The sequence below is a fragment of the Anomaloglossus baeobatrachus genome, chromosome 2, assembly GCF_048569485.1.
Source record: "Anomaloglossus baeobatrachus isolate aAnoBae1 chromosome 2, aAnoBae1.hap1, whole genome shotgun sequence".
Taxonomy (NCBI): Eukaryota; Metazoa; Chordata; class Amphibia; order Anura; family Aromobatidae; genus Anomaloglossus; species Anomaloglossus baeobatrachus.
In genome coordinates, this window is record NC_134354.1 from 343,013,627 (window position 1) to 343,083,838 (window position 70,212).

Sequence of the window (70,212 nt, forward strand, 5' to 3'; positions counted from 1 at the left end):
ACCCAGGAGGTGGATCCACTGGGCCGAACTCCTAGATGGTAGTAAAGAGTCCGGTGGCTGGAACACTATAAACAGCAGAACAGTCCGTGCACACGAGTATAGCGGAGAAGTCCCTGGGACCACGGAGTCACGGGTGGTAGTCCGGGTGACGCAGCTCAGGTTCGGAAGCCGAGATGATGACTCCTAGCTTAGGAAACACGAAGATCAGGCCCCGCCCCCTTGGACAATAACCCCCTTTATACCCTGTACCTGTTTAGCCTCATTTCCTGTTAATGGACGCTGGCCCTTTAAGAAAGGGTCAGTGACCGCGCGCGCGCCCTAATGCGCATGCGCGCCGCCCGGGTGCCAGAAGCCAGGGAAGGAAGCTGAGAGGAGGACGCAGGGGAGCCGGCCAGAGCCTGGGAAGCCGTCGGGCGCCGGGATCGGGGACCAGGGGGCCTGGGAAGGACGGGCACCGGAGGCTGGAGAGCGGGGAGCGTGGCAGGTGAGCCGGGGAGCGGGGGTGAGGACCCGGGGAGCGGAACCGAGGACCCGGGAAGGGGAGCCGAGGACCCGGGGAGCGTGACAATATCTTTGCACTAGTGGGACTATACAGAAGTCCAATAGCCACGTTTAGGATGCCACTAGGTTCACTCAGTGTTTGCTAGTATAATGGCTTAGTAACAATGAGTTTGAGTGTGCAATGCAGGCAGAGGTGCTGCAAATATCTGTGCACTACTGGGACTATACAGAAGTCCAACAGCCACTTATATGATGCCACTAAGTTCACTCAGTGTTTGCTAGTATAATGGCTTAGTAACAATTACTTTGAGTGTGCAATGCAGGCAGACGTGCTGCAAATATCTTTGCACTAGTGGGACAATACAGAAGTCTAATAGCCACGTTTAGGATGCCACTAGGTTCACTAAGTGTTTGTTAGTATAATGGCTTAGTAACAATGAGTTTGAGTGTGCAATGCAGGCAGACGTGCTGCAAATATCTTTGCACTAGTGGGACTATACAGAAGTCCAATAGCCACGTTTAGGATGCCACTAGGTTCACTCAGTGTTTGCTAGTATAATGGCTTAGTAACAATGAATTTGAGTGTGCAATGCAGGCAGACGTGCTGCAAATATCTGTGCACTAGTGGGACTATACAGAAGTCCAACAGCCACTTATATGATGCCACTAAGTTCACTCAGTGTTTGCTAGTATAATGGCTTAGTAACAATTACTTTGAGTGTGCAATGCAGGCAGACGTGCTGCAAATATCTTTGCACTAGTGGGACAATACAGAAGTCTAATAGCCACGTTTAGGATGCCACTAGGTTCACTAAGTGTTTGTTAGTATAATGGCTTAGTAACAATGAGTTTGAGTGTGCAATGCAGGCAGACGTGCTGCAAATATCTTTGCACTAGTGGGACTATACAGAAGTCCAATAGCCACGTTTAGGATGCCACTAGGTTCACTCAGTGTTTGCTAGTATAATGGCTTAGTAACAATGAATTTGAGTGTGCAATGCAGGCAGACGTGCTGCAAATATCTGTGCACTAGTGGGACTATACAGAAGTCCAATAGTCAACTTTAGGATGCCACTAATTTCACTCAGTGTTTGCTAGTATAATGGCTTAGTAACAATGAGTTTGAGTGTGCAATGCAGGCAGCAGTGCTGCAAATATCTTTGCACTAGTGGGACTATACAGAAGTCCAATAGCCACGTTTAGGATGCCACTAGGTTCACTCAGTGTTTGCTAGTATAATGGCTTAATAACAATGAGTTTGAGTGTGCAATGCAGGCAGACGTGCTGCAAATATCTTTGCACTAGTGGGACTATACAGAAGTCCAATAGCCACGTTTAGGATGCCACTAGGTTCACTCAGTGTTTGCTAGTATAATGGCTTAGTAACAATGAGTTTGAGTGTGAAATGCAGGCAGAGGTGCTGCAAATATCTGTGCACTACTGGGACTATACAGAAGTCCAATAGCCACGTTTAGGATGCCACTAAGTTCACTCAGTGTTTGCTAGTATAATAGCTTAGTAACAATGAGTTTGAGTGTGCAATGCAGGCAGACGTGCTGCAAATATCTTTGCACTAGTGGGACTATACAGAAGTCCAATAGCCACGTTTAGGATGCCACTAGGTTCACTCAGTGTTTGCTAGTATAATGGCTTAGTAACAATGAGTTTGAGTGTGCAATGCAGGCAGAGGTGCTGAAAATATCTGTGCACTACTGGGACTATACAGAAGTCCAATAGCCACGTTTAGGATGCCACTAGGTTCACTCAGTGTTTGCTAGTATAATGGCTTAGTAACAATGAGTTTGAGTGTGCAATGCAGGCAGAGGTGCTGCAAATGTCTGTGCACTAGTGGGACTATACAGAAGTCCAATAGCCACGTTTAGGATGCCACTAAGTTCACTCAGTGTTTGCTAGTATAATGGCTTAGTAACAATGAGTTGGAGTGTGCAAAGGGCAGGAGGGTACAGTGGCAGGGTTGTGGGTCTCTGGGTAGAGGAAAGAAAGCCTGCCTTTCTATCCCTCCTAATGGAGAAATGCAGCGAGGAAATCCCTGGCCTTAGCTATATAGATGCTGTCATCTTGTGTAGCTGTTAAACTCTGTTTTCAGGACCTGTCACCTATGGCTCTGACCCTGCCGGTATGAGCCCTTAAAAGGACTGATAGAAAGTGCTATCCCTATGCTGTCCAGCGCTGTGTATGGAGCGTAAACAGCTGTATCGGTGATAGGAGCTGCGCCAGTGATGTCTGACACCAAGGACGCAGAAGGCAGATAATAGCATGCTGGAGGAAAATGTCCGTTTTTATAATGCAGGGACATGTGACATGGACATCCTATCACACATGCCGTTGCTTCTCTGGCTAAAAGTCCACTTAGCTGTGTGTGTCTGGGATTGGCTGACATGCTGGCCCTCCCCACTACACGCGCGCGCTTAGGGAAGGAAGACAAGGAAAAAAAAAAAATGGCGATCGCCATTATCCATACAGCAGTGATCTGAACGCGCTGTTCCCGCACACTATACACTGAAATGTCATAATAGTGTGAGTCACAGAGTGACTTACACTATTACAGCGGAAAGCCAGCTAGGAATTAGCTGTATTTTTTGCTGCTAGAACCGTTCTCTAATGTATCTAGAACTATCAAGCTTTTACCAAAAAGCTCGAGTTCTAGATCGATCTAGAAAAGCCCCCAAAATCACTCGAGCTGCGAACTGGAGAACCATGAACCACGAACCACGAACCGCGCTCAACTCTAGTCAAAACTCGTCTCTAGTTTTTATTACTGTGCAGGATTTCACAGGTTTTCTAGTGTGGTTGTCATCAAGTCTGCTTCACATGCAGTAAGTTCTGGGTTCAATTCCCAATGAAACCAACCTGTTTTCGGTGTTGAAGTAATTTCCTATCAACCTGTAAGAAATGAAATTCTTGGTTTTGTTGCCAAATGACAATACATTTTGGCTTCCATCACAAAGAGAACTACGAATTTGGGTTTCTTTTTTATTGACCTTTTTAGCAGAAAACATAATCTCATATTATAAAAATCCTGTTTGTTTCAAAATATATAGTTCCCATAAATACAAAAGCAAACGACTAAACTGTGTAGAAAAAAGTAAGACATTCAATGTAAACTTGAATTTAAGCAATACCCCTTTGTAGGAATAAAACTGGTAAAATATGTAATAAAAATTGTAAATGTTTCATTAATAAAAATACTTTCATTCAGCAATAAAAAGGCACCGTCAGTCACAATTCTGCTCTGCTTGCCAATACACAATAACTCTTCATCAGGTTTCATAGTGTAGAGGTCATCACGTCTGCTGTCTTGGCTTTGTTGTCGAATAACAGGATGTTTTGGCTTCCATCACCAACAGAACTTTGAATTTTTTTTTTTTCCCCTGGCGGTCAAAATAGTCTCCAATTTCCATTGCTTTGCAGGATTTCACAGGTTTAACAGTATAGTGGTCATCACGTCTGCTTAACATGCAGAAGGTCTTGGGTTCAATCCCCAGTGAAACCAATCTGTTCTTGGTGTTGAAATAATACCCTATGCAACTACAATATATGAAGTTCTTGGCATTGTTGCCGAATGACGGCTTCCATCACTAATAGTACTACGAATTATTTTTTTTTTCCCCTGGTGGTCAAAACTCGTCTCTAATAGCTATTAATTTGCAGGATTTCACAGGTTTCAAAGTGTAGTAGTCATCACGTCTGCTTAACACTGGTTCAATCCCCAGTAAAAGCAATCTGTTCTTGGTGTTGAAATAATACCCTATCAAACTACAATATATGAAGTTCTTGGCTTTGTTGTCGAATGATGGTATGCTTTGGCTTCCATCACCAACAGAACTAAGAATTTTTTTTTTTTCCCCTGGAGGTCAAAACTCATCTCTAATTGCCATTACTTTGCAGGAATCACAGGTTTTAAAGTGTGGTGGTCATCAAGTCTGCTTTATATGCAGAACGTTCTGGCTTCAATACCCAGTGAAACCAATCTGTTTTCGGTGTTGAAGTAATTTCCTATCAACCTGTAAAGTATGAAATTCTTGGTTTCGTTGCCAAATGACAATACATTTTGGCTTCTATCACAAGGAGAACTACGATTTTGGGTTTCTTTTTTATTGAACATTTTAGCAGAAAACATAATCCCATATTATAACAATCCTGTTTGTTTCAAAATTTATTGTTCCCATAAATACAAAAGCAAACGATTAAACTGTGTAGAAAAAAGTAACACATTCAATGTAAACTTCAATTTAAGCAATATCCCTTTGTAGGAATAAAACTGGTAAAATATGTAATAAAAATTGTAAATGTTTCATTACCAAAAACACTTTTCTTCAGCAATAAAAAGGCCCCGTCAGTTACAATTCTCCTCTGCTTGCCAATACACAGTAACTTTCCAGAAGATTTCATAGTGTAGTAGTCATCACGTCTGCTTCACACTGGGTCAATCCCCAGTAAAAGCAATCTGTTCTTGGTGTTGAAATAATAACCTATCAAACTACAATATATGAAGATTTTGGCTTTGTTGCCGAATAATAGGATGTTTTGGCTTCCATCACCAACAGAACTAATAATTTTTTTCCCCTGGCGGTCAAAACTCGTTTTCAATTGCCATTGCTTTGCAGGATTTCACAGGTTTCATAGTGTAGTGGTCATCACGTCTGCTTCACACGCAGAAGGTCCTGGGTTCAATCCCCAGTGAAACCAATCTGTTTTCGCTGTTGAAGTAATTTGCTATCAACCTGTAATATATAAAATTCTTGGTTTCGTTGCCAAATGACAATACATTTTGGCTTCCATCACAAAGAGAACTACTATTTTGGGTTTCTTTTTTATTGTCCATTTTAGCAGAAAACATAATCCCATATTATAAAAATCCTGTTTGTTTAAAAATATATAGTTCCCATAAATACAAAAGCAAACGACTAAACTGTGTAGAAAAAAGTAACACATTCAATGTAAACTTCAATTTAAGCAATATCCCTTTGTAGGAATAAAACTGGTAAAATATGTAATAAAAATTGTAAATGTTTCATTACCAAAAATACTTTCCGTCAGCAATAAAAAGGCCCTGTCAGTCACAATTCTGCTCTGCTAGCCAATACACAGTAACTTTTCATCAGGTTTCATAGTGTAGTGGTCATCACGTCTGCTTAACACGCAGAAGGTCCTGGGTTCAATCCCCAGTGAAACGAATCTGTTCTTGGTGTTGAAATAATACCCTATCCAACTACAATATATGAAGTTCTTGGCATTGTTGTCGAATAACAGGATGTTTTGGCTTCCATCACCATCAGAACTTTGAATTTTTTTTTTTTTTCCCTGGCGGTCAAAATCGTCTCCAATTGCCATTGCTTTGCAGGATTTCACAGGTTTCATAGTGTAGTGGTCATCACGTCTGCTTAACACGCAGAAGGTCCTGGGTTCAATCCCCAGTGAAACCAATCTGTTCTTGGCGTTGAAATAATACCCTATGCAACTACAATATATGAAGTTCTTGGCATTGTTGCCGAGTGACGGGATGTTCTGGCTTCCATCAACAATAGAACTACGAATTAGTTTTTTTTTTCCTGGTGGTCAAAACTCGTCTCTAATTGCCATTACTTTGCAGGATTTCACAGGTTTCAAAGTGTAGTGGTCATCACGTCTGCTTAACACGCAGAAGGTCCTGGGTTCAATCCCCAGTGAAACCAGTCTCTTCTTGGTGTTAAAATAATACCCTATCCAACAGCAATACATGAAGTTCTTTGCTTTGTTGCCGAATGACGGGATGTTTTAGCTTCCATAACCAACAGAACTACGAATTTTTTTTTTTTCCTGGCAGTCAAATTTCGTCTCTAATTGCCATTACTTTGCAGGAATCACAGGTTTTAAAGTGTGGTGGTCATCAAGTCTGCTTCATATGCAGAACGTTCTGGGTTCAATACCCAGTGAAACCAATCTGTTTTCGGTGTTGAAGTAATTTCCTATCAACCTGTAAAGTATGAAATTCTTGGTTTTGTTGCCAAATGACAATACATTTTGGCTTCTATCACAAGGAGAACTACGATTTTGGGTTTCTTTTTTATTGAACATTTTAGCAGAAAACATAATCCCATATTATAACAATCCTGTTTGTTTCAAAATTTATAGTTCCCATAAATACAAAAGCAAACGATTAAACTGTGTAGAAAAAAGTAACACATTCAATGTAAACTTCAATTTAAGCAATATCCCTTTGTAGGAATAAAACTGGTAAAATATGTAATAAAAATTGTAAATGTTTCATTACCAAAAACACTTTTCTTCAGCAATAAAAAGGCCCCATCAGTTACAATTCTGCTCTGCTTGCCAATACACAGTAACTTTCCAGAAGGTTTCATAGTGTAGTAGTCATCACGTCTGCTTCAATCCCCAGTAAAAGCAATCTGTTCTTGGTGTTGAAATAATACCCTATCAAACTACAATATATGAAGTTCTTGGCTTTGTTGCCGAATGATGGGATGTTTTGGCTTCCATCACCAACAGAACTAATAATTTTTTTTCCCCTGGCTTTCAAAACTCGTTTTCAATTGCCATTGCTTTGCAGGATTTCACAGGTTTCATAGTGTAGTGGTCATCACGTCTGCTTCACACGCAGAAGGTCCTGGGTTCAATCCCCAGTGAAACCAATCTGTTTTCGCTGTTGAAGTAATTTGCTATCAACAGGATTTCACAGGTTTTATAGTGTAGTGGTCATCACGTCTGCTTAACACGCAGAAGGTCCTGGGTTTAATCCCCAGTAAAAACCAGTCTGTTCTTGGTGTTTAAATAATACCCTATCCAACTGCAATACATGAAGTTCTTGGCTTTGTTGCCGAATGACGGGATGTTTTAGCTTCCATAACCAACAGAACTACGAATTTTTTTTTTTCCTGGCAGTCAAATTTTGTCTCTAATTGCCATTACTTTGCAGGAATCACCGGTTTTAAAGTGTGGTGGTCATCAAGTTTGCTTCATATGCAGAACGTTCTGGGTTCAATTCCCAGTGAAACCAATCTGTTTTCGGTGTTATAGTAATTTCCTATTAACCTGTAAAGTATGAAATTCTTGGTTTCGTTGCCAAATGACAATACATTTTGGCTTCTATCACAAGGAGAACTACGATTTTGGGTTTCTTTTTTATTGAACATTTTAGCAGAAAACATAATCCCATATTATAACAATCCTGTTTGTTTCAAAATTTATAGTTCCCATAAATACAAAAGCAAACGATTAAACTGTGTAGAAAAAAGTAACACATTCAATGTAAACTTCAATTTAAGCAATATCCCTTTGTAGGAATAAAACTGGTAAAATATGTAATAAAAATTGTAAATGTTTCATTACCAAAAACACTTTTCTTCAGCAATAAAAAGGCCCCATCAGTTACAATTCTGCTCTGCTTGCCAATACACAGTAACTTTCCAGAAGGTTTCATAGTGTAGTAGTCATCACGTCTGCTTAACACTGGTTCAATCCCCAGTAAAAGCAATCTGTTCTTGGTGTTGAAATAATACCCTATCAAACTACAATATATGAAGTTCTTGGCTTTGTTGCCGAATGATGGGATGTTTTGGCTTCCATCACCAACAGAACTAATAATTTTTTTCCCCTGGCGGTCAAAACTCGTTTTCAATTGCCATTGCTTTGCAGGATTTCACAGGTTTCATAGTGTAGTGGTCATCACGTCTGCTTCACACGCAAAAGGTCCTGGCTTCAATTACCAGTGAAACCAATCTGTTTTCGCTGTTGAAGTAATATGCTATCAACCAGTAATATATAAAATTCTTGGTTTTGTTGCCAAATGACAATACATTTTGGCTTCCATCACAAAGAGAACTACTATTTGGGTTTCTTTTTTATTGTCCATTTTAGCAGAAAACATAATCCCATATTATAACAATCCTGTTTGTTTCAAAATTTATAGTTCCCATAAATACAAAAGCAAACGATTAAACTGTGTAGAAAAAAGTAACACATTCAATGTAATCTTTAATTTAAGCAATATCCCTTTGTAGGAATAAAACTGGTAAAATATGTAATAAAAATTGTAAATGTTTCATTACCAAAAACACTTTTCTTCAGCAATAAAAAGGCCCCATCAGTTACAATTCTGCTCTGCTTGCCAATACACAGTAACTTTCCAGAAGGTTTCATAGTGTAGTAGTCATCACGTCTGCTTCAATCCCCAGTAAAAGCAATCTGTTCTTGGTGTTGAAATAATACCCTATCAAACTACAATATATGAAGTTCTTGGCTTTGTTGCCGAATGATGGGATGTTTTGGCTTCCATCACCAACAGAACTAATAATTTTTTTCCCCTGGCTGTCAAAACTCGTTTTCAATTGCCATTGCTTTGCAGTATTTCACAGGTTTCATAGTGTAGTGGTCATCACGTCTGCTTCACACGCAGAAGGTCCTGGGTTCAATCCCCAGTGAAACCAATCTGTTTTCGCTGTTGAAGTAATTTGCTATCAACAGGATTTCACAGGTTTTATAGTGTAGTGGTCATCACGTCTGCTTAACACGCAGAAGGTCCTGGGTTTAATCCCCAGTAAACACCAGTCTGTTCTTGGTGTTTAAATAATACCCTATCCAACTGCAATACATGAAGTTCTTGGCTTTGTTGCCGAATGACGGGATGTTTTAGCTTCAATAACCAACAGAACTACGAATTTTTTTTTTTCCTGGCAGTCAAATTTCGTCTCTAATTGCCATTACTTTACAGGAATCACCGATTTTAAAGTGTGGTGGTCATCAAGTTTGCTTCATATGCAGAACGTTCTGGGTTCAATACCCAGTGAAACCAATCTGTTTTCGGTGTTATAGTAATTTCCTATTAACCTGTAAAGTATGAAATTCTTGGTTTCGTTGCCAAATGACAATACATTTTGGCTTCTATCACAAGGAGAACTACGATTTTGGGTTTCTTTTTTATTGAACATTTTAGCAGAAAACATAATCCCATATTATAACAATCCTGTTTGTTTCAAAATTTATAGTTCCCATAAATACAAAAGCAAACGATTAAACTGTGTAGAAAAAAGTAACACATTCAATGTAAACTTCAATTTAAGCAATATCCCTTTGTAGGAATAAAACTGGTAAAATATGTAATAAAAATTGTAAATGTTTCATTACCAAAAACACTTTTCTTCAGCAATAAAAAGGCCCCATCAGTTACAATTCTGCTCTGCTTGCCAATACACAGTAACTTTCCAGAAGGTTTCATAGTGTAGTAGTCATCACGCCTGCTTAACACTGGTTCAATCCCCAATAAAAGCAATCTGTTCTTGGTGTTGAAATAATACCCTATCAAACTACAATATATGAAGTTCTTGGCTTTGTTGCCCAATGATGGGATGTTTTGGCTTCCATCACCAACAGAACTAATAATTTTTTTCCCCTGGCGGTAAAAACTCGTTTTCAATTGCCATTGCTTTGCAGGATTTCACAGGTTTCATAGTGTAGTGGTCATCATGTCTGCTTCACACGCAAAAGGTCCTGGGTTCAATTACCAGTGAAACCAATCTGTTTTCGCTGTTGAAGTAATATGCTATCAACCTGTAATACATAAAATTCTTGGTTTTGTTGCCAAATGACAATACATTTTGGCTTCCATCACAAAGAGAACTACTATTTGGGTTTCTTTTTTATTGTCCATTTTAGCAGAAAACATAATCCCATATTATAAAAATCCTGTTTGTTTAAAAATATATAGTTCCCATAAATACAAAAGCAAACGACTAAACTGTGTAGAAAAAAGTAACACATTCAATGTAAACTTCAATTTAAGCAATATCCCTTTGTAGGAATAAAACTGGTAAAATATGTAATAAAAATTGTAAATGTTTCATTACCAAAAATACTTTCCTTCAGCAATAAAAAGGCCCCGTCAGTCACAATTCTGCTCTGCTAGCCAATACACAGTAACTTTTCATCAGGTTTCATAGTGTAGTGGTCATCACGTCTGCTTAACACGCAGAAGGTCCTGAGTTCAATCCCCAGTGAAACCAATCTCTTCTTGGTTTTTAAATAATACCCTATCCAACTACAATATATGAATTTCTTGACTTTGTTGCCGATCAACAGGATGTTTTGTCTTCCATCACCAACAGAACTTTGAATTTTTTTTTTTCCTGGCAGTCAAAACTCGTCTCTAATTGCCATTACTTTGCAGGATTTCACAGGTTTTAAAGTGTGGTGGTCATCAAGTCTGCTTCATATGCTGAACGTTCTGGATTCAATACCCAGTTAATCCAATCTGTTTTCGGTGTTGAAGTAATTTCCTATCAACCTATAAAATATGAAATTCTTGGTTTCGTTGCCAAATGACAATACATTTTGGCTTCTATCACAAGAAGAACTACGATTTTGGGTTTCTTTTTTATTGAACATTTTAGCAGAAAACATAATCCCATATTATAAAAAAACCTGTTTGTTTTAAAATATATGGTTCCCATAAATACAAAAGCAAACGACTAAACTATGTAGAAAAAAGTAACACATTCAATGTAAACTTCAATTTAAGCAATATCCCTTTGTAAGAATAAAACTCGTAAAATATGTAATAAAAATTGGAAATGTTTCATTACCAAAAATACTTTCCTTCAGCAATAAAAAGGCCCTGTCAGTCACAATTCTGCTCTGCTAGCCAACACACAGTAACTTTTCATCAGGATTCATAGTGTAGTGGTCATCATGTCTGCTTAACATGTAGGAGGTCCTTGGTTTAATCCCCAGTAAAACCATTCTGTTCTTGGTGTTGAAATAATACCCTATCCAACTGCAATACATGAAGTTCTTAGCTTTGTTGCCGAATGACGGGATGTTTTAGCTTCCATAACCAACAGAACTACAAATTTTTTTTTTTCCTGGCAGTCAGATTTCGTCTCTAATTGCCATTACTTTGCAGGAATCACAGGTTTTAAAGTGTGGTGGTCATCAAGTCTGCTTCATATGCAGAACGTTCTGGGTTCAATACCCAGTGAAACCAATCTGTTTTCGGTGTTGAAGTAATTTCCTATCAACCTGTAAAGTATGAAATTCTTGGTTTCGTTGCCAAATGACAATACATTTTGGCTCCTATCACAAGGAGAACTACGATTTTGGGTTTCTTTTTTATTGAACATTTTAGCAGAAAACTTAATCCCATATTATAAAAATCCTGTTTGTTTCAAAATTTATAGTTCCCATAAATACAAAAGCAAACGATTAAACTGTGTAGAAAAAAGTAACACATTCAATGTAAACTTGAATTTAAGCAATATCCCTTTGTAGGAATAAAACTGGTAAAATATGTAATAAAAATTGTAAATGTTTCATTACCAAAAACACTTTTCTTCAGCAATAAAAAGGCCCCATCAGTTACAAGTCTGCTCTGCTTGCCAATACACAGTAACTTTCCAGAAGGTTTCATAGTGTAGTAGTCATCACATCTGCTTAACACTGGTTCAATCCCCAGTAAAAGCAATCTGTTCTTGGTGTTGAAATAATACCCTATCAAACTACAATATATGAGGTTCTTGGCTTTGTTGCCGAATGATGGGATGTTTTGGCTTCCATCACCAACAGAACTAATAATTTTTTTCCCCTGGCGGTCAAAACTCGTTTTCAATTGCCATTGCTTTGCAGGATTTCACAGGTTTCATAGTGTAGTGGTCATCACGTCTGCTTCACACGCAGAAGGTCTTGGGTTCAATCCCCAGTGAAACCAATCCGTTTTCGCTGTTGAAGTAATTTGCTATCAACAGGATTTCACAGGTTTCATAGTGTAGTGGTCATCACGTCTGCTTAACACGCAGAAGGTCCTGGGTTTAATCCCCAGTAAAACCAGTCTGTTCTTGGTGTTGAAATAATACCCTATCCAACTGCAATACATGAAGTTCTTGGCTTTGTTGCCGAATGACGGGATGTTTTAGCTTCCATAACCAACAGAACTACGAATTTTTTTTTTTCCTGGCAGTCAAATTTCGTCTCTAATTGCCATTACTTTGCAGGAATCACAGGTTTTAAAGTGTGGTGGTCATCAAGTCTGCTTCATATGCAGAACGTTCTGGGTTCAATACCCAGTGAAACCAATCTGTTTTCGGTGTTGAAGTAATTTCCTATCAACCTGTAAAGTATGAAATTCTTGGTTTCGTTGCCAAATGACAATACATTTTGGCTTCTATCACAAGGAGAACTACGATTTTGGGTTTCTTTTTTATTGAACATTTTAGCAGAAAACATAATCCCATATTATAACAATCCTGTTTGTTTCAAAATTTATAGTTCCCATAAATACAAAAGCAAACGATTAAACTGTGTAGAAAAAAGTAACACATTTAATGTAATCTTCAATTTAAGCAATATCCCTTTGTAGGAATAAAACTGGTAAAATATGTAATAAAAATTGTAAATGTTTCATTACCAAAAACACTTTTCTTCAGCAATAAAAAGGCCCCATCAGTTACAATTCTGCTCTGCTTGCCAATACACAGTAACTTTCCAGAAGGTTTCATAGTGTAGTAGTCATCACGTCTGCTTAACACTGGTTCAATCCCCAGTTAAAGCAATCTGTTCTTGGTGTTGAAATAATACCCTATCAAACTACAATATATGAAGTTCTTGGCTTTGTTGCCGAATGATGGGATGTTTTGGCTTCCATCACCAACAGAACTAATAATTTTTTTCCCCTGGCTGTCAAAACTCGTTTTCAATTGCCATTGCTTTGCAGGATTTCACAGGTTTCATAGTGTAGTGGTCATCACGTCTGCTTCACACGCAGAAGGTCCTGGGTTCAATCTTTTTTATTGAACATTTTAGCAGAAAACATAATCCCATATTATAACAATCCTGTTTGTTTCAAAATTTATAGTTCCCATAAATACAAAAGCAAACGATTAAACTGTGTAGAAAAAAGTAACCCATTCAATGTAATCTTCAATTTAAGCAATATCCCTTTGTAGGAATAAAACTGGTAAAATATGTAATAAAAATTGTAAATGTTTCATTACCAAAAACACTTTTCTTCAGCAATAAAAAGGCCCCATCAGTTACAAGTCTGCTCTGCTTGCCAATACACAGTAACTTTCCAGAAGGTTTCATAGTGTAGTAGTCATCACATCTGCTTAACACTGGTTCAATCCCCAGTAAAAGCAATCTGTTCTTGGTGTTGAAATAATACCCTATCAAACTACAATATATGAGGTTCTTGGCTTTGTTGCCGAATGATGGGATGTTTTGGCTTCCATCACCAACAGAACTAATAATTTTTTTCCCCTGGCGGTCAAAACTCGTTTTCAATTGCCATTGCTTTGCAGGATTTCACAGGTTTCATAGTGTAGTGGTCATCACGTCTGCTTCACACGCAGAAGGTCTTGGGTTCAATCCCCAGTGAAACCAATCCGTTTTCGCTGTTGAAGTAATTTGCTATCAACAGGATTTCACAGGTTTCATAGTGTAGTGGTCATCACGTCTGCTTAACACGCAGAAGGTCCTGGGTTTAATCCCCAGTAAAACCAGTCTGTTCTTGGTGTTGAAATAATACCCTATCCAACTGCAATACATGAAGTTCTTGGCTTTGTTGCCGAATGACGGGATGTTTTAGCTTCCATAACCAACAGAACTACGAATTTTTTTTTTTCCTGGCAGTCAAATTTCGTCTCTAATTGCCATTACTTTGCAGGAATCACAGGTTTTAAAGTGTGGTGGTCATCAAGTCTGCTTCATATGCAGAACGTTCTGGGTTCAATACCCAGTGAAACCAATCTGTTTTCGGTGTTGAAGTAATTTCCTATCAACCTGTAAAGTATGAAATTCTTGGTTTCGTTGCCAAATGACAATACATTTTGGCTTCTATCACAAGGAGAACTACGATTTTGGGTTTCTTTTTTATTGAACATTTTAGCAGAAAACATAATCCCATATTATAACAATCCTGTTTGTTTCAAAATTTATAGTTCCCATAAATACAAAAGCAAACGATTAAACTGTGTAGAAAAAAGTAACACATTTAATGTAATCTTCAATTTAAGCAATATCCCTTTGTAGGAATAAAACTGGTAAAATATGTAATAAAAATTGTAAATGTTTCATTACCAAAAACACTTTTCTTCAGCAATAAAAAGGCCCCATCAGTTACAATTCTGCTCTGCTTGCCAATACACAGTAACTTTCCAGAAGGTTTCATAGTGTAGTAGTCATCACGTCTGCTTAACACTGGTTCAATCCCCAGTTAAAGCAATCTGTTCTTGGTGTTGAAATAATACCCTATCAAACTACAATATATGAAGTTCTTGGCTTTGTTGCCGAATGATGGGATGTTTTGGCTTCCATCACCAACAGAACTAATAATTTTTTTCCCCTGGCTGTCAAAACTCGTTTTCAATTGCCATTGCTTTGCAGGGTTTCACAGGTTTCATAGTGTAGTGGTCATCACGTCTGCTTCACACGCAGAAGGTCCTGGGTTCAATCTTTTTTATTGAACATTTTAGCAGAAAACATAATCCCATATTATAACAATCCTGTTTGTTTCAAAATTTATAGTTCCCATAAATACAAAAGCAAACGATTAAACTGTGTAGAAAAAAGTAACCCATTCAATGTAATCTTCAATTTAAGCAATATCCCTTTGTAGGAATAAAACTGGTAAAATATGTAATAAAAATTGTAAATGTTTCATTACCAAAAACACTTTTCTTCAGCAATAAAAAGGCCCCGTCAGTTACAATTCTGCTCTGCTTGCCAATACATAGTAACTTTCCAGAAGGTTTCATAGTGTAGTAGTCATCACGTCTGCTTAACACTGGTTCAATCCCCTGTAAAAGCAATCTGTTCTCGGTGTTGAAATAATACCCTATCAAACTACAATATATGAAGTTCTTGGCTTTGTTGCCGAATGATGGGATGTTTTGGCTTCCATCACCAACAGAACTAATAATTTTTTTCCCCTGGCGGTCAAAACTCGTTTTCAATTGCCATTGCTTTGCAGGATTTCACAGGTTTCATAGTGTAGTGGTCATCACGTCTGCTTCACACGCAGAAGGTCCTGGGTTCAATCCCCAGTGAAACCAATCCGTTTTCGCTGTTGAAGTAATTTGCTATCAACAGGATTTCACAGGTTTCATAGTGTAGTGGTCATCACGGCTGCTTAACACGCAGAAGGTCCTGGGTTTAATCCCCAGTAAAACCAGTCTGTTCTTGGTGTTGAAATAATACCCTATCCAACTGCAATATATGAAGTTCTTGGCTTTGTTGCAGAATGATGGGATGTTTTGGCTTCCATCACCAACAGAACTAAGAATTTTTTTTTTTTTCCCTGGCGGTCAAAACTCGTCTCCAATTGCCATTGCTTTGCAGGATTTCACAGGTTTCATAGTGTAGTGATCATCACGTCTGCTTAACACGCAGAAGGTCCTGGGTTCTATCCCCAGTGAAACCAGTCTCTTCTTGGTGTTGAAATTATACCCTATCCAACTGCAATACATGAAGTTCTTGGCTTTGTTGCAGAATGATGGGATGTTTTGGCTTCCATCACCAACAGAACTAAGAATTTTTTTCCCCTGGCTGTCAAAACTCGTTTTCAATTGCCATTGCTTTGCAGGATTTCACAGGTTTCATAGTGTAGTGGTCATCACGTCTGCTTCACATGCAGAAGGTCCTGGGTTCAATCTTTTTTATTGAACATTTTAGCAGAAAACATAATCCCATATTATAACAATCCTGTTTGTTTCAAAATTTATAGTTCCCATAAATACAAAAGCAAACAATTAAACTGTGTAGAAAAAAGTAACACATTCAATGTAATCTTCAATTTAAGCAATATCCCTTTGTAGGAATAAAACTGGTAAAATATGTAATAAAAATTGTAAATGTTTCATTACCAAAAACACTTTTCTTCAGCAATAAAAAGGCCCCGTCAGTTACAATTCTGCTCTGCTTGCCAATACATAGTAACTTTCCAGAAGGTTTCATAGTGTAGTAGTCATCACGTCTGCTTAACACTGGTTCAATCCCAAGTAAAAGCAATCTGTTCTCGGTGTTGAAATAATACCCTATCAAACTACAATATATGAAGTTCTTGGCTTTGTTGCCGAATGATGGGATGTTTTGGCTTCCATCACCAACAGAACTAATAATTTTTTTCCCCTGGCGGTCAAAACTCGTTTTCAATTGCCATTGCTTTGCAGGATTTCACAGGTTTCATAGTGTAGTGGTCATCACGTCTGCTTCACACACAGAAGGTCCTGGGTTCAATCGCCAGTGAAACCACTCTGTTTTCGCTGTTGAAGTAATTTGCTATCAACAGGATTTCACAGGTTTTATAGTGTAGTGGTCATCACGTCTGCTTAACACGCAGAAGGTCCTGGGTTTAATCCCCAGTAAAAACCAGTCTGTTCTTGGTGTTGAAATAATACCCTATCCAACTGCAATACATGAAGTTCTTGGCTTTGTTGCCAAATGACGGGATGTTTTAGCTTCCATAACCAACAGAACTACGAATTTTTGTTTTTTCCTGGCAGTCAAATTTCGTATCTAATTGCCATTACTTTGCAGGAATCACCGGTTTTAAAGTGTGGTGGTCATCAAGTTTGCTTCATATGCAGAACGTTCTGGGTTCAATACCCAGTTATACCAATCTGTTTTCGGTGTTATAGTAATTTCCTATTAACCTGTAAAGTATGAAATTCTTGGTTTCGTTGCCAAATGACAATACATTTTGGCTTCTATCACAAGGAGAACTACGATTTTGGGTTTCTTTTTTATTGAACATTTTAGCAGAAAACATAATCCCATATTATAACAATCCTGTTTGTTTCAAAATTTATAGTTCCCATAAATACAAAAGCAAACGATTAAACTGTGTAGAAAAAAGTAACACATTCAATGTAAACTTCAATTTAAGCAATATCCCTTTGTAGGAATAAAACTGGTAAAATATGTAATAAAAATTGTAAATGTTTCATTACCAAAAACACTTTTCTTCAGCAATAAAAAGGCCCCATCAGTTACAATTCTGCTCTGCTTGCCAATACACAGTAACTTTCCAGAAGGTTTCATAGTGTAGTAGTCATCACGTCTGCTTAACACTGGTTCAATCCCCAGTAAAAGCAATCTGTTCTTGGTGTTGGAATAATACCCTATCAAACTACAATATATGAAGTTCTTGGCTTTGTTGCCGAATGATGGGATGTTTTGGCTTCCATCACCAACAGAACTAATAATTTTTTTCCCCTGGCGGTCAAAACTCGTTTTCAATTGCCATTGCTTTGCAGGATTTCACAGGTTTCATAGTGTAGTGGTCATCACGTCTGCTTCACACGCAGAAGGTTCTGGGTTCAATCCCCAGTGAAACCAATCCGTTTTCACTGTTGAAGTAATTTGCTATCAACAGGATTTCACAGGTTTCATAGTGTAGTGGTCATCACATCTGCTTAACACGCAGAAGGTCCTGGGTTTAATCCCCAGTAAAACCAGTCTGTTCTTGGTGTTAAAATAATACCCTATCCAACTGCAATACATGAAGTTCTTGCCTTTGTTGCCGAATGACGGGATGTTTTAGCTTCCATAACCAACAGAACTACGAATTTTTTTTTTTTTCCTGGCAGTCAAATTTCGTCTCTAATTGCCATTACTTTGCAGGAATCACAGGTTTTAAAGTGTGGTGGTCATCAAGTCTGCTTCATATGCAGAACGTTCTGGGTTCAATACCCAGTGAAACCAATCTGTTTTCGGTGTTGAAGTAATTTCCTATCAACCTGTAAAGTATGAAATTCTTGGTTTCGTTGCCAAATGACAATACATTTTGGCTTCTATCACAAGGAGAACTACGATTCTGGGTTTCTTTTTTATTGAACATTTTAGCAGAAAACATAATCCCATATTATAACAATCCTGTTTGTTTCAAAATATATAGTTCCCATAAATACAAAAGCAAACGATTAAACTGTGTAGAAAAAAGTAACACATTCATTGTAATCTTCAATTTAAGCAATATCCCTTTGTAGGAATAAAACTGGTAAAATATGTAATAAAAATTGTAAATGTTTCATTACCAAAAACACTTTTCTTCAGCAATAAAAAGGCCTCGTCAGTTACAATTCTGCTCTGCTTGCCAATACATAGTAACTTTCCAGAAGGTTTCGTAGTGTAGTAGTCAGTCATCACGTCTGCTTAACACTGGTTCAATCCCCAGTAAAAGCAATCTGTTCTCAGTGTTGAAATAATACCCTATCAAACTACAATATATGAAGTTCTTGGCTTTGTTGCTGAATGATGGGATGTTTTGGCTTCCATCACCAACAGAACTAATAATTTTTTTCCCCTGGCGGTCAAAACTCGTTTTCAATTGCCATTGCTTTGCAGGATTTCACAGGATTCATAGTGTAGTGGTCATCACGTCTGCTTCACACGCAGAAGGTCCTGGGTTCAATCTTTTTTATTGAACATTTTAGCAGAAAACATAATCCCATATTATAACAATCCTGTTTGTTTCAAAATTTATAGTTCCCATAAATACAAAAGCAAACGATTAAACTGTGTAGAAAAAAGTAACACATTCAATGTAATCTTCAATTTAAGCAATATCCCTTTGTAGGAATAAAACTGGTAAAATATGTAATAAAAATTGTAAATGTTTCATTACCAAAAACACTTTTCTTCAGCAATAAAAAGGCCCCGTCAGTTACAATTCTGCTCTGCTTGCCAATACATAGTAACTTTCCAGAAGGTTTCATAGTGTAGTAGTCATCACGTCTGCTTAACACTGGTTCAATCCCAAGTAAAAGAAATCTGTTCTCGGTGTTGAAATAATACCCTATCAAACTACAATATATGAAGTTCTTGGCTTTGTTGCCGAATGATGGGATGTTTTGGCTTCCATCACCAACAGAACTAATAATTTTTTTCCCCTGGCGGTCAAAACTCGTTTTCAATTGCCATTGCTTTGCAGGATTTCACAGGTTTCATAGTGTAGTGGTCATCACGTCTGCTTCACACGCAGAAGGTCCTGGGTTCAATCCCCAGTGAAACCAATCCGTTTTCGCTGTTGAAGTAATTTGCTATCAACAGGATTTCACAGGTTTCATAGTGTAGTGGTCATCACGTCTGCTTAACACGCAGAAGGTCCTGGGTTCAATCCCCAGTGAAACCAGTCTCTTCTTGGTGTTGAAATTATACCCTATCCAACTGCAATACATGAAGTTCTTGGCTTTGTTGCCGAATGACGGGATGTTTTAGCTTCCATAACCAACAGAACTACGAATTTTTTTTTTTCCTGGCAGTCAAATTTCGTCTCTAATTGCCATTACTTTGCAGGAATCACAGGTTTTAAAGTGTGGTGGTCATCAAGTCTGCTTCAAATGCAGAACGTTCTGGGTTCAATACCCAGTGAAACCAATCTGTTTTCGGTGTTGAAGTAATTTCCTATCAACCTGTAAAGTATGAAATTCTTGGTTTCGTTGCCAAATGACAATACATTTTGGCTTCTATCACAAGGAGAACTACGATTTTGCGTTTCTTTTTTATTGAACATTTTAGCAGAAAAGATAATCCCATATTATAACAATCCTGTTTGTTTCAAAATTTATAGTTCCCATAAATACAAAAGCAAACGATTAAACTGTGTAGAAAAAAGTAACACATTCAATGTAAACTTCAATTTAAGCAATATCCCTTTGTAGGAATAAAACTGGTAAAATATGTAATAAAAATTGTAAATGTTTCATTACCAAAAACACTTTTCTTCAGCAATAAAAAGGCCCCGTCAGTTACAATTCTGCTCTGCTTGCCAATACATAGTAACTTTCCAGAAGGTTTCATAGTGTAGTAGTCATCACGTCTGCTTAACACTGGTTCAATCCCCTGTAAAAGCAATCTGTTCTCGGTGTTGAAATAATACCCTATCAAACTACAATATATGAAGTTCTTGGCTTTGTTGCCGAATGATGGGATGTGTTGGCTTCCATCACCAACAGAACTAATAATTTTTTTGCCCTGGCGGTCAAAACTCGTTTTCAATTGCCATTGCTTTGCAGGATTTCACAGGTTTCATAGTGTAGTGGTCATCACGTCTGCTTCACACGCAGAAGGTCCTGGGTTCAATCCCCAGTGAAACCAATCCGTTTTCGCTGTTGAAGTAATTTGCTATCAACAGGATTACACAGGTTTCATAGTGTAGTGGTCATCACGTCTGCTTAACTCGCAGAAGGTCCTGGGTTTAATCCCCAGTAAAACCAGTCTGTTCTTAGTGTTGAAATAATACCCTATCCAACTGCAATATATGAAGTTCTTGGCTTTGTTGCAGAATGATGGGATGTTTTGGCTTCCATCACCAACAGAACTAAGAATTTTTTTTTTTTCCCTGGCGGTCAAAACTCGTCTCCAATTGCCATTGCTTTGCAGGATTTCACAGGTTTCATAGTGTAGTGGTCATCACGTCTGCTTAACACGCAGAAGGTCCTGGGTTCAATCCCCAGTGAAACCAGTCTCTTCTTGGTGTTGAAATTATACCCTATCCAACTGCAATACATGAAGTTCTTGGCTTTGTTGCCGAATGACGGGATGTTTTAGCTTCCATAACCAACAGAACTACGAATTTTTTTTTTTCCTGGCAGTCAAATTTCGTCTCTAATTGCCAATACTTTGCAGGAATCACAGGTTTTAAAGTGTGGTGGTCATCAAGTCTGCTTCATATGCAGAACGTTCTGGGTTCAATACCCAGTGAAACCAATCTGTTTTCGGTGTTGAAGTAATTTCCTATCAACCTGTAAAGTATGAAATTCTTGGTTTCGTTGCCAAATGACAATACATTTTGGCTTCTATCACAAGGAGAACTACGATTTTGCGTTTCTTTTTTATTGAACATTTTAGCAGAAAACATAATCCCATATTATAACAATCCTGTTTGTTTCAAAATTTATAGTTCCCATAAATACAAAAGCAAACGATTAAACTGTGTAGAAAAAAGTAACACATTCAATGTAAACTTCAATTTAAGCAATATCCCTTTGTAGGAATAAAACTGGTAAAATATGTAATAAAAATTGTAAATGTTTCATTACCAAAAACACTTTTCTTCAGCAATAAAAAGGCCCCATCAGTTACAATTCTGCTCTGCTTGCCAATACACAGTAACTTTCCAGAAGGTTTCATAGTGTAGTAGTCATCACATCTGCTTAACACTGGTTCAATCCCCAGTAAAAGCAATCTGTTCTTGGTGTTGAAATAATACCCTATCAAACTACAATATATGAAGTTCTTGGCTTTGTTGCCGAATGATGGGATGTTTTGGCTTCCATCACCAACAGAACTAATAATTTTTTTCCCCTGGCAGTCAAAACTCGTTTTCAATTGCCATTGCTTTGCAGGATTTCACAGGTTTCATAGTGTAGTGGTCATCACGTCTGCTTCACACGCAGAAGGTCCTGGGTTCAATCCCCAGTGAAACCAATCTGTTTTCGCTGTTGAAGTAATTTGCTATCAACAGGATTTCACAGGTTTCATAGTGTAGTGGTCATCACGTCTGCTTAACACGCAGAAGGTCCTGGGTTTAATCCCCAGTCAAACCAGTCTGTTCTTGGTGTTGAAATAATACCCTATCCAACTGCAATACATGAAGTTCTTGACTTTGTTGCCGAATGACGGGATGTTTTAGCTTCCATAACCAACAGAACTACGAATTTTTTTTTTTTCCTGGCAGTCAAATTTCGTCTCTAATTGCCATTACTTTGCAGGAATCACAGGTTTTAAAGTGTGGTGGTCATCAAGTCTGCTTCATATGCAGAACGTTCTGGGTTCAATACCCAGTGAAACCAATCTGTTTTCGGTGTTGAAGTAATTTCCTATCATCCTGTAAAGTATAAAATTCTTGGTTTCGTTGCCAAATGACAATACATTTTGGCTTCTATCACAAGGAGAACTACGATTTTGGGTTTCTTTTTTATTGAACATTTTAGCAGAAAACATAATCCCATATTATAACAATCCTGTTTGTTTCAAAATTTATAGTTCCCATAAATACAAAAGCAAACGATTAAACTGTGTAGAAAAAAGTAACACATTCAATGTAATCTTCAATTTAAGCAATATCCCTTTGTAGGAATAAAACTGGTAAAATATGTAATAAAAATTGTAAATGTTTCATTACCAAAAACACTTTTCTTCAGCAATAAAAAGGCCCCGTCAGTTACAATTCTGCTCTGCTTGCCAATACATAGTAACTTTCCAGAAGGTTTCATAGTGTAGTAGTCATCACGTCTGCTTAACACTGGTTCAATCCCAAGTAAAAGCAATCTGTTCTCGGTGTTGAAATAATACCCTATCAAACTACAATATATGAAGTTCTTGGCTTTGTTGCCGAATGATGGGATGTTTTGGCTTCCATCACCAACAGAACTAATAATTTTTTTCCCCTGGCGGTCAAAACTCGTTTTCAATTGCCATTGCTTTGCAGGATTTCACAGGTTTCATAGTGTAGTGGTCATCACGTCTGCTTCACACGCAGAAGGTCCTGGGTTCAATCGCCAGTGAAACCACTCTGTTTTCGCTGTTGAAGTAATTTGCTATCAACAGGATTTCACAGGTTTTATAGTGTAGTGGTCGTCACGTCTGCTTAACACGCAGAAGGTCCTGAGTTTAATCCCCAGTAAAAACCAGTCTGTTCTTGGTGTTGAAATAATACCCTATCCAACTGCAATACATGAAGTTCTTGGCTTTGTTGCCAAATGACGGGATGTTTTAGCTTCCATAACCAACAGAACTACGAATTTTTGTTTTTTCCTGGCAGTCAAATTTCGTATCTAATTGCCATTACTTTGCAGGAATCACCGGTTTTAAAGTGTGGTGGTCATCAAGTTTGCTTCATATGCAGAACGTTCTGGGTTCAATACCCAGTGAAACCAATCTGTTTTCGGTGTTATAGTAATTTCCTATTAACCTGTAAAGTATGAAATTCTTGGTTTCGTTGCCAAATGACAATACATTTTGGCTTCTATCACAAGGAGAACTACGATTTTGGGTTTCTTTTTTATTGAACATTTTAGCAGAAAACATAATCCCATATTATAACAATCCTGTTTGTTTCAAAATTTATAGTTCCCATAAATACAAAAGCAAACGATTAAACTGTGTAGAAAAAAGTAACACATTCAATGTAAACTTCAATTTAAGCAATATCCCTTTGTAGGAATAAAACTGGTAAAATATGTAATAAAAATTGTAAATGTTTCATTACCAAAAACACTTTTCTTCAGCAATAAAAAGGCCCCATCAGTTACAATTCTGCTCTGCTTGCCAATACACAGTAACTTTCCAGAAGGTTTCATAGTGTAGTAGTCATCACGTCTGCTTAACACTGGTTCAATCCCCAGTAAAAGCAATCTGTTCTTGGTGTTGGAATAATACCCTATCAAACTACAATATATGAAGTTCTTGGCTTTGTTGCCGAATGATGGGATGTTTTGGCTTCCATCACCAACAGAACTAATAATTTTTTTCCCCTGGCGGTCAAAACTCGTTTTCAATTGCCATTGCTTTGCAGGATTTCACAGGTTTCATAGTGTAGTGGTCATCACGTCTGCTTCACACGCAGAAGGTCCTGGGTTCAATCCCCAGTGAAACCAATCCGTTTTCACTGTTGAAGTAATTTGCTATCAACAGGATTTCACAGGTTTCATAGTGTAGTGGTCATCACGTCTGCTTAATACGCAGAAGGTCCTGGGTTTAATCCCCAGTAAAACCAGTCTGTTCTTGGTGTTAAAATAATACCCTATCCAACTGCAATACATGAAGTTCTTGGCTTTGTTGCCGAATGACGGGATGTTTTAGCTTCCATAACCAACAGAACTACGAATTTTGTTTTTTTTTCCTGGCAGTCAAATTTCGTCTCTAATTGCCATTACTTTGCAGGATTTCACAGGTTTCATAGTGTAGTGGTCATCACGTCTGCTTAACACGCAGAAGGTCCTGGGTTCAATCCCCAGTGAAACCAGTCTCTTCTTGGTGTTGAAATTATACCCTATCCAACTGCAATACATGAAGTTCTTGGCTTTGTTGCCGAATGACGGGATGTTTTAGCTTCCATAACCAACAGAACTACGAATTTTTTTTTTTCCTGGCAGTCAAATTTCGTCTCTAATTGCCAATACTTTGCAGGAATCACAGGTTTTAAAGTGTGGTGGTCATCAAGTCTGCTTCATATGCAGAACGTTCTGGGTTCAATACCCAGTGAAACCAATCTGTTTTCGGTGTTGAAGTAATTTCCTATCAACCTGTAAAGTATGAAATTCTTGGTTTCGTTGCCAAATTTTGGCTTCTATCACAAGGAGAACTACGATTTTGCGTTTCTTTTTTATTGAACATTTTAGCAGAAAACATAATCCCATATTATAACAATCCTGTTTGTTTCAAAATTTATAGTTCCCATAAATACAAAAGCAAACGATTAAACTGTGTAGAAAAAAGTAACACATTCAATGTAAACTTCAATTTAAGCAATATCCCTTTGTAGGAATAAAACTGGTAAAATATGTAATAAAAATTGTAAATGTTTCATTACCAAAAACACTTTTCTTCAGCAATAAAAAGGCCCCATCAGTTACAATTCTGCTCTGCTTGCCAATACACAGTAACTTTCCAGAAGGTTTCATAGTGTAGTAGTCATCACATCTGCTTAACACTGGTTCAATCCCCAGTAAAAGCAATCTGTTCTTGGTGTTGAAATAATACCCTATCAAACTACAATATATGAAGTTCTTGGCTTTGTTGCCGAATGATGGGATGTTTTGGCTTCCATCACCAACAGAACTAATAAGTTTTTCCCCTGGCAGTCAAAACTCGTTTTCAATTGCCATTGCTTTCCAGGATTTCACAGGTTTCATAGTGTAGTGGTCATCACGTCTGCTTCACACGCAGAAGGTCCTGGGTTCAATTCCTAGTGAAACCAATCCGTTTTCGCTGTTAAAGTAATTTGCTATCAACAGGATTTCACAGGTTTCATAGTGTAGTGGTCATCACGTCTGCTTAACACGCAGAAGGTCCTGGGTTTAAACCCCAGTCAAACCAGTCTGTTCTTGGTGTTGAAATAATACCCTATCCAACTGCAATACATGAAGTTCTTGACTTTGTTGCCGAATGACGGGATGTTTTAGCTTCCATAACCAACAGAACTACGAATTTTTTTGTTTTTTCCTGGCAGTCAAATTTCGTCTCTAATTGCCATTACTTTGCAGGAATCACAGGTTTTAAAGTGTGGTGGTCATCAAGTCTGCTTCATATGCAGAACGTTCTGGGTTCAATACCCAGTGAAACCAATCTGTTTTCGGTGTTGAAGTAATTTCCTATCAACCTGTAAAGTATAAAATTCTTGGTTTCGTTGCCAAATGACAATACATTTTGGCTTCTATCACAAGGAGAACTACGATTTTGGGTTTCTTTTTTATTGAACATTTTAGCAGAAAACATAATCCCATATTATAACAATCCTGTTTGTTTCAAAATTTATAGTTCCCATAAATACAAAAGCAAACGATTAAACTGTGTAGAAAAAAGTAACACATTCAATGTAATCTTTAATTTAAGCAATATCCCTTTGTAGGAATAAAACTGGTAAAATATGTAATAAAAATTGTAAATGTTTCATTACCAAAAACACTTTTCTTCAGCAATAAAAAGGCCCCATCAGTTACAATTCTGCTCTGCTTGCCAATACACAGTAACTTTCCAGAAGGTTTCATAGTGTAGTAGTCATCACGTCTGCTTAACACTGGTTCAATCCCCAGTAAAAGCAATCTGTTCTTGGTGTTGAAATAATACCCTATCAAACTACAATATATGAAGTTCTTGGCTTTGTTGCCGAATGATGGGATGTTTTGGCTTCCATCACCAACAGAACTAATAATTTTTTTCCCCTGGCTGTCAAAACTCGTTTTCAATTGCCATTGCTTTGCAGGATTTCACAGGTTTCATAGTGTAGTGGTCATCACGTCTGCTTTACACGCAGAAGGTCCTGGGTTCAATCTTTTTTAATGAACATTTTAGCAGAAAACATAATCCCATATTATAACAATCCTGTTTGTTTCAAAATTTATAGTTCCCATAAATACAAAAGCAAACGATTAAACTGTGTAGAAAAAAGTAACACATTCAATGTAATCTTCAATTTAAGCAATATCCCTTTGTAGGAATAAAACTGGTAAAATATGTAATAAAAATTGTAAATGTTTCATTACCAAAAACACTTTTCTTCTGCAATAAAAAGGCCCCGTCAGTTACAATTCTGCTCTGCTTGCCAATACAGAGTAACTTTCCAGAAGGTTTCATAGTGTAGTAGTCATCACGTCTGCTTAACACTGGTTCAAACCCAAGTAAAAGCAATCTGTTCTCGGTGTTGAAATAATACCCTATCAAACTACAATATATGAAGTTCTTGGCTTTGTTGCCGAATGATGGGATGTTTTGGCTTCCATCACCAACAGAACTAATAATTTTTTTCCCCTGGCGGTCAAAACTCGTTTTCAATTGCCATTGCTTTGCAGGATTTCACAGGTTTCATAGTGTAGTGGTCATCACGTCTGCTTTACACGCAGAAGGTCCTGGGTTCAATCGCCAGTGAAACCACTCTGTTTTCGCTGTTGAAGTAATTTGCTATCAACAGGATTTCACAGGTTTTATAGTGTAGTGGTCATCACGTCTGCTTAACACGCAGAAGGTCCTGGGTTTAATCCCCAGTAAAAACCAGTCTGTTCTTGGTGTTGAAATAATACCCTATCCAACTGCAATACATGAAGTTCTTGGCTTTGTTGCCAAATGACGGGATGTTTTAGCTTCCATAACCAACAGAACTACGAATTTTTGTTTTTTCCTGGCAGTCAAATTTCGTATCTAATTGCCATTACTTTGCAGGCATCACCGGTTTTAAAGTGTGGTGGTCATCAAGTTTGCTTCATATGCAGAACGTTCTGGGTTCAATACCCAGTGAAACCAATCTGTTTTCGGTGTTATAGTAATTTCCTATTAACCTGTAAAGTATGAAATTCTTGGTTTCGTTGCCAAATGACAATACATTTTGGCTTCTATCACAAGGAGAACTACGATTTTGGGTTTCTTTTTTATTGAACATTTTAGCAGAAAACATAATCCCATATTATAACAATCCTGTTTGTTTCAAAATTTATAGTTCCCATAAATACAAAAGCAAACGATTAAACTGTGTAGAAAAAAGTAACACATTCAATGTAAACTTCAATTTAAGCAATATCCCTTTGTAGGAATAAAACTGGTAAAATATGTAATAAAAATTGTAAATGTTTCATTACCAAAAACACTTTTCTTCAGCAATAAAAAGGCCCTGTCAGTTACAATTCTGCTCTGCTTGCCAATACATAGTAACTTTCCAGAAGATTTCGTAGTGTAGTAGTCATCACGTCTGCTTAACACTGGTTCAATCCCCAGTAAAAGCAATCTGTTCTCGGTGTTTAAATAATACCCTATCAAACTACAATATATGAAGTTCTTGGCTTTGTTGCTGAATGATGGGATGTTTTGGCTTCCATCACCAACAGAACTAATCATTTTTTTCCCCTGGCGGTCAAAACTCGTTTTCAATTGCCATTGCTTTGCAGGATTTCAGAGGTTTCATAGTGTAGTGGTCATCACGTCTGCTTCACACGCAGAAGGTCCTGGGTTCAATCCCCAGTGAAACCAATCTGTTTTCGCTGTTGAAGTAATTTGCTATCAACAGTATTTCACAGGTTTTATAGTGTAGTGGTCATCACGTCTGCTTAACACGCAGAAGGTCCTGGGTTTAATCCCCAGTAAAAACCAGTCTGTTCTTGGTGTTGAAATAATACCCTATCCAACTGCAATACCTGAAGTTTTTGGCTTTGTTGCCAAATGACGGGATGTTTTAGCTTCCATAACCAACAGAACTACGAATTTTTTTTTTTCCTGGCAGTCAAATTTCGTGTCTAATTGCCATTACTTTGCAGGAATCACCGGTTTTAAAGTGTGGTGGTCGTCAAGTTTTCTTCATATGCAGAACGTTCTGTGTTCAATACCCAGTGAAACCAATCTGTTTTCGGTGTTATAGTAATTTCCTATTAACCTGTAAAGTATGAAATTCTTGGTTTTGTTGCCAAATGACAATACATTTTGGCTTCTATGACAAGGAGAACTACGATTTTGGGTTTCTTTTTTATTGAACATTTTAGCAGAAAACATAATCCCATATTATAACAATCCTGTTTGTTTCAAAATTTATAGTTCCCATAAATACAAAAGCAAACGATTAAACTGTGTAGAAAAAAGTAACACATTCAATGTAAACTTCAATTTAAGCTATATCCCTTTGTAGGAATAAAACTGGTAAAATATGTAATAAAAATTGTAAATGTTTCATTACCAAAAACACTTTTCTTCAGCAATAAAAAGGCCCCGTCAGTTACAATTCTGCTCTGCTTGCCAATACATAGTAACTTTCCAGAAGGTTTCATAGTGTAGTAGTTATCACGTCTGCTTAACACTGGTTCAATCCCCAGTAAAAGCAATCTGTTCTCGGTGTTGAAGTAATACCCTATCAAACTACAATATATGAAGTTCTTGGCTTTGTTGCCGAATGATGGGATGTTTTGGCTTCCATCACCAACAGAACTAATAATTTTTTTCCCCTGGCGGTCAAAACTCGTTTTCAATTGCCATTGCTTTGCAGGATTTCACAGGTTTCATAGTGTAGTGGTCATCACGTCTGCTTCACACGCAGAAGGTCCTGGGTTCAATCCCCAGTGAAACCAATCTGTTTTCGCTGTTGAAGTAATTTGCTATCAACAGGATTTCACAGGTTTTATAGTGTAGTGGTCATCACATCTGCTTAACACGCAGAAGGTCCTGGGTTTAATCCCCAGTAAAAACCAGTCTGTTCTTGGTGTTGAAATAATACCCTATCCAACTGCAATACATGAAGTTCTTGGCTTTGTTGCCAAATGACGGGATGTTTTAGCTTCCATAACCAACAGAACTACGAATTTTTTTTTTCCTGGCAGTCAAATTTCGTCTCTAATTGCCATTACTTTGCAGGAATCACAGGTTTTATAGTGTGGTGGTCATCAAGTCTGCTTCATATGCAGGACGTTCTGGGTTCAATACCCAGTGAAACCAATCTGTTTTCGGTGTTATAGTAATTTCCTATTAACCTGTAAAGTATGAAATTCTTGGTTTCGTTGCCAAATGACAATACATTTTGGCTTCTATCACAAGGAGAACTACGATTTTGGGTTTCTTTTTTATTGAACATTTTAGCAGAAAACATAATCCCACATTATAATAATCCTGTTTGTTTCAAAATTTATAGTTCCCATAAATACAAAAGCAAATGATTAAACTGTGTAGAAAAAAGTAACACATTCAATGTAAACTTCAATTTAAGCAATATCCCTTTGTAGGAATAAAACTGGTAAAATATGTAATAAAAATTGTAAATGTTTCATTACCAAAAACACTGTTCTTCAGCAATAAAAAGGCCCCGTCAGTTACAATTCTGCTCTGCTTGCCAATACACAGTAACTTTCCAGAAGGTTTCATAGTGTAGTAGTCATCACGTCTGCTTAACACTGGTTCAATCCCCAGTAAAAGCAATCTGTTCTTGGTGTTGAAATAATACCCTATCAAACTACAATATATGAAGTTCTTGGCTTTGTTGCCAAATGATGGGATGTTTTGGCTTCCATCACCAACAGAACTAATAATTTTTTTCCCCTGGCGGTCAAAACTCGTTTTCAATTGCCATTGCTGTGCAGTATTTCACAGGTTTCATAGTGTAGTGGTCATCACGTCTGCTTCACACGCAGAAGGTCCTGGGTTCAATCCCCAGTGAAACCAATCCGTTTTCACTGTTGAAGTAATTTGCTATCAACAGGATTTCACAGGTTTCATAGTGTAGTGGTCATCACGTCTGCTTAACACACAGAAGGTCCTGGGTTTAATCTCCAGTAAAACCAGTCTGTTCTTGGTGTTAAAATAATACCTTATCCAACTGCAATACATGAAGTTCTTGGCTTTGTTGCCGAATGACGGGATGTTTTAGCTTCCATAACCAACAGAACTACGAATTTTTTTTTTTTCCTGGCAGTCAAATTTCGTCTCTAATTGCCATTACTTTGCAGGAATCACAGGTTTTAAAGTGTGGTGGTCATCAAGTCTGCTTCATATGCAGAACGTTCTGGGTTCAATACCCAGTGAAACCAATCTGTTTTCGGTGTTGAAGTAATTTCCTATCAACCTGTAAAGTATGAAATTCTTGGTTTCGTTGCCAAATGACAATACATTTTGGCTTCTATCACAAGGAGAACTACGATTTTGGGTTTCTTTTTTATTGAACATTTTAGCAGAAAACATAATCCCATATTATAACAATCCTGTTTGTTTTAAAATTTATAGTTCCCATAAATACAAAAGCAAACGATTAAACTGTGTAGAAAAAAGTAAAACATTCAATGTAAACTTCAATTTAAGCAATATCCCTTTGTAGGAATAAAACTGGTAAAATATGTAATAAAAATTGTAAATGTTTCATTACCAAAAACACTTTTCTTCAGCAATAAAAAGGCCCCATCAGCTACAATTCTGCTCTGCTAGCCAATACACAGTAACTTTCCAGAATGTTTCATAGTGTAGTAGTCATCACGTCTGCCTAACACTGGTTCAATCCCCAGTAAAAGCAATCTATTCTTGGTGTTGAAATAATACCCTATCAAACTACAATATATGAAGTTCTTGGCTTTGTTGCCGAATGATGGGATGTTTTGGCTTCCATCACCAACAGAACTAATAATTTTTTTCCCCTGGCTGTCAAAACTCGTTTTCAATTGCCATTGCTTTGCAGGATTTCACAGGTTTCATAGTGTAGTGGTCATCACGTCTGCTTCACACGCATAAGGTCCTGGGTTCAATCTTTTTTATTGAACATTTTAGCAGAAAACATAATCCCATATTATAACAATCCTGTTTGTTTCAAAATATATAGTTCCCATAAATACAAAAGCAAACGATTAAACTGTGTAGAAAAAAGTAACACATTCAATGTAATCTTCAATTTAAGCAATATCCCTTTGTAGGAATAAAACTGGTAAAATATGTAATAAAAATTGTAAATGTTTCATTACCAAAAACACTTTTCTTCAGCAATAAAAAGGCCCCGTCAGTTACAATTCTGCTCTGCTTGCCAGACTGGCATGCAAAGTCTCCTTAAGGAGAATAGTGTTCCCCCGTGGTCCCCACATAGCTTTCTCATGAGCCAGATCAGACACCCCCATACTTTGCACTGACGAGGGGCAAGCACCCCGAAACACCGTGTCTGCAAATTGGGATTCTGATCTGGCTTATATATCCTGAGTCATATTGCAAAGGATTGTCAAAAATCCACTTGTGACTTTTAGGATCGCTACTTCCAATAGGTGGCGCTGTGCTAGAGTTTGTCTCCTTTACTGGAGAGACAATTTGAATATTTCCCTATTTCCCAGAGGGGCATTGCAGCTATAAGTCCCCTTACCTGGCAGCCAGACTGGCTTGCAAAGTCTCCTTAAGGAGAATAGTGTTCCCCCGTGGTCCCCACATAGCTTTCTCATGAGCCAGATCAGACACCCCCATACTTTGCACTGACGAGGGGCAAGCACCCCGAAACACCGTGTCTGCAAATTGGGATTCTGATCTGGCTTATATATCCTGAGTCATATTGCAAAGGATTGTCAAAAATCCACTTGTGACTTTTAGGATCGCTACTTCCAATAGGTGGCGCTGTGCTAGAGTTTGTCTCCTTTACTGGAGAGACAATTTGAATATTTCCCTATTTCCCAGAGGGGCATTGCAGCTATAAGTCCCCTTACCTGGCAGCCAGACTGGCTTGCAAAGTCTCCTTAAGGAGAATAGTGTTCCCCCGTGGTCCCCACATAGCTTTCTCATGAGCCAGATCAGACACCCCCCATACTTTGCACTGACGAGGGGCAAGCACCCCGAAACACCGTGTCTGCAAATTGGGATTCTGATCTGGCTTTTATATCCTGAGTCATATTGCAAAGGATTGTCAAAAATCCACTTGTGACTAGTGATGAGCGAGCATGCTTGTCACTACTCGGTACTCGCACGAGTATCACTGTACTCGGGCTGCTCGGCGGGGACCGAGTAATCTCGCGATACTCGTGCTTTACTCGTGGTCTTCATTTCTGCATGTTGGCGCTCTTTTGAGAGCCAGCCCTCATGCAGGGATTGGCTGGCAGACCACTGCAATGCCACAGCCCTGTTAGTTGTGGAATTGCAGTGATTGGCCGGCCTGCACAGCGTCACCGAGCCTTTATATCGGCCGGCGCGCTGTGCTCTGCTCACAGCTATTCTGACAGTGAGTGTAGGGAGAGTGTCGCTGATTCAGGGAAAGCTTTGCGGCCCTTTATAGTTAGTTCCGGAGCAGGGCTGCAAACAGTGTGACCAGAAGTCCTTCTCAGGACTATTCTAGTTGTATACAGGCAGGCAGGGTATAGCCAGGTCGGAGTACAGTAGCAGAGTCCTTCTCAGGACTATTGTTGCTATATACAGGCAGGGTATAGCCAGGTCGGAATACAGGCTAGTGACCAGAAGAGTCCTTGTCAGGACTATTGTAGCAGTATACAGGCAGGCAGGCAGGGTATATATAGCCATTCCTAGTGGTGACCGTATACCAGCCTTCATCATATCTGGGGCTGGTGTACACAGTGTAAAACAGTCCAGATAGTGTCAGACTTCTCAGTAATTGTCGCTCCTAAAAACCAGTTAGGTTCTTATTGCGTCCGTGCTTGCATTTAAAAACAGCACGTGTGTGGCAGTCGGTGGCAGGGTACAGGTGCGCGTTTTGCACAAACTATTATATAACGCACAAGTCTAGTGTATAATACACGTCAGTCAGCAGTGTCTGATAGTGTCAGACTTCTCAGTAATTGTCGCTCCTAAAAACCAGTTAGGTTCTTATTGCGTCCGTGCTTGCATTTAAAAACAGCACGTGTGTGGCAGTCGGTGGCAGGGTACAGGTGCGCGTTTTGCACAAACTATTATATAACGCACAAGTCTAGTGTATAATACACGTCAGTCAGCAGTGTCTGATAGTGTCAGACTTCTCAGTAATTGTCGCTCCTAAAAACCAGTTAGGTTCTTATTGCGTCCGTGCTTGCATTTAAAAACAGCACGTGTGTGGCAGTCGGTGGCAGGGTACAGGTGCGCGTTTTGCACAAACTATTATATAACGCACAAGTCTAGTGTATAATACACGTCAGTCAGCAGTGTCTGATAGTGTCAGACTTCTCAGTAATTGTCGCTCCTAAAAACCAGTTAGGTTCTTATTGCGTCCGTGCTTGCATTTAAAAACAGCACGTGTGTGGCAGTCGGTGGCAGGGTACAGGTGCGCGTTTTGCACAAACTATTATATAACGCACAAGTCTAGTGTATAATACACGTCAGTCAGCAGTGTCTGATAGTGTCAGACTTCTCAGTAATTGTCGCTCCTAAAAACCAGTTAGGTTCTTATTGCGTCCGTGCTTGCATTTAAAAACAGCACGTGTGTGGCAGTCGGTGGCAGGGTACAGGTGCGCGTTTTGCACAAACTATTATATAACGCACAAGTCTAGTGTATAATACACGTCAGTCAGCAGTGTCTGATAGTGTCAGACTTCTCAGTAATTGTCGCTCCTAAAAACCAGTTAGGTTCTTATTGCGTCCGTGCTTGCATTTAAAAACAGCACGTGTGTGGCAGTCGGTGGCAGGGTACAGGTGCGCGTTTTGCACAAACTATTATATAACGCACAAGTCTAGTGTATAATACACGTCAGTCAGCAGTGTCTGATAGTGTCAGACTTCTCAGTAATTGTCGCTCCTAAAAACCAGTTAGGTTCTTATTGCGTCCGTGCTTGCATTTAAAAACAGCACGTGTGTGGCAGTCGGTGGCAGCGTCAGGCTCCACGTTGTCCCTGGATAGAGACGTGCATGAGGGCCTCAAAACATTGTTCCCATTGCAAAGGAGTGGGTCTCCTGTCGTTGTAATGTCCATTCTGCAAAGAATGGGCGAAAAAATTTACCACTGGGGGTATACCTGAAACAAAGGCCTAAGTATTGCAATTTGTAACGGTCATCATCATGGTGGCGCATGAGGAGAAGGAGGAGCAGTCCAGCGATTAGCCAAACTCCAGAAGTGTGTACCCATGGGTGAGTGGAGGTACATGGCAAACTTTAAATTCCGCTCTCATTTGCTGGTGGTGTGGTGAAGTCTGGCCCAATCCAACCCTTGTTCATCTTGATCAGAGTCAGCTTGTCAGCATTTTCAGTTGACAGGCGGGTGCGTTTATCTGTAATGATTCCACCTGCGGCACTAAAAACACGCTCTGACAAAACGCTAGCAGCAGGGCAGGCCAGGCCTTCCAAGGCGTAGAGAGCCAATTCATGCCACGTGTCCAGCTTGGATACCCAATAATTGTAAGGCACAGAGGAATGTCGGAGTACAGTTGTTCGATCTGCAAGGTACTCCTTCAGCATCTGGGCAAACTTAGGATTTCTTGTGGCACTACCCCGCACCTCAGGGGCTGTGGTACGTGAGGGGCTGAGAAAACTGTCACACATCTTAAAGACTGTTCCCCTACCTCTGGCGGATTGGACTTGTGCCTCTCTCGGCTGTACGCCTCGGTTGTCCACTGATTCATGACCTATGCCGCTAGCGTTTTGTGAGGGGAATGCTTTGCCTACTTCCGTGACTATGGCCTTCTGGAACTGCTGCATTTTGCCTGACCTCTCCGCCTCGGGAATAAGAGACATAAAGTTCTCCTTTTAGCGTGGGTCTAACAGTGTTACCAACCAGTAATGATTGTCGGCCAAGATGTTCTTAACGCGAGGGTCACGAGACAGGCAGCTTACCATAAAGTCAGCCATGTGTGCCAGACTCTTAACAGCCATCACTTCAGTATCCTGACCGACACGATGACTGAACATGCTGTCCTCCTCCTCCTCATCATCTACCCTGTCCTCTGGCCAGCCACGCTGAACCGAGGATATGACTGCATGTCATATCCTCAATTTGGCCAGAGAGTTGCTCCATGTCTTCATCCTCCTCCTCGTCATAGTCCTCCACTGCACGTTGTGATGAGACGAGGCTGGGCTGTGTGTTATCATCACCCACACCCACTACTGTTTCTTGCTGAAACTCATCGCGCTCCGCCTGCAATGCATCATGTTTGTTTTCTGAGCAGAGACCATTTTAGAAGGCAGAGAAGCGGTATGGTGACGCTAATAATGTCGTCATCGCCGCTCACCATCTTGTTGTAGTCCTCAAAGTTTTGGCGGATGGTGCATAGGTCGGACATCCATCTCCACTCCTCAGGTGTTATGTGTGGAGTTTGACCCATTTCCCGACGGCTTAGGTGATGCAGGTACTCAACAACTGCCCTCTTCTGCTCACATATCCTGACCAACATGTGCAGAGTTGAATTCCAACGCGTGGGGACATCACACACCAGTCTGTGTGCCGGAAGATGCAAACGGCGTCTTAAGGCGGCAAGGCCGGCTGAAGCAGTAGGTGACTTTCGAAAATGTGCAGACAGGCGGCGAACTTTTACCAGCAGATCAGACAGCTCTGACTATGACTTTAGAAACCGCTGAACCTCGAGGTTGAGCACATGGGCCAAGCATGGAACATGTGTCAGCTGGCCTCGCCTCAAAGCCGCCACCAGGTTCCGGCCATTGTCACACACCACCTTTCCTGGCTTTAGGTTCAGAGTTGTGAGCCAGTGATCTGCCTGCTGTTTCAGAGCTGTCCACACCTCTTCTGCATTGTGGGGTTTGTCACCTATGCAGATTAGCTTCAGCACTGCCTGTTGCCGCTTCGCCGAGGCAGTGCTGCAGTGCTTCTGTGTCGCCCTGGACAAGCCAGGGGCCACAGAGCACAACACTTAAACACCCCACACTCCCTGCAGGCATATCATAGTCAAAACACAAAATCCTTGTTGCCTTCCCCAGGGGCTGTTGTCCACACCAGGATGTGGAGCCAGGCGGTTGGTCTCCACCCACCGAGGAGGAGGGAAAACACAGGCAGTGAGAGTTAAGCTAAGGAAGTGGAAGGAGGAAAGTAGTAGAGAGGAGAAAAGTGACAGCAAAGAGCCTGAAGTTGGTCCGGGTGTGTGGCCTGGACAGGACAGCAAGGTTGGCAGGATGTGGTGACCGTCTGCAGTGGAGGCCGATTGGAGTCTGCCGTAAGGACCGTGGACGGGTGGTGACCCGGCCGTACCGGACCGGTATACAAAGCGAAGCCAGCACCATTGGCAGAGGACTTTCGGATCCCGGCAAGGCTTGGTGTCGCCGTGAATTTGCCAAATCCGTTATTGAAGGGGACCTCAGGGTTTCCAAACAGCCAAGTCCAGATAGAAGGCAACCGTACAACCGTGAAGGGGAGACACAGCCACCGGCAAGGGCAACCGTCTCCCAGGGCCAGCGCCTGTGGGCAAAAGGGGCTCCTCCGGCCCATATCCAGGTCAGGGAGCGGGTTACCGTTGGGAAACCATCACTACCAACACTTAACTTCGGTGCAGGGAGAGACAGTCATCACTAACCTGCAGGGAGGAACAACCGCAGCCGTCCGAGTGACCTGTCCATCCAGCCACTTGTTTTACCCTGAACTGTGTCATCATCATTGGGCTGAGTGAGTACCTCCGTGCCGTGCGGCACAGCGCTGCCCCTGCGACCATGCACTTCATCAGGCCCCGCAACCCGCCTGTCATCCATCTCTACCCCATCACCAGGCCCCGGGACAACCAACCCCCCTACCCACGTAGGGGAGAAATAACAACAAAGCTGCTCCCTGTCACAGGCTCCCGGGATCCCCGTCCAGAGCAGCGGTGGTGTCCACACAATCACCACAACCGTGGGTGGCGTCACGGACAATATCCCCAAAACCCAAACCACCCCTTTTCACTCACGGGCGAGTAGCGCCGCTCGAGTCCCCGGGATCCGGCCATCGCTCGAGCCAACGAGCAGCAGCAGCCGTAGAGCTGCGTCAGCCGGACCCGAGCAGTGGGAGAGCGCACCGTCCCCTCCTCCGCCAGCGACACTTACAGCTTGGGACTGGTGTGGAGGGTAAAGTGGATCAGGATGCGCAGGAGGAGGAGGAGGCTGAGGAGCATGACATTCCGGAGCTGTAGAGTGTGTGTGAAACCCTGACTGAGGTAGGGCCTGCAAAACTTGGTGTGTGAAGGACGTATTCCGTCCCTCGCTCAGACTGGGTCCCAGCTTGCACAATATTAACCCAGTGTGACGTCAACGAGATGTAGCGGCCTTGCCCACATGCACTTGTCCACGTGTCTGTGGTTAGGTGGACTTTGGCTGAAACAGCGTTGTTCCGGGCACGTGTGATGTTTTGTGACACGTGGTTAGTTATGCAATGCGGGGACGGCACACAGGGAGAAATAGTGTCGGCTGTGGACCGAGTAACGTGGGACAGCTGCCACCATCAGTTCGCGGAATGCTTCTGTCTCAACCAGCCTAAAAGGCAACATTTCCAGCGCAAGCAGTCGCGAAATGTTAGCATTTAGAACTGTGGCATGTGGGGTGTTGGCAGTGTATTTGCGCCTGCGCTCAAAGGTTTGCTGAATGGATAACTGAACGTTGCGCTGGGACAAGGACGTGCTTGATGATGGTGTTCTTTCTGCGTAGGCAACTGCAGGTGCAGGAGTGGAGGAGGCTTGTTCGCAGGCAGCATGGACAGGGGATTGGCTCGCATGCACAACCAGCGAAGACGTAGCAGTGACATCAGCAAGCACTGCTCCTCGACTCTGTTGTACTTCCCACAAAGTCGGGTGCTTGGCTGACATGTGCCTGATCATGCTGGTGGTGGTCAGGCTGCTAGTTTTGGTACCCCTGCTGATGCTGGCATGGCAGGTGTTGCAAATGGCCTTTTTAGAATCATCTGGAGCCAACTTAAAAAACTGCCAGTGTCAGAGTTCCTGGTTTTCCAGTTTTCTTTTGAAAGAGCTTGCCCTTTGTTAACATGGAGTTTTCTGTTATGTTGCCCTACTTCCTGTCCATCTGTTTAAAAGCCGCCCCTAAAGCTTAGTCCAGTGCCTGAGTATACTGCTTCCTGTGTGCTCCTGCCCTGCTGCTTTTGGTTCCTGATTGTTATTCGGATCCTCTTGGAAAACAACCGACACCGACTCTGGACTTCATCTGGTATCATCTAGCTGTACCTGGACTCCGTTTGCCGTCTTTGGTCGGAACTTCTGCCCGGTTCCTTCCGTTTAATACCACTCTGGACTCACATCACGTACAGACATTTTTCGACTTACCTATTGCCCTTTTGTGTCCCGGCTGCTGCGCATTTAGGGCTTCTGGGGTGATTGCCAGACAGTCCCTGTATAGGGGTTTGCTGTTGGTGGTCTCCCTGGGGGAGTCCGGTGCGCGGTACCGGGAATTCCCTTTCGCTCAGTCCCTGGAAGGTATTTCCTGTATTTATGTTCTACTGTGTTTTTGTTCCGTTTATGTACATATTTGCTGGTTGCATATTATAAATGTCTTGCACCAAGAACTCGTCTCTGGTTGTCATTGCCCTAACGCAATCGAAATCCTCAATACATACAATAGTATTACAGCCAGACTCGGGAAGACCTAACATTTGTACAGGCACCTTGTGTCGTGTTGTTCCGGGGAACAGTTGACTGACGTCTGCCTGGGGCCACCACTCTGCTTCTTACTGCCTGTTGTGATGCTACGCCTCCCTCCCCCTGTGCACTGCTGTCCTCGCTCTGCATATCCTCCTGCCAGGTTGGGTCAGTTACTGGATCATCCACCACGTCGTCTTCCTCTTCCGCACCCTGCTCCTCCTCCTGACTTCCTGACAATTGTGTCTCATCATCGGCCACCCCTTGTTGAGACACGTTGCCAACTTCGTGAGAACGTGGCTGCTCAAATATTTGTGCATCTGTACATACAATCTCGTCATGGCCCACTTCAACAGGAGCTGGCGAGAGGCCAGAATTTGTGAATGGAAACGTGAACGAACAGCTATTCCGAGTGTCCAAGTGTGGGATCAGTAATGTCCGTGGACGTGTACTCGGCCTGGTGGTAGGAAGGAGGATCAGGTTCTGAAATGTGCGGTGCAGTATCACGGCTACTGACACTTGACCGTGTGGAAGACAGAGTGTTTGTGGTGGTGCCAATCTGACTGGAAGCATTATCCGCTATCCAACTAACAACCTGTTGACACTGGTCTTGGTTCAAGAGGGGTGTACTGCTGCGGTCCCCAAGAATTTGGGACAGGACGTGCGAGCGACTAGATGTGGCCCTTTGTTGTGGCGAAATTAGAGCTTGCACACAACCTCGGTGTCTGCCTGCACCACCATCACGTCCACTTCCTTGTTCGTTGACAACGCCCTTGCGCATTTTGCAATGCTGTGCTGATGTGTATTCACTAGACTTGTGTGTTATATCCAAGTTTGTGCAAAACTCACACAAATGCAGCGGAAAGCTGCCACCAACAGGCACACACGTGCGGTTTTTAAATGCAAGCACGGAGGCACTAAGAACCTAACAGGTCTCTATCCAGGGACAACGTAGAGCCTCCCAATGTTTGGCTTCCCTGCCTAAGGGCTATACTATAATACACCCACTTCCTTCCAATGGGCACTTCAGGTTTACAGGCCTTCATGCACGTCTCTATCCAGGGACAACGTGGAGCCTCCCAATGTTTGGCTTCCCTGCCTAAGGGCTATACTATAATACACCCACTTCCTTCCAATGGGCACTTCAGGTTTACAGGCCTTCATGCACGTCTCTATCCAGGGACAACGTGGAGCCTCCCAATGTTTGGCTTCCCTGCCTAAGGGCTATACTATAATACACCCACTTCCTTCCAATGGGCACTTCAGGTTTACAGGCCTTCATGCACGTCTCTATCCAGGGACAACGTGGAGCCTCCCAATGTTTGGCTTCCCTGCCTAAGGGCTATACTATAATACACCCACTTCCTTCCAATGGGCACTTCAGGTTTACAGGCCTTCATGCACGTCTCTATCCAGGGACAACGTGGAGCCTCCCAATGTTTGGCTTCCCTGCCTAAGGGCTATACTATAATACACCCACTTCCTTCCAATGGGCACTTCAGGTTTACAGGCCCTCATGCACGTCTGTATGCAGGGGCATTGGTGAACCTCACAATTTAGGACTGCCCTGGCAAAGGAAAATACTACAAAGACTCACTTCCTCAAAATGGGCACATTAGACTCAAGAGGCCTTCATGTACGTCTCTTCTCAGGGACATCGGAGTGCCACACAATGTTTTCACGTAAAATCTTTCATGTATTGATCTCAAAAAGTAACATACACCAGCTCTATCTCACTATTGGGTATGTGCCCTTAACATTTCCGCCATGAAAAATCATTTTGGGGTCATTTTGGAAGGTTTTCTGGTGAGTCCGTAAAAATGGCGTAAAACGCGGACAAAATTGTTCACAGCTGTGACTTTTGAGTGATAAATGCTTCAAGGGGTCTTCCCCATGCTGTTGCCATGTCATTTGAGCACTCTTCTGAGACTTTTGTGACATTTTTAGGGTTTCTCCATGCTGCCGGGAGGTCATTTCACAAAAATACTCGGGTCTCCCATAGGATAACATTGGGCTCGTTGCTCGGGCCGAGTACACGAGTATCTTGGGAGGCTCGGCCCGAGCTTCGAGCACCCGAGCTTTTTAGTACTCGCTCATCACTACTTGTGACTTTTAGGATCGCTACTTCCAATAGGTGGCGCTGTGCTAGAGTTTGTCTCCTTTACTGGAGAGACAATTTGAATATTTCCCTATTTCCCAGAGGGGCATTGCAGCTATAAGTCCCCTTACCTGGCAGCCAGACTGGCTTGCAAAGTCTCCTTAAGGAGAATAGTGTTCCCCCGTGGTCCCCACATAGCTTTCTCATGAGCCAGATCAGACACCCCCATACTTTGCACTGACGAGGGGCAAGCACCCCGAAACACCGTGTCTGCAAATTGGGATTCTGATCTGGCTTATATATCCTGAGTCATATTGCAAAGGATTGTCAAAAATCCACTTGTGACTTTTAGGATCGCTACTTCCAATAGGTGGCGCTGTGCTAGAGTTTGTCTCCTTTACTGGAGAGACAATTTGAATATTTCCCTATTTCCCAGAGGGGCATTGCAGCTATAAGTCCCCTTACCTGGCAGCCAGACTGGCTTGCAAAGTCTCCTTAAGGAGAATAGTGTTCCCCCGTGGTCCCCACATAGCTTTCTCATGAGCCAGATCAGACACCCCCATACTTTGCACTGACAAGGGGCAAGCACCCCGAAACACCGTGTCTGCAAATTGGGATTCTGATCTGGCTTATATATCCTGAGTCATATTGCAAAGGATTGTCAAAAATCCACTTGTGACTTTTAGGATCGCTACTTCCAATAGGTGGCGCTGTGCTAGAGTTTGTCTCCTTTACTGGAGAGACAATTTGAATATTTCCCTATTTCCCAGAGGGGCATTGCAGCTATAAGTCCCCTTACCTGGCAGCCAGACTGGCTTGCAAAGTCTCCTTAAGGAGAATAGTGTTCCCCCGTGGTCCCCACATAGCTTTCTCATGAGCCAGATCAGACACCCCCATACTTTGCACTGACGAGGGGCAAGCACCCCGAAACACCGTGTCTGCAAATTGGGATTCTGATCTGGCTTATATATCCTGAGTCATATTGCAAAGGATTGTCAAAAATCCACTTGTGACTTTTAGGATCGCTACTTCCAATAGGTGGCGCTGTGCTAGAGTTTGTCTCCTTTACTGGAGAGACAATTTGAATATTTCCCTATTTCCCAGAGGGGCATTGCAGCTATAAGTCCCCTTACCTGGCAGCCAGACTGGCTTGCAAAGTCTCCTTAAGGAGAATAGTGTTCCCCCGTGGTCCCCACATAGCTTTCTCATGAGCCAGATCAGACACCCCCATACTTTGCACTGACGAGGGGCAAGCACCCCGAAACACCGTGTCTGCAAATTGGGATTCTGATCTGGCTTTTATATCCTGAGTCATATTGCAAAGGATTGTCAAAAATCCACTTGTGACTTTTAGGATCGCTACTTCCAATAGGTGGCGCTGTGCTAGAGTTTGTCTCCTTTACTGGAGAGACAATTTGAATATTTCCCTATTTCCCAGAGGGGCATTGCAGCTATAAGTCCCCTTACCTGGCAGCCAGACTGGCTTGCAAAGTCTCCTTAAGGAGAATAGTGTTCCCCCGTGGTCCCCACATAGCTTTCTCATGAGCCAGATCAGACACCCCCATACTTTGCACTGACGAGGGGCAAGCACCCCGAAACACCGTGTCTGCAAATTGGGATTCTGATCTGGCTTATATATCCTGAGTCATATTGCAAAGGATTGTCAAAAATCCACTTGTGACTTTTAGGATCGCTACTTCCAATAGGTGGCGCTGTGCTAGAGTTTGTCTCCTTTACTGGAGAGACAATTTGAATATTTCCCTATTTCCCAGAGGGGCATTGCAGCTATAAGTCCCCTTACCTGGCAGCCAGACTGGCTTGCAAAGTCTCCTTAAGGAGAATAGTGTTCCCCCGTGGTCCCCACATAGCTTTCTCATGAGCCAGATCAGACACCCCCATACTTTGCACTGACGAGGGGCAAGCACCCCGAAACACCGTGTCTGCAAATTGGGATTCTGATCTGGCTTATATATGCTGAGTCATATTGCAAAGGATTGTCAAAAATCCACTTGTGACTTTTAGGATCGCTACTTCCAATAGGTGGCGCTGTGCTAGAGTTTGTCTCCTTTACTGGAGAGACAATTTGAATATTTCCCTATTTCCCAGAGGGGCATTGCAGCTATAAGTCCCCTTACCTGGCAGCCAGACTGGCTTGCAAAGTCTCCTTAAGGAGAATAGTGTTCCCCCGTGGTCCCCACATAGCTTTCTCATGAGCCAGATCAGACACCCCCATACTTTGCACTGACGAGGGGCAAGCACCCCGAAACACCGTGTCTGCAAATTGGGATTCTGATCTGGCTTATATATCCTGAGTCATATTGCAAAGGATTGTCAAAAATCCACTTGTGACTTTTAGGATCGCTACTTCCAATAGGTGGCGCTGTGCTAGAGTTTGTCTCCTTTACTGGAGAGACAATTTGAATATTTCCCTATTTCCCAGAGGGGCATTGCAGCTATAAGTCCCCTTACCTGGCAGCCAGACTGGCTTGCAAAGTCTCCTTAAGGAGAATAGTGTTCCCCCGTGGTCCCCACATAGCTTTCTCATGAGCCAGATCAGACACCCCCATACTTTGCACTGACGAGGGGCAAGCACCCCGAAACACCGTGTCTGCAAATTGGGATTCTGATCTGGCTTATATATCCTGAGTCATATTGCAAAGGATTGTCAAAAATCCACTTGTGACTTTTAGGATCGCTACTTCCAATAGGTGGCGCTGTGCTAGAGTTTGTCTCCTTTACTGGAGAGACAATTTGAATATTTCCCTATTTCCCAGAGGGGCATTGCAGCTATAAGTCCCCTTACCTGGCAGCCAGACTGGCTTGCAAAGTCTCCTTAAGGAGAATAGTGTTCCCCCGTGGTCCCCACATAGCTTTCTCATGAGCCAGATCAGACACCCCCATACTTTGCACTGACGAGGGGCAAGCACCCCGAAACACCGTGTCTGCAAATTGGGATTCTGATCTGGCTTATATATCCTGAGTCATATTGCAAAGGATTGTCAAAAATCCACTTGTGACTTTTAGGATCGCTACTTCCAATAGGTGGCGCTGTGCTAGAGTTTGTCTCCTTTACTGGAGAGACAATTTGAATATTTCCCTATTTCCCAGAGGGGCATTGCAGCTATAAGTCCCCTTACCTGGCAGCCAGACTGGCTTGCAAAGTCTCCTTAAGGAGAATAGTGTTCCCCCGTGGTCCCCACATAGCTTTCTCATGAGCCAGATCAGACACCCCCCATACTTTGCACTGACGAGGGGCAAGCACCCCGAAACACCGTGTCTGCAAATTGGGATTCTGATCTGGCTTATATATGCTGAGTCATATTGCAAAGGATTGTCAAAAATCCACTTGTGACTTTTAGGATCGCTACTTCCAATAGGTGGCGCTGTGCTAGAGTTTGTCTCCTTTACTGGAGAGACAATTTGAATATTTCCCAGAGGGGCATTGCAGCTATAAGTCCCCTTACCTGGCAGCCAGACTGGCTTGCAAAGTCTCCTTAAGGAGAATAGTGTTCCCCCGTGGTCCCCACATAGCTTTCTCATGAGCCAGATCAGACACCCCCATACTTTGCACTGACGAGGGGCAAGCACCCCGAAACACCGTGTCTGCAAATTGGGATTCTGATCTGGCTTTTATATCCTGAGTCATATTGCAAAGGATTGTCAAAAATCCACTTGTGACTTTTAGGATCGCTACTTCCAATAGGTGGCGCTGTGCTAGAGTTTGTCTCCTTTACTGGAGAGACAATTTGAATATTTCCCTATTTCCCAGAGGGGCATTGCAGCTATAAGTCCCCTTACCTGGCAGCCAGACTGGCTTGCAAAGTCTCCTTAAGGAGAATAGTGTTCCCCCGTGGTCCCCACATAGCTTTCTCATGAGCCAGATCAGACACCCCCATACTTTGCACTGACGAGGGGCAAGCACCCCGAAACACCGTGTCTGCAAATTGGGATTCTGATCTGGCTTATATATCCTGAGTCATATTGCAAAGGATTGTCAAAAATCCACTTGTGACTTTTAGGATCGCTACTTCCAATAGGTGGCGCTGTGCTAGAGTTTGTCTCCTTTACTGGAGAGACAATTTGAATATTTCCCTATTTCCCAGAGGGGCATTGCAGCTATAAGTCCCCTTACCTGGCAGCCAGACTGGCTTGCAAAGTCTCCTTAAGGAGAATAGTGTTCCCCCGTGGTCCCCACATAGCTTTCTCATGAGCCAGATCAGACACCCCCATACTTTGCACTGACAAGGGGCAAGCACCCCGAAACACCGTGTCTGCAAATTGGGATTCTGATCTGGCTTATATATCCTGAGTCATATTGCAAAGGATTGTCAAAAATCCACTTGTGACTTTTAGGATCGCTACTTCCAATAGGTGGCGCTGTGCTAGAGTTTGTCTCCTTTACTGGAGAGACAATTTGAATATTTCCCTATTTCCCAGAGGGGCATTGCAGCTATAAGTCCCCTTACCTGGCAGCCAGACTGGCTTGCAAAGTCTCCTTAAGGAGAATAGTGTTCCCCCGTGGTCCCCACATAGCTTTCTCATGAGCCAGATCAGACACCCCCATACTTTGCACTGACGAGGGGCAAGCACCCCGAAACACCGTGTTTGCAAATTGGGATTCTGATCTGGCTTATATATCCTGAGTCATATTGCAAAGGATTGTCAAAAATCCACTTGTGACTTTTAGGATCGCTACTTCCAATAGGTGGCGCTGTGCTAGAGTTTGTCTCCTTTACTGGAGAGACAATTTGAATATTTCCCTATTTCCCAGAGGGGCATTGCAGCTATAAGTCCCCTTACCTGGCAGCCAGACTGGCTTGCAAAGTCTCCTTAAGGAGAATAGTGTTCCCCCGTGGTCCCCACATAGCTTTCTCATGAGCCAGATCAGACACCCCCATACTTTGCACTGACGAGGGGCAAGCACCCCGAAACACCGTGTCTGCAAATTGGGATTCTGATCTGGCTTATATATCCTGAGTCATATTGCAAACGATTGTCAAAAATCCACTTGTGACTTTTAGGATCGCTACTTCCAATAGGTGGCGCTGTGCTAGAGTTTGTCTCCTTTACTGGAGAGACAATTTGAATATTTCCCTATTTCCCAGAGGGGCATTGCAGCTATAAGTCCCCTTACCTGGCAGCCAGACTGGCTTGCAAAGTCTCCTTAAGGAGAATAGTGTTCCCCCGTGGTCCCCACATAGCTTTCTCATGAGCCAGATCAGACACCCCCATACTTTGCACTGACGAGGGGCAAGCACCCCGAAACACCGTGTCTGCAAATTGGGATTCTGATCTGGCTTATATATCCTGAGTCATATTGCAAAGGATTGTCAAAAATCCACTTGTGACTTTTAGGATCGCTACTTCCAATAGGTGGCGCTGTGCTAGAGTTTGTCTCCTTTACTGGAGAGACAATTTGAATATTTCCCAGAGGGGCATTGCAGCTATAAGTCCCCTTACCTGGCAGCCAGACTGGCTTGCAAAGTCTCCTTAAGGAGAATAGTGTTCCCCCGTGGTCCCCACATAGCTTTCTCATGAGCCAGATCAGACACCCCCATACTTTGCACTGACGAGGGGCAAGCACCCCGAAACACCGTGTCTGCAAATTGGGATTCTGATCTGGCTTATATATCCTGAGTCATATTGCAAAGGATTGTCAAAAATCCACTTGTGACTTTTAGGATCGCTACTTCCAATAGGTGGCGCTGTGCTAGAGTTTGTCTCCTTTACTGGAGAGACAATTTGAATATTTCCCTATTTCCCAGAGGGGCATTGCAGCTATAAGTCCCCTTACCTGGCAGCCAGACTGGCTTGCAAAGTCTCCTTAAGGAGAATAGTGTTCCCCCGTGGTCCCCACATAGCTTTCTCATGAGCCAGATCAGACACCCCCATACTTTGCACTGACGAGGGGCAAGCACCCCGAAACACCGTGTCTGCAAATTGGGATTCTGATCTGGCTTATATATCCTGAGTCATATTGCAAAGGATTGTCAAAAATCCACTTGTGACTTTTAGGATCGCTACTTCCAATAGGTGGCGCTGTGCTAGAGTTTGTCTCCTTTACTGGAGAGACAATTTGAATATTTCCCTATTTCCCAGAGGGGCATTGCAGCTATAAGTCCCCTCACCTGGCAGCCAGACTGGCTTGCAAAGTCTCCTTAAGGAGAATAGTGTTCCCCCGTGGTCCCCACATAGCTTTCTCATGAGCCAGATCAGACACCCCCATACTTTGCACTGACGAGGGGCAAGCACCCCGAAACACCGTGTCTGCAAATTGGGATTCTGATCTGGCTTATATATCCTGAGTCATATTGCAAAGGATTGTCAAAAATCCACTTGTGACTTTTAGGATCGCTACTTCCAATAGGTGGCGCTGTGCTAGAGTTTGTCTCCTTTACTGGAGAGACAATTTGAATATTTCCCTATTTCCCAGAGGGGCATTGCAGCTATAAGTCCCCTTACCTGGCAGCCAGACTGGCTTGCAAAGTCTCCTTAAGGAGAATAGTGTTCCCCCGTGGTCCCCACATAGCTTTCTCATGAGCCAGATCAGACACCCCCATACTTTGCACTGACGAGGGGCAAGCACCCCGAAACACCGTGTCTGCAAATTGGGATTCTGATCTGGCTTATATATCCTGAGTCATATTGCAAAGGATTGTCAAAAATCCACTTGTGACTTTTAGGATCGCTACTTCCAATAGGTGGCGCTGTGCTAGAGTTTGTCTCCTTTACTGGAGAGACAATTTGAATATTTCCCTATTTCCCAGAGGGGCATTGCAGCTATAAGTCCCCTTACCTGGCAGCCAGACTGGCTTGCAAAGTCTCCTTAAGGAGAATAGTGTTCCCCCGTGGTCCCCACATAGCTTTCTCATGAGCCAGATCAGACACCCCCATACTTTGCACTGACGAGGGGAAAGCACCCCGAAACACCGTGTCTGCAAATTGGGATTCTGATCTGGCTTATATATCCTGAGTCATATTGCAAAGGATTGTCAAAAATCCACTTGTGACTTTTAGGATCGCTACTTCCAATAGGTGGCGCTGTGCTAGAGTTTGTCTCCTTTACTGGAGAGACAATTTGAATATTTCCCTATTTCCCAGAGGGGCATTGCAGCTATAAGTCCCCTTACCTGGCAGCCAGACTGGCTTGCAAAGTCTCCTTAAGGAGAATAGTGGTCCTCACATAGCTTTCTCATGAGCCAGATCAGACACCCCCATACTTTGCACTGACGAGGGGCAAGCACCCCGAAACACCGTGTCTGCAAATTGGGATTCTGATCTGGCTTATATATCCTGAGTCATATTGCAAAGGATTGTCAAAAATCCACTTGTGACTTTTAGGATCGCTACTTCCAATAGGTGGCGCTGTGCTAGAGTTTGTCTCCTTTACTGGAGAGACAATTTGAATATTTCCCTATTTCCCAGAGGGGCATTGCAGCTATAAGTCCCCTTACCTGGCAGCCAGACTGGCTTGCAAAGTCTCCTTAAGGAGAATAGTGTTCCCCCGTGGTCCCCACATAGCTTTCTTATGAGCCAGATCAGACACCCCCATACTTTGCACTGACGAGGGGCAAGCACCCCGAAACACCGTGTCTGCAAATTGGGATTCTGATCTGGCTTATATATCCTGAGTCATATTGCAAAGGATTGTCAAAAATCCACTTGTGACTTTTAGGATCGCTACTTCCAATAGGTGGCGCTGTGCTAGAGTTTGTCTCCTTTACTGGAGAGACAATTTGAATATTTCCCTATTTCCCAGAGGGGCATTGCAGCTATAAGTCCCCTTACCTGGCAGCCAGACTGGCTTGCAAAGTCTCCTTAAGGAGAATAGTGTTCCCCCGTGGTCCCCACATAGCTTTCTCATGAGCCAGATCAGACACCCCCCATACTTTGCACTGACGAGGGGCAAGCACCCCGAAACACCGTGTCTGCAAATTGGGATTCTGATCTGGCTTATATATCCTGAGTCATATTGCAAAGGATTGTCAAAAATCCACTTGTGACTTTTAGGATCGCTACTTCCAATAGGTGGCGCTGTGCTAGAGTTTGTCTCCTTTACTGGAGAGACAATTTGAATATTTCCCAGAGGGGCATTGCAGCTATAAGTCCCCTTACCTGGCAGCCAGACTGGCTTGCAAAGTCTCCTTAAGGAGAATAGTGTTCCCCCGTGGTCCCCACATAGCTTTCTCATGAGCCAGATCAGACACCCCCATACTTTGCACTGACGAGGGGCAAGCACCCCGAAACACCGTGTCTGCAAATTGGGATTCTGATCTGGCTTTTATATCCTGAGTCATATTGCAAAGGATTGTCAAAAATCCACTTGTGACTTTTAGGATCGCTACTTCCAATAGGTGGCGCTGTGCTAGAGTTTGTCTCCTTTACTGGAGAGACAATTTGAATATTTCCCTATTTCCCAGAGGGGCATTGCAGCTATAAGTCCCCTTACCTGGCAGCCAGACTGGCTTGCAAAGTCTCCTTAAGGAGAATAGTGTTCCCCCGTGGTCCCCACATAGCTTTCTCATGAGCCAGATCAGACACCCCCATACTTTGCACTGACGAGGGGCAAGCACCCCGAAACACCGTGTCTGCAAATTGGGATTCTGATCTGGCTTATATATCCTGAGTCATATTGCAAAGGATTGTCAAAAATCCACTTGTGACTTTTAGGATCGCTACTTCCAATAGGTGGCGCTGTGCTAGAGTTTGTCTCCTTTACTGGAGAGACAATTTGAATATTTCCCTATTTCCCAGAGGGGCATTGCAGCTATAAGTCCCCTTACCTGGCAGCCAGACTGGCTTGCAAAGTCTCCTTAAGGAGAATAGTGTTCCCCCGTGGTCCCCACATAGCTTTCTCATGAGCCAGATCAGACACCCCCATACTTTGCACTGACAAGGGGCAAGCACCCCGAAACACCGTGTCTGCAAATTGGGATTCTGATCTGGCTTATATATCCTGAGTCATATTGCAAAGGATTGTCAAAAATCCACTTGTGACTTTTAGGATCGCTACTTCCAATAGGTGGCGCTGTGCTAGAGTTTGTCTCCTTTACTGGAGAGACAATTTGAATATTTCCCTATTTCCCAGAGGGGCATTGCAGCTATAAGTCCCCTTACCTGGCAGCCAGACTGGCTTGCAAAGTCTCCTTAAGGAGAATAGTGTTCCCCCGTGGTCCCCACATAGCTTTCTCATGAGCCAGATCAGACACCCCCATACTTTGCACTGACGAGGGGCAAGCACCCCGAAACACCGTGTTTGCAAATTGGGATTCTGATCTGGCTTATATATCCTGAGTCATATTGCAAAGGATTGTCAAAAATCCACTTGTGACTTTTAGGATCGCTACTTCCAATAGGTGGCGCTGTGCTAGAGTTTGTCTCCTTTACTGGAGAGACAATTTGAATATTTCCCTATTTCCCAGAGGGGCATTGCAGCTATAAGTCCCCTTACCTGGCAGCCAGACTGGCTTGCAAAGTCTCCTTAAGGAGAATAGTGTTCCCCCGTGGTCCCCACATAGCTTTCTCATGAGCCAGATCAGACACCCCCATACTTTGCACTGACGAGGGGCAAGCACCCCGAAACACCGTGTCTGCAAATTGGGATTCTGATCTGGCTTATATATCCTGAGTCATATTGCAAAGGATTGTCAAAAATCCACTTGTGACTTTTAGGATCGCTACTTCCAATAGGTGGCGCTGTGCTAGAGTTTGTCTCCTTTACTGGAGAGACAATTTGAATATTTCCCTATTTCCCAGAGGGGCATTGCAGCTATAAGTCCCCTTACCTGGCAGCCAGACTGGCTTGCAAAGTCTCCTTAAGGAGAATAGTGTTCCCCCGTGGTCCCCACATAGCTTTCTCATGAGCCAGATCAGACACCCCCATACTTTGCACTGACGAGGGGCAAGCACCCCGAAACACCGTGTCTGCAAATTGGGATTCTGATCTGGCTTATATATCCTGAGTCATATTGCAAAGGATTGTCAAAAATCCACTTGTGACTTTTAGGATCGCTACTTCCAATAGGTGGCGCTGTGCTAGAGTTTGTCTCCTTTACTGGAGAGACAATTTGAATATTTCCCAGAGGGGCATTGCAGCTATAAGTCCCCTTACCTGGCAGCCAGACTGGCTTGCAAAGTCTCCTTAAGGAGAATAGTGTTCCCCCGTGGTCCCCACATAGCTTTCTCATGAGCCAGATCAGACACCCCCATACTTTGCACTGACGAGGGGCAAGCACCCCGAAACACCGTGTCTGCAAATTGGGATTCTGATCTGGCTTATATATCCTGAGTCATATTGCAAAGGATTGTCAAAAATCCACTTGTGACTTTTAGGATCGCTACTTCCAATAGGTGGCGCTGTGCTAGAGTTTGTCTCCTTTACTGGAGAGACAATTTGAATATTTCCCTATTTCCCAGAGGGGCATTGCAGCTATAAGTCCCCTTACCTGGCAGCCAGACTGGCTTGCAAAGTCTCCTTAAGGAGAATAGTGTTCCCCCGTGGTCCCCACATAGCTTTCTCATGAGCCAGATCAGACACCCCCATACTTTGCACTGACGAGGGGCAAGCACCCCGAAACACCGTGTCTGCAAATTGGGATTCTGATCTGGCTTATATATCCTGAGTCATATTGCAAAGGATTGTCAAAAATCCACTTGTGACTTTTAGGATCGCTACTTCCAATAGGTGGCGCTGTGCTAGAGTTTGTCTCCTTTACTGGAGAGACAATTTGAATATTTCCCTATTTCCCAGAGGGGCATTGCAGCTATAAGTCCCCTCACCTGGCAGCCAGACTGGCTTGCAAAGTCTCCTTAAGGAGAATAGTGTTCCCCCGTGGTCCCCACATAGCTTTCTCATGAGCCAGATCAGACACCCCCATACTTTGCACTGACGAGGGGCAAGCACCCCGAAACACCGTGTCTGCAAATTGGGATTCTGATCTGGCTTATATATCCTGAGTCATATTGCAAAGGATTGTCAAAAATCCACTTGTGACTTTTAGGATCGCTACTTCCAATAGGTGGCGCTGTGCTAGAGTTTGTCTCCTTTACTGGAGAGACAATTTGAATATTTCCCTATTTCCCAGAGGGGCATTGCAGCTATAAGTCCCCTTACCTGGCAGCCAGACTGGCTTGCAAAGTCTCCTTAAGGAGAATAGTGTTCCCCCGTGGTCCCCACATAGCTTTCTCATGAGCCAGATCAGACACCCCCATACTTTGCACTGACGAGGGGCAAGCACCCCGAAACACCGTGTCTGCAAATTGGGATTCTGATCTGGCTTATATATCCTGAGTCATATTGCAAAGGATTGTCAAAAATCCACTTGTGACTTTTAGGATCGCTACTTCCAATAGGTGGCGCTGTGCTAGAGTTTGTCTCCTTTACTGGAGAGACAATTTGAATATTTCCCTATTTCCCAGAGGGGCATTGCAGCTATAAGTCCCCTTACCTGGCAGCCAGACTGGCTTGCAAAGTCTCCTTAAGGAGAATAGTGTTCCCCCGTGGTCTCCACATAGCTTTCTCATGAGCCAGATCAGACACCCCCATACTTTGCACTGACGAGGGGAAAGCACCCCGAAACACCGTGTCTGCAAATTGGGATTCTGATCTGGCTTATATATCCTGAGTCATATTGCAAAGGATTGTCAAAAATCCACTTGTGACTTTTAGGATCGCTACTTCCAATAGGTGGCGCTGTGCTAGAGTTTGTCTCCTTTACTGGAGAGACAATTTGAATATTTCCCTATTTCCCAGAGGGGCATTGCAGCTATAAGTCCCCTTACCTGGCAGCCAGACTGGCTTGCAAAGTCTCCTTAAGGAGAATAGTGGTCCCCACATAGCTTTCTCATGAGCCAGATCAGACACCCCCATACTTTGCACTGACGAGGGGCAAGCACCCCGAAACACCGTGTCTGCAAATTGGGATTCTGATCTGGCTTATATATCCTGAGTCATATTGCAAAGGATTGTCAAAAATCCACTTGTGACTTTTAGGATCGCTACTTCCAATAGGTGGCGCTGTGCTAGAGTTTGTCTCCTTTACTGGAGAGACAATTTGAATATTTCCCTATTTCCCAGAGGGGCATTGCAGCTATAAGTCCCCTTACCTGGCAGCCAGACTGGCTTGCAAAGTCTCCTTAAGGAGAATAGTGTTCCCCCGTGGTCCCCACATAGCTTTCTCATGAGCCAGATCAGACACCCCCATACTTTGCACTGACGAGGGGCAAGCACCCCGAAACACCGTGTCTGCAAATTGGGATTCTGATCTGGCTTATATATCCTGAGTCATATTGCAAAGGATTGTCAAAAATCCACTTGTGACTTTTAGGATCGCTACTTCCAATAGGTGGCGCTGTGCTAGAGTTTGTCTCCTTTACTGGAGAGACAATTTGAATATTTCCCTATTTCCCAGAGGGGCATTGCAGCTATAAGTCCCCTTACCTGGCAGCCAGACTGGCTTGCAAAGTCTCCTTAAGGAGAATAGTGTTCCCCCGTGGTCCCCACATAGCTTTCTCATGAGCCAGATCAGACACCCCCATACTTTGCACTGACGAGGGGCAAGCACCCCGAAACACCGTGTCTGCAAATTGGGATTCTGATCTGGCTTATATATCCTGAGTCATATTGCAAAGGATTGTCAAAAATCCACTTGTGACTTTTAGGATCGCTACTTCCAATAGGTGGCGCTGTGCTAGAGTTTGTCTCCTTTACTGGAGAGACAATTTGAATATTTCCCTATTTCCCAGAGGGGCATTGCAGCTATAAGTCCCCTTACCTGGCAGCCAGACTGGCTTGCAAAGTCTCCTTAAGGAGAATAGTGTTCCCCCGTGGTCCCCACATAGCTTTCTCATGAGCCAGATCAGACACCCCCATACTTTGCACTGACGAGGGGCAAGCACCCCGAAACACCGTGTCTGCAAATTGGGATTCTGATCTGGCTTATATATCCTGAGTCATATTGCAAAGGATTGTCAAAAATCCACTTGTGACTTTTAGGATCGCTACTTCCAATAGGTGGCGCTGTGCTAGAGTTTGTCTCCTTTACTGGAGAGACAATTTGAATATTTCCCTATTTCCCAGAGGGGCATTGCAGCTATAAGTCCCCTTACCTGGCAGCCAGACTGGCTTGCAAAGTCTCCTTAAGGAGAATAGTGTTCCCCCGTGGTCCCCACATAGCTTTCTCATGAGCCAGATCAGACACCCCCATACTTTGCACTGACGAGGGGCAAGCACCCCGAAACACCGTGTCTGCAAATTGGGATTCTGATCTGGCTTATATATCCTGAGTCATATTGCAAAGGATTGTCAAAAATCCACTTGTGACTTTTAGGATCGCTACTTCCAATAGGTGGCGCTGTGCTAGAGTTTGTCTCCTTTACTGGAGAGACAATTTGAATATTTCCCTATTTCCCAGAGGGGCATTGCAGCTATAAGTCCCCTTACCTGGCAGCCAGACTGGCTTGCAAAGTCTCCTTAAGGAGAATAGTGTTCCCCCGTGGTCCCCACATAGCTTTCTCATGAGCCAGATCAGACACCCCCATACTTTGCACTGACGAGGGGCAAGCACCCCGAAACACCGTGTCTGCAAATTGGGATTCTGATCTGGCTTATATATCCTGAGTCATATTGCAAAGGATTGTCAAAAATCCACTTGTGACTTTTAGGATCGCTACTTCCAATAGGTGGCGCTGTGCTAGAGTTTGTCTCCTTTACTGGAGAGACAATTTGAATATTTGCCAATACATAGTAACTTTCCAGAAGGTTTCATAGTGTAGTAGTTATCACGTCTGCTTAACACTGGTTCAATCCCCAGTAAAAGCAAACTGTTCTCGGTGTTGAAATAATACCCTATCAAACTACAATATATGAAGTTCTTGGCTTTGTTGCCGAATGATAGGATGTTTTGGCTTCCATCACCCACAGAACTAATAATTTTTTTCCCCTGGCTGTCAAAACTCGTTTTCAATTGCCATTGCTTTGCAGGATTTCGCAGGTTTCATAGTGTAGTGGTCATCACGTCTGCTTCACACGCAGAAGGTCCTGGGTTCAATCCCCAGTGAAACCAATCCGTTTTCGCTGTTGAAGTAATTTGCTATCAACAGGATTTCACAGGTTTCATAATGTAGTGGTCATCACGTCTGCTTAACACGCAGAAGGTCCTGGGTTTAATCCCCAGTAAAACCAGTCTGTTCTTGGTGTTAAAATAATACCCTATCCAACTGCAATACATGAAGTTCTTGGCTTTGTTGCCGAATGACGGGATGTTTTAGCTTCCATAACCAACAGAACTACGAATTTTTTTTTTTCCTGGCAGTCAAATTTCGTCTCTAATTGCCATTACTTTGCAGGAATCACAGGTTTTAAAGTGTGGTGGTCATCAAGTCTGCTTCATATGCAGAACGTTCTGGGTTCAATACCCAGTGAAACCAATCTGTTTTCGGTGTTGAAGTAATTTCCTATCAACCTGTAAAGTATGAAATTCTTGGTTTCGTTGCCAAATGACAATACATTTTGGCTTCTATCACAAGGAGAACTACGATTTTGGGTTTCTTTTTTATTGAACATTTTAGCAGAAAACATAATCCCATATTATAAAAAAACCTGTTTGTTTTAAAATATATAGTTCCCATAAATACAAAAGCAAACGACTAAACTATGTCGAAAAAAGTAACACATTCAATGTAAACTTCAATTTAAGCAATATCCCTTTGTAGGAATAAAACTCGTAAAATATGTAATAAAAATTGGAAATGTTTCATTACCAAAAATACTTTCCTTCAGCAATAAAAAGGCCCTGTCAGTCACAATTCTGCTCTGCTAGCCAATACACAATAACTTTTCATCAGGATTCATAGTGTAGTGGTCATCATGTCTGCTTAACACGTAGACGGTCCTGGGTTTAATACCCAGTAAAACCAGTCTGTTCTTGGTGTTGAAATAATACCCTATCAAACTACAATATATGAAGTTATTGGCTTTGTTGCAGAATGATGGGATGTTTTGGCTTCCATCACCAACAGAACTAAGAATTTTTTTTTTTCCCTAGCGGTCAAAACTCGTCTCCAATTGCCATTGCTTTGCAGGATTTCACAGGTTTCATAGTGTAGTGGTCATCACGTCTGCTTAACACGAAGAAGGTCCTGGGTTCAATCCCCAGTGAAACCAGTCTCTTCTTGGTGTTGAAATAATACCCTATCAAACTACAATATATGAAGTTCTTGGCTTTGTTGCCGAATGATGGGATGTTTTGGCTTCCATCACCAACAGAACTAATAATTTTTTTCCCCTGGCGGTCAAAACTCGTTTTCAATTGCCATTGCTTTGCAGGATTTCACAGGTTTCATAGTGTAGTGGTCATCACGTCTGCTTTACACGCAGAAGGTCCTGGGTTCAATCCCCAGTGAAACCAATCTGTTTTCGCTGTTGAAGTAATTTGCTATCAACCTGTAATATATAAAATTCTTGGTTTCGTTGCCAAATGACAATACATTTTGGCTTCCATCACAAAGAGAACTACTATTTTGGGTTTCTTTTTTATTGTCCATTTTAGCAGAAAGCATAATCCCATATTATAAAAATCCTGTTTGTTTAAAAATATATAGTTCCCATAAATACAAAAGCAAACGACTAAACTGTGTAGAAAAAAGTAACACATTCAATGTAAACTTCAATTTAAGCAATATCCGTTTGTAGGAATAAAACTGGTAAAATATGTAATAAAAATTGTAAATTTTTCATTACCAAAAATACTTTCCTTCAGCAATAAAAAGGCCCTGTCAGTCACAATTCTGCTCTGCTAGGCAATACACAGTAACTTTTCATCAGGATTCATAGTGTAGCGGTCATCATATCTGCTTAACACGTAGAAGGTCCTGGGTTTAATCCCCAGAAAAACCAGTCTGTTCTTGGTGTTGAAATAATACCGTATCCAACTGCAATACATGAAGTTCTTGGCTTTGTTGCCGAATGACGGGATGTTTTAGCTTCCAAAACCAACAGAACTATGAATTTTTTTTTTTCCTGGCAGTCAAATTTCATCTCTAATTGCCATTATTTTGCAGGAATCACAGGTTTTAAAGTGTGGTGGTCTTCAAGTCTGCTTCATATGCAGAACATTCTGGGTTAACACTGGTTCAATCCCCAGTAAAAGCAATCTGTTCTCGGTGTTGAAATAATACCCTATCAAACTACAATATATGAAGTTCTTGGCTTTGTTGCCGAATGATGGGATGTTTTGGCTTCCATCACCAACAGAACTAATAATTTTTTTCCCCTGGCGGTCAAAACTCGTTTTCAATTGCCATTGCTTTGCAGGATTTCTCATGTTTCATAGTGTAGTGGTCATCACGTCTGCTTCACACGCAGAAGGTTCTGGGTTCAATCCCCAGTGAAACCAATCTGTTTTCGCTGTTGAAGTAATTTGCTATCAACAGGATTTCACAGGTTTTATAGTGTAGTGGTCATCACGTCTGCTTAACACGCAGAAGGTCCTGAGTTTAATCCCCAGTAAAAACCAGTCTGTTCTTGGTGTTGAAATAATACCCTATCCAACTGCAATACATGAAGTTCTTGGCTTTGTTGCCGAATGATGGGATGTTTTGGCTTCCATCACCAACAGAACTAATAATTTTTTTCCCCTGGCTGTCAAAACTCGTTTTCATGTGCCATTGCTTTGCAGGATTTCACAGGTTTCATAGTGTAGTGGCCATCACGTCTGCTTCACACGCAGAAGGTCCTGGGTTCAATCCCCAGTGAAACCAATCTGTTTTCGCTGTTGAAGTAATTTGCTATCAACAGGATTTAACAGGTTTCATAGTGTAGTGGTCATCACGTCTGCTTAACACGCAGAAGGTCCTGGGTTTAATCCCCAGTAAAACCAGTCTGTTCTTGGTGTTGAAATAATACCCTATCAAACTACAATATATGAAGTTCTTGGCTTTGTTGCCGAATGATGGGATGTTTTGGCTTCCATCACCAACAGAACTAATAATGTTTTTCCCCTGGCTGTCAAAACTCGTTTTTAATTGCCATTGCTTTGCATTATTTCACAGGTTTCATAGTGTAGTGGTCATCACGTCTGCTTCACACGCAGAAGGTCCTGGGTTCAATCCCCAGTGAAACCAATCTGTTTTCGCTGTTGAAGTAATTTGCTATCAACCTGTAATATATAAAATTCTTGGTTTCGTTGCCAAATGACAATACATTTTGGCTTCCATCACAAAGAGAACTACTATTTTGGGTTTCTTTTTTATTGTCCATTTTAGCAGAAAGCATAATCCCATATTATAAAAATCCTGTTTGTTTAAAAATATATAGTTCCCATAAATACAAAAGCAAACGACTAAACTGTGTAGAAAAAAGTAACACATTCAATGTAAACTTCAATTTAAGCAATATCCCTTTGTAGGAATAAAACTGGTAAAATATGTAATAAAAATTGTAAATGTTTCATTACCAAAAATACTTTCCTTCAGCAATAAAAAGGCCCTGTCAGTCACAATTCTGCTCTGCTAGGCAATACACAGTAACTTTACATCAGGATTCATAGTGTAGTGGTCATCATGTCTGCTTAACACGTAGAAGGTCCTGGGTTTAATCCCCAGAAAAACCAGTCTGTTCTTGGTGTTGAAATAATACCCTATCCAACTGCAATACATGAAGTTCTTGGCTTTGTTGCCGAATGACGGGATGTTTTAGCTTCCAAAACCAACAGAACTACGAATTTTTTTTTTTCCTGGCAGTCAAATTTCGTCTCTAATTGCCATTACTTTGCAGGAATCACAGGTTTTAAAGTGTGGTGGTCTTCAAGTCTGCTTCATATGCAGAACGTTCTGGGTTCAATACCCAGTGAAACCAATCTGTTTTCGGTGTTGAAGTAATTTCCTATTAACCTGTAAAGTATGAAATTCTTGGTTTCGTTGCCAAATGACAATACATTTTGGCTTCTATCTTAAGGAGAACTACGATTTTGGGTTTCTTTTTTATTGAACATTTCAGCAGAAAACATAATCCCATATTATAACAATCCTGTTTGTTTCAAAATTTATAGTTCCCATAAATACAAAAGCAAACGATTAAACTGTGTAGAAAAAAGTAAAACATTCAATGTAAACTTCAATTTAAGCAATATCCCTTTGTAGGAATAAAACTGGTAAAATATGTAATAAAAATTGTAAATGTTTCATTACCAAAAACACTTTTCTTCAGCAATAAAAAGGCCCCATCAGTTACAATTCTGCTCTGCTTGCCAATACACAGTAACTTTCCAGAAGGTTTCATAGTGTAGTAGTCATCACGTCTGCTTAACACTGGTTCAATCCCCAGTAAAAGCAATCTGTTCTTGGTGTTGAAATAATACCCTATCAAACTACAATATATGAAGTTCTTGGCTTTGTTGCCGAATGATGGGATGTTTTGGCTTCCATCACCAACAGAACTAATAATTTTTTTCCCCTGGCGGTCAAAACTCGTTTTCAATTGCCATTGCTTTGCAGGATTTCACAGGTTTCATAGTGTAGTGGTCATCACGTCTGCTTCACACGCAGAAGGTCCTGGGTTCAATCCCCAGTGAAACCAATCTGTTTTCGCTGTTGAAGTAATTTGCTATCAACCTGTAATATATAAAATTCTTGGTTTCGTTGCCAAATGACAATACATTTTGGCTTCCATCACAAAGAGAACTACTATTTTGGGTTTCTTTTTTATTGTCCATTTTAGCAGAAAACATAATCCCATATTATAAAAATCCTGTTTGTTTAAAAATATATAGTTCCCATAAATACAAAAGCAAACGACTAAACTGTGTAGAAAAAAGTAACACATTCAATGTAAACTTCAATTTAAGCAATATCCCTTTGTAGGAATAAAACTGGTAAAATATGTAATAAAAATTGTAAATGTTTCATTACCAAAAATACTTTCGTTCAGCAATAAAAAGGCCCTGTCAGTCACAATTCTGCTCTGCTAACCAATACACAGTAACTTTTCATCAGGATTCATAGTGTAGTGGTCATCATGTCTGCTTAACACGTATAAGGTCATCACGTCTGCTTAACACGCAGAAGGTCCTGCGTTTAATCCCCAGTAAAAACCAGTCTGTTCTTGGTGTTGAAATAATACCCTATCCAACTGCAGTACATGAAGTTCTTGGCTTTGTTGCCGAATGACGGGATGTTTTAGCTTCCATAACCAACAGAACTACGAATTTTTTTTTTCCTGGCAGTCAAATTTCGTCTCTAATTGCCATTACTTTGCAGGAATCACAGGTTTTAAAGTGTGGTGGTAATCAAGTCTGCTTCATATGCAGAACGTTCTGGGTTCAATACCCAGTGAAACCAATCTGTTTTCGGTGTTGAAGTAATTTCCTATCAACCTGTAAAGTATGAAATTCTTGGTTTCGTTGCCAAATGACAATACATTTTGGCTTCTATCACAAGGAGAACTACGATTTTGGGTTTCTTTTTTATTGAACATTTTAGCAGAAAACATAATCCCATATTATAACAATCCTGTTTGTTTCAAAATTTATAGTTCCCATAAATACAAAAGCAAACGATTAAACTGTGTAGAAAAAAGTAACACATTCAATGTAAACTTCAATTTAAGCAATATCCCTTTGTAGGAATAAAACTGGTAAAATATGTAATAAAAATTGTAAATGTTTCATTACCAAAAACACTTTTCTTCAGCAATAAAAAGGCCCCATCGGTTACAATTCTGCTCTGCTTGCCAATACACAGTAACTTTCCAGAAGGTTTCATAGTGTAGTAGTCATCACGTCTGCTTAACACTGGTTCAATCCCCAGTAAAAGCAATCTGTTCTTGGTGTTGAAAAAATACCCTATCAAACTACAATATATGAAGTTCTTGGCATTGTTGCCGAATGATGGGATATTTTGGCTTCCATCACCAACAGAACTAATAATTTTTTTTCCCTGGCTGTCAAAACTCATTTTCAATTGCCATTGCTTTGCAGGATTGGTTTCGTTGCCAAATGACAATACATTTTGGCTTCCATCACAAAGAGAACTACTATTTTGGGTTTCTTTTTTATTGTCCATTTTAGCAGAAAACATAATCCCATATTATAAAAATCCTGTTTGTTTAAAAATATATAGTTCCCATAAATACAAAAGCAAACGACTAAACTGTGTAGAAAAAAGTAACACATTCAATGTAAACTTCAATTTAAGCAATATCCCTTTGTAGGAATAAAACTGGTAAAATATGTAATAAAAATTGTAAATGTTTCATTACCAAAAATACTTTCCTTCAGCAATAAAAAGGCCCCGTCAGTCACAATTCTGCTCTGCTAGCCAATACACAGTAACTTTTCATCAGGTTTCATAATGTAGTGGTCATCACGTCTGCTTAACACGCAGAACGTCCTGGGTTCAATCCCCAGTGAAACCAATCTCTTCTTGGTGTTGAAATAATACCCTATCCAACTACAATATATGAATTTCTTGGCTTTGTTGCAGAATAACAGGACGTTTTGTCTTCCATCACCAACAGGACTTTGAATTTTTTTTTTTTTTCCTGGCAGTCAAATTTCGTCTCTAATTGCCATTACTTAGCAGGAATCACATGTTTTAAAGTGTGGTGGTCATCAAGTCTGCTTCATATGCAGAACGTTCTGGGTTCAATACCCAGTGAAACCAATCTGTTTTCGGTGTTGAAGTAATTTCCTATCAAACTGTAAAGTATGAAATTCTTGGTTTCGTTGCCAAATGACAATACATTTTGGCTTCTATCACAAGGAGAACTACGATTTTGGGTTTCTTTTTTATTGAACATTTTAGCAGAAAACATAATCCCATATTATAACAATCCTGTTTGTTTCAAAATTTATAGTTCCCATAAATACAAAAGCAAACGATTAAACTGTGTAGAAAAAAGTAACACATTCAATGTAAACTTCAATTTAAGCAATATCCCTTTGTAGGAATAAAACTGGTAAAATATGTAATAAAAATTGTAAATGTTTCATTACCAAAAATACTTTCCGTCAGCAATAAAAAGGCCCCGTCAGTCACAATTCTGCTCTGCTAGCCAATACACAGTAACTTTTCATTAAGATTCATAGTGTAGTGGTCATCACGTCTGCTTAACACGCAGAAAGTCCTGGGTTTAATCTCCAGTAAAACCAGTCTGTTCTTGGTGTTGAAATAATACCTTATCCAACTACAATACATGAAGTTCTTGGCTTTGTTGCCGAATGACGGGATGTTTTAGCTTCCATAACCAACAGAACTACGATTTTTTTTTTTTTTTCCTGGCAGTCAAAACTCGTCTCTAATTGCCATTACTTTGCAGGATTTCACAGGTTTTAAAGTGTGGTGGTCATCAAGTCTGCTTCATGTGCAGAACGTTCTGGGTTCAATACCCAGTTAAACCAATCTGTTTTTGGTGTTGAAGTAATTTCCTATCAACCTGTAAAGTATGAAATTCTTGGTTTCGTTGCCAAATGACAATACATTTTGGCTTCTATCACAAGGAGAACTACGATTTTGGGTTTCTTGTTTATTGAACATTTTAGCAGAAATATAATCCCATATTATAAAAAAACCTGTTTGTTTTAAAATATATAGTTCCCATAAATACAAAAGCAAACGACTAAACTATGTAGAAAAAAGTAACACATTCAATGTAAACTTCAATTTAAGCAATATCCCTTTGTAGGAATAAAACTCGTAAAATATGTAATAAAAATTGGAAATGTTTCATTACCAAAAATACTTTCCTTCAGCAATAAAAATGCCCTGTCAGTAACAATTCTGCTCTGCTAGCCAATACACAGTAACTTTTCATCAGGATTCATAGTGTAGTGGTCATCATGTCTGCTTAACACGTAGAAGGTCCTGGGTTTAATCCCCAGTAAAACCAGTCTGTTCTTAGTGTTGAAATAATACCCTATCAAACTACAATATATGAAGTTCTTGTCTTTGTTGCAGAATGATGGGATGTTTTGGCTTCCATCACCAACAGAACTAAGAATTTTTTTTTTTTTTCCCTGGCGGTCAAAACTCGTCTCCAATTGCCATTGTTTTGCAGGATTTCACAGGTTGCATAGTGTAGTGGTCATCACGTCTGCTTAACACGCAGAAGGTCCTGGGTTTAATCCCCAGTAAAACCAGTCTGTTCTTGGTGTTGAAATAATACCCTATCCAACTGCAATACATGAAGTTCTTGGCTTTGTTGCCGAATGACTATACATTTTGGCTTCTATCACAAGGAGAACTACGATTTTGGGTTTCTTTTTTTATTGAACATTTTAGCAGAAAACATAATCCCATATTATAAAAATCCTGTTTGTTTAAAAATATATAGTTCCCATAAATACAAAAGCAAACGACTAAACTGTGTAGAAAAAAGTAACACATTCAATGTAAACTTTAATTTAAGCAATATCCCTTTGTAGGAATAAAACTGGTAAAAATGTAATAAAAATTGTAAATGTTTCATTTCCAAAAATACTTTCCTTCAGCAATAAAAAGGCCCCGTCAGTCACAATTCTGCTCTGCTAGCCAATACACAGTAACTTTTCATCAGGATTCTTAGTGTAGTGGTCATCATGTCTGCTAAACACGTAGAAGGTCCTGGGTTTAATCCCCAGTAAAACCAGTCTGTTCTTGGTGTTGAAATAATACCCTATCAAACTACAATATATGAAGTTCTTGTCTTTATTGCCGAATGATGGGATGTTTTGGCTTCCATCACCAACAGAACTAATAATTTTTTTCCCCTGGCTGTCAAAACTCGTTTTCAATTGCCATTGCTTTGCAGGATTTCACAGGTTTCATAGTGTAGTGGTCATCACGTCTGCTTCACACGCAGAAGGTCCTGGGTTCAATCCCCAGTGAAACCAATCCGTTTTCGCTGTTGAAGTAATTTGCTCTCAACAGGAATTCACAGGTTTCATAGTGTAGTGGTCATCACGTCTGCTTAACATGCAGAAGGTCCTGGGTTTAATCCCCAGTAAAACCAGTCTGTTCTTGGTGTTGAAATAATACCCTATCCAACTGCAATACATGAAGTTCTTGGCTTTGTTGCCGAATGACGGGATGTTTTAGCTTCCATAACCAACAGAACTACGAATTTTTATTTTTCCTGGCAGTCAAATTTCGTCTCTAATTGCCATTACTTTGCAGGAATCAGAGGTTTTAAAGTGTGGTGGTCATCAAGTCTGCTTCATATGCAGAACGTTCTGGGTTCAATACCCAGTGAAACCAATCTGTTTTCGGTGTTGAAGTAATTTTTTATTAACCTGTAAAGTATGAAATTCTTGGTTTCATTGCCAAATGACAATACATTTTGGCTTCTATCACAAGGAGAACTACGATTTTGCGTTTCTTTTTTATTGAACATTTTAGCAGAAAACATAATCCCATATTATAACAATCCTGTTTGTTTCAAAATTTATAGTTCCCATAAATACAAAAGCAAACGATTAAACTGTGTAGAAAAAAGTAACACATTCAATGTAAACTTCAATTTAAGCAATATCCCTTTGTAGGAATAAAACTGGTAAAATATGTAATAAAAATTGGAAATGTTTCATTACCAAAAACACTTTTCTTCAGCAATAAAAAGGCCCCATCAGTTACAATTCTGCTCTGCTTGCCAATACACAATAACTTTCCAGAAGGTTTCATAGTGTAGTAGTCATCACGTCTGCTTAACACTGGTTCAATCCCCAGTAAAAGCAATCTGTTCTTGGTGTTGAAATAATACCCTATCAAACTACAATATATGAAGTTCTTGGCTTTGTTGCCGAATGATGGGATGTTTTGGCTTCCATCACCAACAGAACTAATAAATTTTTTCCCCTGGCGGTCAAAACTCGTTTTCAATTGCCATTGCTTTGCAGGATTTCACAGGTTTCATAGTGTAGTGGTCATCACGTCTGCTTCACACGCATCAGGTCCTGGGTTCAATCTTTTTTATTAAACATTTTAGCAGAAAACATAATCCCATATTATAACAATCCTGTTTGTTTCAAAATTTATAGTTCCCATAAATACAAAAGCAAACGATTAAACTGTGTAGAAAAAAGTAACACATTCAATGTAATCTTCAATTTAAACAATATCCCTTTGTAGGAATAAAACTGGTAAAATATGTAATAAAAATTGTAAATGTTTCATTACCAAAAACACTTTTCTTCAGCAATAAAAAGGCCCCATCAGTTACAATTCTGCTCTGCTTGCCAATACATAGTAACTTTCCAGAAGGTTTCATATTGTAGTAGTCATCACGTCTGCTTAACACTGGTTCAATCCCCAGTAAAAGCAATCTGTTCTCGGTGTTGAAATAATACCCTATCAAACTACAATATATGAAGTTCTTGGCTTTGTTGCCGAATGATGGGATGTTTTGGCTTCCATCACCAACAGAACTAATAATTTTTTTCCCCTGGCTGTCAAAACTCGTTTTCAATTGCCATTGCTTTGCTGGATTTCACAGGTTTCATAGTGTAGTGGTCATCACGTCTGCTTCACACGCAGAAGGTCCTGGGTTCAATGCCCAGTGAAACCAATCTGTTTTCGCTGTTGAAGTAATTTGCTATCAACAGGATTTCACAGGTTTTATAGTGTAGTGGTCATCACGTCTGCTTAACACGCAGAAGGTCCTGGGTTTAATCCCCAGTAAAAACCAGTCTGTTCTTGGTGTTGAAATAATACCCTATCCAACTGCAATACATGAAGTTCTTGGCTTTGTTGCCGAATGACGGGATGTTTTAGCTTCCATAACCAACAGAACTACGAATTTTTTTTTTTCCTGGCAGTCAAATTTCGTCTCTAATTGCCATTACTTTGCAGGGATCACATGTTTTAAAGTGTGGTGGTCATCAAGTCTGCTTCATATGCAGAACGTTCTGGGTTCAATACCCAGTGAAACCAATCTGTTTTCGGTGTTGAAGTAATTTCCTATCAACCTGTAAAGTATGAAATTCTTGGTTTCGTTGCCAAATGACAATACATTTTGGCTTCTATCACAAGGAGAACTACGATTTTGGGTTTCTTTTTTATTGAACATTTTAGCAGAAAACATAATCCCATATTATAACAATCCTGTTTGTTTCAAAATTTATAGTTCCCATAAATACAAAAGCAAACGATTAAACTGTGTAGAAAAAAGTAACACATTCAATGTAAACTTCAATTTAAGCAATATCCCTTTGTAGGAATAAAACTGGTAAAATATGTAATAAAAATTGTAAATGTTTCATTACCAAAAATACTTTCCTTCAGCAATAAAAAGGCCCCGTCAGTCACAATTCTGCTCTGCTAGCCAATACACAGTAACTTTTCATTAAGATTCATAGTGTAGTGGTCATCACGTCTGCTTAACACGCAGAAAGTCCTGGGTTTAATCTCCAGTAAAACCAGTCTGTTCTTGGTGTTGAAATAATACCTTATCCAACTACAATACATGAAGTTCTTGGCTTTGTTGCCGAATGACGGGATGTTTTAGCTTCCATAACCAACAGAACGACGATTTTTTTTTTTTTTCCTGGCAGTCAAAACTCGTCTCTAATTGCCATTACTTTGCAGGATTTCACAGGTTTTAAAGTGTGGTGGTCATCAAGTCTGCTTCATGTGCAGAACGTTCTGGGTTCAATACCCAGTTAAACCAATCTGTTTTCGGTGTAGAAGTAATTTCCTATCAACCTGTAAAGTATGAAATTCTTGGTTTCGTTGCCAAATGACAATACATTTTGGCTTCTATCACAAGGAGAACTACGATTTTGGGTTTCTTTTTTATTGAACATTTTAGCAGAAAACATAATCCCATATTATAAAAAAACCTGTTTGTTTTAAAATATATAGTTCCCATAAATACAAAAGCAAACGACTAAACTATGTAGAAAAAAGTAACACATTCAATGTAAACTTCAATTTAAGCAATATCCCTTTGTAGGAATAAAACTCGTAAAATATGTAATAAAAATTGGAAATGTTTCATTACCAAAAATACTTTCCTTCAGCAATAAAAATGCCCTGTCAGTCACAATTCTGCTCTGCTAGCCAATACACAGTAACTTTTCATCAGGATTCATAGTGTAGTGGTCATCATGTCTGCTTAACACGTAGAAGGTCCTGGGTTTAATCCCCAGTAAAACCAGTCTGTTCTTGGTGTTGAAATAATACCCTATCAAACTACAATATATGAAGTTCTTGTCTTTGTTGCAGAATGATGGGATGTTTTGGCTTCCATCACCAACAGAACTAAGAATTTTTTTTTTTTTTCCCTGGCGGTCAAAACTCGTCTCCAATTGCCATTGTTTTGCAGGATTTCACAGGTTTCATAGTGTAGTGGTCATCACGTCTGCTTAACACGCAGAAGGTCCTGGGTTTAATCCCCAGTAAAACCAGTCTGTTCTTGGTGTTGAAATAATACCCTATCCAACTGCAATACATGAAGTTCTTGGCTTTGTTGCCGAATGACGGGATGTTTTAGCTTCCATAACCAACAGAACTACGAATTTTTTTTTTTTCCTGGCAGTCAAATTTCGTCTCTAATTGCCATTACTTTGCAGGAATCAGAGGTTTTAAAGTGTGGTGGTCATCAAGTCTGCTTCATATGCAGAACGTTCTGGGTTCAATACCCAGTGAAACCAATCTGTTTTCGGTGTTGAAGTAATTTTTTATTAACCTGTAAAGTATGAAATTCTTGGTTTCGTTGCCAAATGACAATACATTTTGGCTTCTATCACAAGGAGAACTACGATTTTGCGTTTCTTTTTTATTGAACATTTTAGCAGAAAACATAATCCCATATTATAACAATCCTGTTTGTTTCAAAATTTATAGTTCCCATAAATACAAAAGCAAACGATTAAACTGTGTAGAAAAAAGTAACACATTCAATGTAAACTTCAATTTAAGCAATATCCCTTTGTAGGAATAAAACTGGTAAAATATGTAATAAAAATTGGAAATGTTTCATTACCAAAAACACTTTTCTTCAGCAATAAAAAGGCCCCATCAGTTACAATTCTCCTCTGCTTGCCAATACACAATAACTTTCCAGAAGGTTTCATAGTGTAGTAGTCATCACGTCTGCTTAACACTGGTTCAATCCCCAGTAAAAGCAATCTGTTCTTGGTGTTGAAATAATACCCTATCAAACTACAATATATGAAGTTCTTGGCTTTGTTGCCGAATGATGGGATGTTTTGGCTTCCATCACCAACAGAACTAATAATTTTTTTCCCCTGGCGGTCAAAACTCGTTTTCAATTGCCATTGCTTTGCAGGACTTCACAAGTTTCATAGTGTAGTGGTCATCACGTCTGCTTCACACGCAGAAGGTCCTGGGTTCAATCCCCAGTGAAACAAATCTGTTTTCGCTGTTGAAGTAATTTGCTATCAACCTGTAATATATAAAATTCTTGGTTTCGTTGCCAAATGACAATACATTTTGGCTTCCATCACAAAGAGAACTACTATTTTGGGTTTCTTTTTTATTGTCCATTTTAGCAGAAAACATAATCCCATATTATAAAAATCCTGTTTGTTTAAAAATATATAGTTCCCATAAATACAAAAGCAAACGACTAAACTGTGTAGAAAAAAGTAACACATTCAATGTAAACTTCAATTTAAGCAATATCCCTTTGTAGGAATAAAACTGGTAAAATATGTAATAAAAATTGTAAATGTTTCATTACCAAAAATACTTTCCTTCAGCAATAAAAAGGCCCCGTCAGTCACAATTCTGCTCTGCTAGCCAATACACAGTAACTTTTCATCAGGTTTCATAATGTAGTGGTCATCACGTCTGCTTAACACGCAGAAGGTCCTTGGTTCAATCCCCAGTGAAACCAGTCTCTTCTTGGTGTTGAAATAATACCCTATACAACTGCAATACATGAAGCTCTTGGCTTTGTTGCCGAATGACGGGATGTTTTAGCTTCCATAACCAACAGAACTACGAATTTTTTTTTTTTCCTGGCAGTCAAATTTCGTCTCTAATTGCCATTACTTTGCAGGAATCACAGGTTTTAAAGTGTGGTGGTCATCAAGTCTGCTTCATATGCAGAACGTTCTGCGTTCAATACCCAGTGAAACCAATCTGTTTTCGGTGTTGAAGTAATTTCCTATCAACCTGTAAAGTATGAAATTCTTGGTTTCGTTGCCAAATGACAATACATTTTGGCTTCTATCACAAGGAGAACTACGATTTTGGGTTTCTTTTTTATTGAACATTTTAGCAGAAAACATAATCCCATATTATAACAATCCTGTTTGTTTCAAAATTTATAGTTCCCATAAATACAAAAGCAAACGATTAAACTGTGTAGAAAAAAGTAACACATTCAATGTAAACTTCAATTTAAGCAATATCCCTTTGTAGGAATAAAACTGGTAAAATATGTAATAAAAATTGTAAATGTTTCATTACCAAAAACACTTTTCTTCAGCAATAAAAAGGCCCCATCAGTTACAATTCTGCTCTGCTTGCCAATACACAGTAACTTTCCAGAAGGTTTCATAGTGTAGTAGTCATCACATCTGCTTAACACTGGTTCAATCCCCAGTAAAAGCAATCTGTTCTTGGTGTTGAAATAATACCCTATCAAACTACAATATATGAAGTTCTGGGCTTTGTTGCCGAATGATGGGATGTTTTGGCTTCCATCACCAACAGAACTAATAATTTTTTTCCCCTGGTGGTCAAAACTCGTTTTCAATTGCCATTGCTTTGCAGGATTTCACAGGTTTCATAGTGTAGTGGTCATCACGTCTGCTTCACACGCAGAAGGTCCTGGGTTCAATCCCCAGTGAAACCAATCCGTTTTCGCTGTTGAAGTAATTTGCTATCAACAGGATTTCACAGGTTTCATAGTGTAGTGGTCATCACGTCTGCTTAACACGCAGAAGGTCCTGGGTTTAATCCCCAGTAAAACCAGTCTGTTCTTGGTGTTGAAATAATACCCTATCCAACTGCAATATATGAAGTTCTTGGCTTTGTTGCAGAATG

General features: G+C 40.9%; 24 non-coding genes across 24 annotated transcripts; all 24 read left to right on the plus strand.

Moving 5' to 3' along the window:
• The first annotated feature begins 5,138 nt into the window (after positions 1–5,138).
• Positions 5,139–5,211, plus strand: TRNAV-CAC (transfer RNA valine (anticodon CAC)). The gene has a single exon. It is a non-coding gene; the product is annotated as a tRNA-Val (tRNA).
• Positions 5,212–5,875: 664 nt separating this feature from the next.
• On the plus strand, positions 5,876–5,948 carry TRNAV-AAC (transfer RNA valine (anticodon AAC)). Its single transcript has one exon. It is a non-coding gene; the product is annotated as a tRNA-Val (tRNA).
• A 1,133-nt stretch (positions 5,949–7,081) lies between these two features.
• Positions 7,082–7,154, plus strand: TRNAV-CAC (transfer RNA valine (anticodon CAC)). Its single transcript has one exon. It is a non-coding gene; the product is annotated as a tRNA-Val (tRNA).
• A 1,721-nt stretch (positions 7,155–8,875) lies between these two features.
• Positions 8,876–8,948, plus strand: TRNAV-CAC (transfer RNA valine (anticodon CAC)). Its single transcript has one exon. It is a non-coding gene; the product is annotated as a tRNA-Val (tRNA).
• A 6,539-nt stretch (positions 8,949–15,487) lies between these two features.
• TRNAV-CAC (transfer RNA valine (anticodon CAC)) lies at positions 15,488–15,560 on the plus strand. Its single transcript has one exon. It is a non-coding gene; the product is annotated as a tRNA-Val (tRNA).
• A 2,211-nt stretch (positions 15,561–17,771) lies between these two features.
• TRNAV-CAC (transfer RNA valine (anticodon CAC)) lies at positions 17,772–17,844 on the plus strand. The gene has a single exon. It is a non-coding gene; the product is annotated as a tRNA-Val (tRNA).
• Positions 17,845–19,447: 1,603 nt separating this feature from the next.
• TRNAV-CAC (transfer RNA valine (anticodon CAC)) lies at positions 19,448–19,520 on the plus strand. Its single transcript has one exon. It is a non-coding gene; the product is annotated as a tRNA-Val (tRNA).
• A 46-nt stretch (positions 19,521–19,566) lies between these two features.
• TRNAV-AAC (transfer RNA valine (anticodon AAC)) lies at positions 19,567–19,639 on the plus strand. The gene has a single exon. It is a non-coding gene; the product is annotated as a tRNA-Val (tRNA).
• Positions 19,640–20,531: 892 nt separating this feature from the next.
• On the plus strand, positions 20,532–20,604 carry TRNAV-CAC (transfer RNA valine (anticodon CAC)). The gene has a single exon. It is a non-coding gene; the product is annotated as a tRNA-Val (tRNA).
• Positions 20,605–20,898: 294 nt separating this feature from the next.
• Positions 20,899–20,971, plus strand: TRNAV-AAC (transfer RNA valine (anticodon AAC)). The gene has a single exon. It is a non-coding gene; the product is annotated as a tRNA-Val (tRNA).
• An 892-nt stretch (positions 20,972–21,863) lies between these two features.
• TRNAV-CAC (transfer RNA valine (anticodon CAC)) lies at positions 21,864–21,936 on the plus strand. Its single transcript has one exon. It is a non-coding gene; the product is annotated as a tRNA-Val (tRNA).
• Positions 21,937–24,034: 2,098 nt separating this feature from the next.
• TRNAV-CAC (transfer RNA valine (anticodon CAC)) lies at positions 24,035–24,107 on the plus strand. The gene has a single exon. It is a non-coding gene; the product is annotated as a tRNA-Val (tRNA).
• Positions 24,108–24,153: 46 nt separating this feature from the next.
• Positions 24,154–24,226, plus strand: TRNAI-AAU (transfer RNA isoleucine (anticodon AAU)). The gene has a single exon. It is a non-coding gene; the product is annotated as a tRNA-Ile (tRNA).
• Positions 24,227–24,402: 176 nt separating this feature from the next.
• On the plus strand, positions 24,403–24,475 carry TRNAV-AAC (transfer RNA valine (anticodon AAC)). Its single transcript has one exon. It is a non-coding gene; the product is annotated as a tRNA-Val (tRNA).
• Positions 24,476–27,029: 2,554 nt separating this feature from the next.
• Positions 27,030–27,102, plus strand: TRNAV-UAC (transfer RNA valine (anticodon UAC)). Its single transcript has one exon. It is a non-coding gene; the product is annotated as a tRNA-Val (tRNA).
• A 1,013-nt stretch (positions 27,103–28,115) lies between these two features.
• On the plus strand, positions 28,116–28,188 carry TRNAV-CAC (transfer RNA valine (anticodon CAC)). The gene has a single exon. It is a non-coding gene; the product is annotated as a tRNA-Val (tRNA).
• A 1,012-nt stretch (positions 28,189–29,200) lies between these two features.
• Positions 29,201–29,273, plus strand: TRNAV-CAC (transfer RNA valine (anticodon CAC)). The gene has a single exon. It is a non-coding gene; the product is annotated as a tRNA-Val (tRNA).
• A 1,011-nt stretch (positions 29,274–30,284) lies between these two features.
• TRNAV-CAC (transfer RNA valine (anticodon CAC)) lies at positions 30,285–30,357 on the plus strand. Its single transcript has one exon. It is a non-coding gene; the product is annotated as a tRNA-Val (tRNA).
• A 24,859-nt stretch (positions 30,358–55,216) lies between these two features.
• On the plus strand, positions 55,217–55,289 carry TRNAV-CAC (transfer RNA valine (anticodon CAC)). Its single transcript has one exon. It is a non-coding gene; the product is annotated as a tRNA-Val (tRNA).
• Positions 55,290–56,560: 1,271 nt separating this feature from the next.
• Positions 56,561–56,633, plus strand: TRNAV-UAC (transfer RNA valine (anticodon UAC)). The gene has a single exon. It is a non-coding gene; the product is annotated as a tRNA-Val (tRNA).
• Positions 56,634–58,274: 1,641 nt separating this feature from the next.
• On the plus strand, positions 58,275–58,347 carry TRNAV-CAC (transfer RNA valine (anticodon CAC)). The gene has a single exon. It is a non-coding gene; the product is annotated as a tRNA-Val (tRNA).
• Positions 58,348–59,727: 1,380 nt separating this feature from the next.
• On the plus strand, positions 59,728–59,800 carry TRNAV-CAC (transfer RNA valine (anticodon CAC)). Its single transcript has one exon. It is a non-coding gene; the product is annotated as a tRNA-Val (tRNA).
• Positions 59,801–64,018: 4,218 nt separating this feature from the next.
• TRNAV-CAC (transfer RNA valine (anticodon CAC)) lies at positions 64,019–64,091 on the plus strand. The gene has a single exon. It is a non-coding gene; the product is annotated as a tRNA-Val (tRNA).
• A 5,857-nt stretch (positions 64,092–69,948) lies between these two features.
• On the plus strand, positions 69,949–70,021 carry TRNAV-CAC (transfer RNA valine (anticodon CAC)). The gene has a single exon. It is a non-coding gene; the product is annotated as a tRNA-Val (tRNA).
• Positions 70,022–70,212: the final 191 nt, after the last annotated feature.